This window comes from Haliotis asinina, chromosome 13 (assembly GCF_037392515.1).
Source record: "Haliotis asinina isolate JCU_RB_2024 chromosome 13, JCU_Hal_asi_v2, whole genome shotgun sequence".
Taxonomy (NCBI): Eukaryota; Metazoa; Mollusca; class Gastropoda; order Lepetellida; family Haliotidae; genus Haliotis; species Haliotis asinina.
Genome location: NC_090292.1, coordinates 17,034,137 through 17,106,225, shown reverse-complemented (window position 1 = coordinate 17,106,225; position 72,089 = coordinate 17,034,137). Strand labels below are relative to the sequence as shown.

Below are 72,089 nucleotides of genomic sequence, written 5' to 3'. Positions count from 1 at the left end.
GGTGTTGCCGCTAATTATACCTGTTATAAATTCATTAACTGACCATCAAGAGAATGATGACAAATAACACGTGTAGGTTTACACCATCAAACGCGAGTTACAGCAAGGAAAATGTAATCTCTGTGTCGCATGCAGCCTGAAAACACTTATGGGCTGAAACTGTTTTGAGGATACCAACGGAACTTCGTTACATAAGAAATACATACAGGCATTTGCTGTGTACTTAGGTAAATAAATCAATTGTGTGTTTTTGTTATCATAAATAATAAACCAGGGTAGCTACCATAGCTACCAAAATTTACGTATGATATTTGCTATCACAGCTGAACCAACACTCAAAACTACCTAAATATAAAGCTTTGCAATCTTTCGGACTGAAACCAATGGCTTGCTACGTGCCTGTAGACATCATATTTTCAGGTAACATGATTAAATATCGAGGTTAAAAACACAGAAATAGGATCAAACTGGATCAGTCGCTATACCATCCAAGCATCCGAAAACAAACTACACTGCTGGGATATTTTGTTACGATCAGACAAGGAATACCATGGATATTTTTAAATTATATAATGGCATATGATGGGCATCCTGACCGTTGGGCATCCTGACAAATTATTCGCTCCGCATCAGTACCCCTTTAAGCCAAATAAGTTGTTTCAAAGGCATTTTAGAAGTTGGAGGAATCAAACTAAAAGTGCTTTATGGTTCAACTTCTTTATTATACAAGGTCACAACGTTTCGAGACAGATTCTAGTCTCTTCTTCAGGTGAGGTGAAGCCAAATAAATCCGCACATGTCCCCAACTCATCCACTTAGAGTATACTGTAATAGCTTCTGTCAGCGTCCTGTAAGCCAGACAGTATCAATTACTTTTTTAAAAATGCGCACTATGTTTTGTTTTCCTAAGGAACACAAGTAAGTTCATTTATGAAAATTCAAATGAACAGTTAATTATGTTAAATTTTGATAGAACGTCATGCCACAAGTGCATGCCACTGTTGAAAAAGTCAAACAAATCTGTTACAGTGAATGCACCCAGAGGTTGTGAAAACACTGAGTCTGAGCTGTTGTCGATTGCATGAAAAATATTGTGACCAAAGAAGATAATTTGAGAATGCTCATGATATCACTCACCCGTCTGTGTGGCTCCGACTAGAATATACTGACAGAATGTCGACTTCCAGCTTTAGATTCCTGACAACAAAACAAAAAGTAAATTTGTTTTGAGTCGGGCAGCAAGGATTTGATTAGTCTCACTCAGTCCCTGAACCACAATACTTCCCCCACTTCCAAGCCCTCTCTGCAATGCTAAAGCCCTAAATGAAGCAAGTCTAGAATTCCTCTGGTCTCCTAAGGGCTCCTTTACAATTTATACGGGTTTTCTTGTATCAACGTTATCTATATTCAGAGATTAGGCATTAGTCTAGGATTTGATTACTGGTGTTGATTATCAGCATCTCCAATGGATCGGTTGGTTCCTGGATAACCATGGATACGTTATTCAGAATTGTATAGGCGGAATACTGACTCCACAATGGAAAGAGGATTTGGTAATGCAAAGAAAATATGATCAGTTAAGAGAATGCAGTTATGTTGGCCTGCACTGATTTCCACGAAAGGAAAGGTGTACAGCTTGCTATGGAAACCATTTTCATAGGTAATCCATACACAGCGATAGAGACGTGTATTGGCAGCTCTTCAAATAATGTCAAAATACACTTAGCCTCTAGGTCTCCGGTCCTGCTCTACACCGCAACACATGGCAAGTGACTTAACGCTTTCTTAACTCTCACCAGCAATGAATGGGTACCCGGTTGGGTAATGCTATTATGTGACACTTAAAAGCATGGCCTCTTACCTTCATTACGTATCCACAGGGAACTATAACCAAAATTCGATTGACCTGGGTATTCTTCCTCTATCGCGCTAAGTATTCACAAGGTGAAAGGACTTTGCTCTAAATGAAATTATTAAATATTGTTTGGTTCTTCCGGTGGAAGCATGTGGTGTGGGTCGAGCCTGGTCATTATCGTCGCCATGAAGCCGTTGCTAGGATACGTCCTTCATCCTGTTGGTGTAGAGATGTGTCGGGAGTTCTGTTGCGGGGTTACAGGGAATTCTTCTTGCATCTATTCGCCAGCAGCATTGTTGTGTCAACTGACTCGCAGAAATCGACTTCAGGCTGCTGACGACTGTATAATTCTCGAAGTATCAACAAGAGTAAGAATCGAATTAGGAATTATTACTTTTGGTATGGTATTATATGGTATTTATTTATTATATAGGATATGTGGGATCTGCTCTGTTATATATTCTTATTGGCTTGACCGGAACATCTATCTGAACTGAAAAATATTTTCTCTAGGGCCGTAATCAGCGACAAGAGTGAGTGAGTGAGTTTAGTTTTACGTAGCACTCTGCAATATTCTAGCAATGTGTCCGTAAATATGCGAGTCTGGACTAAACAATCCAGTGATTAACAGCATGAACATCGATCTCCACAGCTGGTAACAGTTAGCGGTACATAAATTTGACATAAAACGTGATATGTAGGTATACAAGATTGGCCACTGAGAGCATTGACAACATACATTTAAGTATATAATATCCATCTGTTTATGTTAGATAGGAACATGATGGTTTTACACTTTAATAAGATTTCCTAGTTTTCGACTATTAAAAAGTACATTCTTTTAAAAGAGGTTTGGTTTTGCGTTGAAATATTTGTCAGTCACCTGATTTCTCTGACTGTCCTAGTTTTCGACTATTAAAAAGTACATTCTTTTAAAAGAGGTTTGGTTTTGCGTTGAAATATTTGTCAGTCACCTGATTTCTCTGACTGTCCAAAGACCGGGGAGATTAATGTGTAATGAAATTCATCACCTAAACCGCGTGATTTACGACCCGTGAAGGTTCGGGGTGGAATAGGCCTTCAGCAACCCATGCTTGCCATAAAAGGCGATTTGGAGGTCAGGCTCGCTGACTTGGATGACCCATGTCATCGGCTCCCAGTTGCGCAGATCGCTCATGTTGTTGATCACTGAATTGTGTGGTCCAGACTCGATTATTTTCAGACTGGGGCCATAGAGCTGGAATATTGCTGAGTGCGGAGTAAAACTGAACTCACTCACTCACTCACTGGAATATTATCGAGTGCCGCGGAAAACTAAATTCACTCATTCATATGGATAAAACCATTACTTAATGAATTTTCTAATATTTAGGGGAAATCATGTTGATAATTCATGTCTGAAAGTTATGTTCACCGTAATAATTTGGTCGATGTCGATGGGAATTTGGATGGTATTCACTTGAAATTTCTTCATAGGCCTTTTACACGTGTTCATGGGAATTGATTTAAAGGCACATTGCCCTAAAAGGCGGCTATGCTTCTCGTAAGAGGCGACTAATGGGATCGGGTGGTCAGGTTCGATGACTTGGTTAACACGTGTCATCGGTTCCCAATTGCGCAGATCGATGCTCATGTTGTTGAACACTGGATTGTCTGGTCGAGACTCGATTATTTACAGACCGCCGCCATATAGATGGAATATTGCTGAGTGCGGCGTAAAACTAAACTCACTCACTCAAACTTGAGTTCTATGTATAAATATCCAATATTTATATTTACATGCATACATACAGTAAACGATGACGCGAATGACGAATTCGTCATACATCAAAATGGCGAGACTTACGACGTACATAATAACTGCCGGTCATTTCAGCAACAATTGTGTTTTAACTGAAAACAGTATGTTAGATGGAGAAGCAGAGAGGTGGGTGGATGTATTTGTCCTTCTGGCATCCACGAATAAATAAAACTGGGATGTTTCGGGTGAAGATTGTTTTCAGTTCACATTTGTATATTATGAGTGTAGTCAAATAACCGAACTGATTAAATCCTACAGTAATCAGCTACAGACTACCATTCTCCCTTTGTTAAGCAGAAGCGACGACATGGTATTTGAGTAACACTGCTTCTGTTGTGAGGCAGCGTGCCGCTATTACTGGCTGAGAAGACGACCCAGCACCTCTGTATGTCCTTGACGTCACCAGCAGTGTGACGTCACTGTCACTGTACAAATGGCGCCACGTCAGCTGGGGAACCTCGGCTCAGTCTGAGGTCACAGAGAGTAGCGACAAAGAGTTTGTTGTTGTCTGTTTCATGATTCGCTATATTCTCAGAATAGAATTATTAAAATTTATACAGAATTACGTTAAGACGGGCGACATTCATGTACAATCACTCACCGTTTATGTTTATACTCAGTTTACAATTTTCCTACCTGGTCATGCGAGGTTCCAAACACAAAACATGAAAAAATGTCTGACAATTCATTCAACAACTTCTATTTATAGTCAAAAAGAAAAAAAAGAAAACACTTGAATCGTGACCCACGACTACGTGAACGGCACACACCACGCCAGTGTCAGTAACGACATGTGCTCCGTCTCTGTCCACTCCAACACTGACTCAGTGTGCACCACGTGACACCAGGAGATCCACCACTCGCTGATATTCCTCCCGTCTCGATATATCGGCCGCTGTGTCCCCGTCGTTGTTCCTGGCGTTGATGTTCACCACGTTCATGGACAGTATCAACTTCACTGTCTCCGGGTCTCCACCACCACAGGCCCAGTGAAGGACGTTGCTACCGTAGCTGTCCACCGGTGACACATCAGCCCCTCCATCCACCAGGAACTTCACCACATCCCTGTGTCCATACCATGCTGCCCCCATCACCGGTGTCATGCTGCACCCTCCTCTGTAGCTGATGTCCACGTCTCCCTCGGAGAACACTATACATAGCACATAAGCATAATCACACGTAAGTGAGTACCTTTTAACTGAAACTGAAAATGAATTTGGAAGAAAACAACACGCCCGTGCTGGTACAACGAAATACCTGATACAGCCGTTCTGTGTTTTAAATGGATATGTGATGCTGCGCACTCATAAATATTCCATTTAAATGGCACCAGTCAGTGCAACTGAGGGAAGATAGCATTTACTTTTGGAAACATTCAAATGGCAATTATCATTGTACTTCTAACTGTTCAGAAACACTCTGTAAAGTTAGAGGTGTTTCTTATCCCCACTATATACTTTAAATTTGATCAACTTGCATGATATAAACAGCCCCATGGCATTTGTTCTTTGAGTATGCTGTGTGAGGACAAGAGGCAAGATAATGATGGAAAATACTACCCTTGAATTTGGCTTCCTTTACAATTTTAACAGCAGTACTGTCTAAAATGAATGACAGAAAATACATTTATGAGTGACTATTCTCTCAAACCGCTTGATTATATTTAATTAAACCTACACCATCAGTTAGTATATGAGATGGTCTATTTTTATTTGTAATTTCAAGGGCGTAGGTAAATTCAGTGTTACCCGGGCACATATCTCGCACAACGATGGATTTTCAGAGCGTTCAGAGATTATTATACCAAAGGAAATAAAAGTAAAGGGATCGCATCGATTCCCTGACCAAAATATATACAATGAGCTCATCGGATACATATTCGCAACTGCTTAAACTGAAAACAACAAATCAAGTCTGTTATGTTTGACGTTATGAAAATCTGAAATTTTCCGATATTTTATTCTCTCAGTATATGTGTGTCAGCGACACTGAGGCGAGGAGGCGGGCAGGCAGCACTGCTAGTGACAGTGTATTGCTGCAACTGTTTACGGAAAGGGGCGACTGATTCAGAATGCAAAAGCAATATAAAGAGTGCTATCATACCATGAGATGTATATGGTCAATGTCAAACGTTCCGATTGCTTTCTTGGAACTTGTGAGTGAACGTGATCACGTGACTGCCTTTGCCGCGACAGCTGTAGGTGTGTGTGATGTGTAACGAAAGCTGGTGAAGAACAGAAAAGCAAATATATAACAAATCTAGAAGCATGGTGTATGTAGTTTGGCCGATATATATAAACAATACAGTAGAGGAAAACATTCTGCTACGATCAATCATCATTATTTTTTTTATTACATATGTATGTTGGAATGTACATGGCGTTGGTTCATGACAATTACAAAAATATTTGTGCAAACACAACCAGTCTCTCGCTGAAGGAAGTGAATTCGAAGTGGCGTGTTTAGCAAAGTTGTTGTTATTGAGTTCTGGAGAAGAAGTGACAGCCCCCGTAAAGCTTAAAATATTATCCACTGAAGGGGATGAAAAGAATCACACAAACAGACCCACTGCAGTTACAAATGCTCAGGTCAGTGTAGAGAATGACAGCAGATCAGGTAGGTACTGGAACTGATACATCCAACATCTAATTCTGATGGCATGTTACCTGTTCTGTTTAGCAGAACGATAGTCGATGTGAAAGACAGTATCCCCCATAAATTTCATTCTGGTCAAATAGTATACTAAGTGATAAGATGATAACATATACTCTTCATAAAAAGAAACATGGCATGATATGTTGCAGTTTCAGAGTGCTCATATTTGGTTCAAACATAACATTATTGCTCCATTATAGTCAAATCATCACTTTAGAAATTTCAAAAACAAGATTATCCAGAAAGGACCCAGTGACCACATGAACGTCTAGTAGACGTCTATATGACATCTGCACAGGGCATTGCAAAGAGGTCTAAATATTGTCTAAAATGAACGTCTAGAAGATTCTGAAGGCTAGATGTTTAAACAACTGAAGATAGACCTCATCCAAATGTTTAACGGAGATTTAGCAGAGGTTTATGATATTTATGAGGGTATGATGATGTTGTGTGCCCCTTATTAGCATAATGTGTCACGATCTCGCTCCATCTTCACTCCATCTGGATTCTAGGTTAAAACTCTAAAACTAGATACAGTGCTGTATTAAAGGCATAACTGCATTTTTTAGATAAAATAGGATATATTGGGACATAAATACTAACTTTAGATTCCCACTGATGCAATAATATTGTTGGTTATAATGTATCAAAGAATTGCAGTTACAGTGGAAACCTGATAAGTAAACTTTCAAGGGACTCGTCAAAATTGTTTACTTATCAGGTTTTTTACTTATCCAAACTTATCAATATCTGCAAATGACAGAGTAACGGAAACCTTTGTAAGTAATATAGCATGTTTTATTGCACCGGTCTACTCACTGATACTCCCGAGCTACATATAACAATGAACAACTCATCAGGGCTGGCCTCCAGTTGTCAGTGTATTGTAAACTGCTTTATACACCAGAGCAAGTGGGATGTTTATTTACCTAGTGACTGATACATGTCTCTCATGTCAAATTATATGGTGATCGCTAATTTAGTTGTCAGGTCCCGTTTGGTCAGTAATTTACTTCCAGGGACCATGTGAAAACGTTTACTTAAGCAGTATTGTTTACTTATCCAATTTTAGTTAACAGGACTCAAATAATGATGATTAATGAAGAAGTTTGCCGGGACCAAAGAATAGTGTTTACTTATCCAATATGTTTAGTTAGGAGGCTTTTACTTAGGCGGTTTCCACTGTGTTTTTTAAGGCAGGGGTTGCAATTATGCCTTTAAAAATAGATAGCTATTGACAACAACACAGTTGTTTCCAAATGAATATAAAACACATTTATTCAGTGTACAAATCGACATCATAATTTGCACCAGTGCTACAAAATAGCATATAAATAGAAAGATGGTCTGAATGACAAAACTGCATTTCAGCATTTGCTTTTCAATATACATTATTCAAACATAATTCAAAATTTTGAAACCATAACTAGTGAGTTTAATTTTACACCACAGTCAGAAATATTCCAGCCTTGTAGCAGTGGTCTGTAAACCAAGTCAGTGAGCCTGAGAACCTGATCCCATTAGTTGCCTCAACAAACATGGGTTACTAAACATCAATTTACACCCGTATCTTCATAAGGCGAATCCATTTATATGGAGACATTGGCATCTTGTGCTCTTGTTCATGTTTTTAACACTCAAAGCCAATTAGAGAGTGGCCAAATGTATTTGGGATTACACATTCTATGTTAAAAACAGATTCTAGTTGTGCTTTGGGGCGAGGTCACATCAGGGATTCAAACCCACACCCTCAAGAGTCAAGAATCTAATTGCCAGCACACAAAGTCAGCTGCTCAGCCAGAGCGGCTAGTGGAAGCAATCTGGCTGTACGTAATGTGTTCTGCCACCCCCACCACACCTCCCAGGAGCATTTGTCAGAAACTTGGCCATCTTCTTATACATATATGCAGAAAGTTTTATTTTTAATTCAGCTATCAAGAAAATAAACTTAGGACACAACGAAACCTTACCCTTGCCGTTCAGCCACGAGGAAATGTTCGCCACCAGAAGAGGACACATGATGTTAAAGTCGATGATGCTCCCTTGTCCCTTGTGTGATCGTATTTAAAAAAAGAGCATTCCCTTATTAAATATGTATGTCAGTATATCATGTGAGATATTAAAGAGTAAGGTAAGAGCTTCAAGCAATCAAGGTGGCAGTCATTTCTGGTTGTTGAATATTTATGTCATCTCTTGAATACTGAGTGCCAGAATCTTAAAACAACTACACCTGAAACATCAGACAGCTGTAGGTATCAGAAATACAAAATTAGTCTGTTACTTTAGCTTCTCTGAGTTAACTACGGTTTTACATTTTTTCTTTACTTTGGATTTAATTATTCATTTTACTGTATTCCAGGACCAATGCATATAGATAGTAAGCTTACTTTGGGTAAGTTAATTTGTCCTGGCTAATGGTAACATTGATACAATTGAAAAACCCTGGGTGTTGAGATACTCTTTTCCATGTGTATATACAATGTGCAGAAACAAATGAGCAACAGTTGTTCCATTCAGGTTGTCATGTATTAGCAGTCTGACATTTGCATAAATGTGCATAAATAACATTTTACTGTCAAAACTTAGAGAACTTGTTTCTTCTTACACCACTGTAGCAAAATTGTTGTATCTTGACTGCTTGTTGCTCCATCAGTTTTTTTAGGGTGTCTGGGAACACCTGGTGTCCTAGTGCACCAGAGTTATCTAAGAAGTATGTTGTATCAAACATGCCCTGCAGCCAGGTCTGTTTCAGCAGATGGATTTACTCCAGTAATACAATAAGGTGGTGCTGTCATATCTCAGGAATACTGCTCACTGTCAGACAGACAGACAGACAGACAGACAGATGGTTTAAGGTTCATTCTCTCCTTAAAACGACCAACGTTGCTGCCTGTTGTGTCTCATCAGCAGACAAAGGGGAGACAATTTCAAAACTTAGGTTGAAGAGTTGCTCCTTCGATGAGCTGCCAGCATGCAATTCTCAGAGTGCTGGTCTAAACTATTAATGGGCCAGCTCATTGTTCTAACAAGAAAACATGATCATTGTTGACAGGCATATTGGTATTGACAATTGATGGGATTTTAGACATGGAGGGGCCTTCTTCATTTATAATGTTTTTAACAGCTTCATATACTGTTGGATGTTCCTGGGTCAGCCATAAAAAAAGTAATAGACTTTGCTTCTTTTTTCACAGGAAGCAATTGTTTGTTTCATACTGTTTCTGTTTAATTTCAGGACGGAACCTCGAAGAGAGGCTGAATAGAAGACATGGGATGCTGATGCTGCAATGTGTCATATATTTGACTAACACATGTAAACACCTCGAGTTTTAATGGTCATATCATCTCTCAGTGTGACTCCATAAGTTTATAAAATGAGCCATGCATTTTCACTGAAGGGGTCTTTTGTCCACACTCGTCACTTTTCTTGGTCGAACAGAGCAAAGATAGAGTTAGATCACAAGGTGTACTCTTTCATATCAAACACTTGATTGTCTGGTCTACACCTGATTATGTAAGTTCTAAGTTAGAATATACCAGAGTTAGGGGGCTTGTGCTAGGGTTAGGTACAGTGTCGGGCACATCACAGCAAGGGTAGAGTTAGATCATAAGTTTCAGTTTTTCACTCACCATATCTATCACTTGATTGTCTAGTCGAGACATAATTACGTAAGTTCGAAACTAGAATATACCAAGGGTAGAGTTGGGGTTTGTTTTGGGGTTAGGTATAGTGTCAGGTACATCACAGCAAGGGTAAAGATAGATCACAGGATGCAATCTTTCACTGTCCATATCAATCACTTTATTGTCTAGAGCCCACCTGAATATGTAGTTTCTAATTAATTGTATGTACAGGAATAGATTTGGGGTTTGTATTAGGTTTAGGGACACTGTCAGGTAGACCACAGCAAGTTTAGAGTTAGATCACAGGGAGATGTCTTTCACTCACCATATCTATCACTTGTTTGTTTAGTCCACACCATACTGTTTGGTGGATGGTCTACATGAGGTGGATGGTCTACACGAGGTGGATTGTATCTGTAGGGTGAATGGGATATAGTCACAACAGGGAGCATGGTCTGAGAAGGGTGGATGGTCTACATAGGGTATATGGTGACAACAGTGTGAATGGTCTACAAGGGATGGATGGTCTACACGAGGCACCCCTTCAGTATGTTTGAGTTCAGGAAGCAGAGTGAGTGGGTGGCACCTGTATAGAATCTGAGGGTTGATGATATATGGTAAGGGTGTTACACTTGGATACTATCTGAGGGTTAAGGCACGAAGGTTAGACAAGCAGGGTATGTGGGTACCCCTTTTGTAGCAAAGGGGCATAGAACCTGAGTAAATGTGTTGCAGCTTTTGCATCTGTGCAGATAAACGTAATAAAGAATGACAATTACTGCTTACTAATATTGATATTTTTATGGGTTCAGATATGTCTGGGTGATAACCTTGAGTCTTGGTGTCGTCCATGTTAGTTAAAGGTATGAGCCACCCAGGTGTGTCCCCATTAAATTCACACTGTCAGACAACATATAAACCATCTTCATTATTCCAATCTTTAGTGTAAACTGTGTCCAACTCAAAATTGCAAGCATGGTTTCGGAAGTCCCAAATATCGCTATTTGTTATCAACCGTACACTTTTATTTACACAAGTAATACAATTTGTAATTGCATAGTAAATAAATCACCAAATAACAATATTTTCAAAACATTTTCCAAAGGTTTCATAGGTTTGTTTTTTGTTTTTTTTAATGCTGTTGTAGTGTTCTGAAGACATAATTATATTTGTCATGTTAACCAAAAACATTTTGGACACGTACCAAACCACACAAATAAGGTGTGAATATCTCACAACTGCTGAAATACTTGAAATCCTGTATATCCTCCTATATGTTGTGTTGGAAACTTTCGGAATTTTACTCTCACTCTTGCATCAGTTATTTTATGAAGGAAATCCTTTTGTGAAAGGGAGAGCGAGCTATGTTGTGATCCAGAAAACAGCATTCGAGCCGACGTTGAACAATGAGACTACTCCACGGTGCACCCCACAAATGTTTATGCGCAATAAGACTAGCTGTGAATGCCGCCTGTCTTGTATTCCTGATTCAGAGCACCACTCCCCAACCCTCAGCCACAAGCAGCCCTCCGTTTCTGAAAAGACTCTATACTATACTAATAATCATAATACAATGGGAACGGGGAAGGAATTATCTTGCACCTGCGTGTTTTTCAGATGCAAGTGTATATCTTAGATATTGTTTTTCGTTAGTAGTGTCTGCACTGACGAATAATTAAAAAAATGCATAACGTTGTCACAAGATCACTATCACAAACACCTAGAAGGGTTTTTAACGATAATAGTCGACTGTTCTTTGTATAATGAGCACACTACGAAATAACAACATTTTTGCATGAGTTACCACCTGCACATAATCGACCTGTAATAACGCTACTCTGTACTGATCGTAACTAAATCTACTAGTTGTTTGTAGCATATTGAAATGTGTAATACAGTAAGGACAGTACAGGTGACCCAAACTGAGTTTTGAAAATTAAATACAACTTCTTGCTTCTGAAGATAATTTATTCCACAATCGTATCATTATGTCCAAGTATCTTCCATTTGTCCTGGTATATAATTGCGAAAAGCTCGAGTATATGGCACTGGCTCGTGAAATAAAATTCGGATTCATAAAACTAAATATGTTTTTAATAATTTCTTGCGAGAAAAACACCCCAACCTAGTCTCAACATTGACATAAAAAAAAGATGGCGTTAAAGATGAATGCACATCCAACATGATGCACATTATTACCCTGGATAACCTAAACCACCGGGTACCCATATTCTGCTGACATTCAGATAGGGGTATCACAACCGGATCGCAATCTGATAGCCTGTCTCGTACACCTGACCTCTCAGCCATCCCAATACCACCGACATTTCATAACATTCCCGTCACAACTTCACCATTGCACAGTGTACATACTGTAAAGTACACAAGAATAAAGTGTTTAAATTTATGTCTAGACGTGCCATGTTATTGCAGACTTGGGGTTGGATTTCATCGTCTGATGTTTGTGGAGCACACACCGTGGCAAATGACGCTAGCGAAACTGATGTATTCTCTCAACATCAGTATTTAAAAGAACACGAATGTACAGCTAATTGGTCTTTTGTTCGTGCTCGCTCACAGTATTAAACGTAACTAACATGGCATTTCGCAATGATTTTGACTAATAATAAGAATAAATGAGTTTAGTTTTACACCACTCTCGGCAATATTCCAGTCATATGGCGGCGGTAAGTATTCGAGTCTGGACCAGACAGTAGAGTAATCTTTATTAACAAGAGGATCGCCACAGCTGGCGCAATGGGTAGCGAGCCCGTCTCCTGACAGCATGGCTTTGACTTCTGTCCCATTACCTGAAACCAAACGTGTTCTTTACTCATATTCACATTTTTGTGTGACGCTTCAGTCAGTTTGAACTGTCAAAATAAGCCTGGCCAGCAGATTTTACTGCCCTCAGCACAGACTGAAGGCAATGTGAAACATGATCCAGCAGACTCGAGTCTGTCCAGTATCTTCATGTCCAAGCGTGTAAAGCTGGGGACCAAGATGGCCACTATCCCAAACCCAAACACCTCATCCTTCCCAGTTATTTGTTTAGGGTATACAGCTGAATTTGTAACAGGTTAAAGTGTTCGCTCCTTCCACTGAAGGCCTGGGATCCATTGCAGACATTGGTATGTGGTCACCTGCTGGGCTATACCTAAAAGCTGGATGCCGAGTTTTGTTTCAGGCGCGCATTTTCGTAAGGTTTGAAAAGTGAACGTTGTGCGAGAAATGCGCTTGTGTGGTCCTGGGTGTGCATACGGCTATAAAATTACACACAAATGTAGAATATTTAATTTCCTATCCGTTGGTATAAATATGCGACTACCTCAGGGGTTTGAGAAATAGGCACTGCAAAATGTTGTCCAAAACTTTTGTGTGCGTTAAAAAACAGTACATTTCTCCGTTTTTATCGTGCACCGATAAATGCAGTCTGCTGCGATCTTTTTTAATTTGGCATCTTTACATAAAGTATGAGCGAAGAAAATATAGCTTGATATCTGAACGACATAAGTGTATATGAAATGGATTTATGTGCTAATGCATAACGTCATACGCACAAAATATAAAATGACCTGCAATAAATGTAAAACATCGATTTTCTTCTATGACCTCAAAAGTCGACAGAGAGGTCATGCACGTATATAGATAAGGGGGCATAATTCCGCTATGCTTTACATTAGGTCGATGTAACTCCGATCACATGGAGAGAACTTGCTGTGGATACGGACAGTATATTTTCGTTATGTTTTGTTCACACCGAACCAAACTACACAGTTCCCCAGTGTGAGCGGATACCATCCGGGAGTTTTTCAATTTTTAAGAAAAGATGCAAGTGTACTACATCAGAAAGCAGGTAATAGCAATCCGGACTCCCCAATCCGATACATAATTTAGTTCTTAGATACCCATACTCTCCTGTTTGTCTGGATATATTTTGATTAATTTTGCATCATTATTAACGGAGCAAGAGACACATCTTCAATGTAATGAAATAACTGAAAATAATGCGACATTTTTGTTGACGTCATGGCATGTTTTGTGTATTTTGTGACGTCGGAAAAAGACGACACTGGTTTGCTGATTAGTATATATCTAACCTAAATTCCACTCAATGTGTAAAAGATCTCGGCTTCTGTGTCAGAATTCAACACTTTCTAGACAAAACATAAAATGAATGGCTTTACCACTGAAATAGGGTCCTGAATATATCAACAATTAGACGGTTTTACTATGTTTCTTATTGTGAGCAACACGCGCACCTGTCTGGCATCAATTCACCATAAATTAAAATTTCATAACACCTGTACATTCATTGAATATTCATTTAGGAAATAGACTTTTCTTCTTATGATTATGAAATTATTTCGCTTCATAAGTATGCAATGAAAGGTACAAAGAGATCGCTTTTTCAGTATGGAACTATTAGAATATGGACGTAAGGTTTGTCCAAATTACGACATGACCTGGTTTATATATTTTTAACAATTTTCGTATAAATATTGTTTGAGTTAGATATTCTGCCATTAAAGTAAGTTTGAATTAACTTTATTATCTAAAACAATGATAATGAATCATAAAACGATTTTGACAACTCGCACCTGGTCAGTCACACAATTTTCATGACTGTTTTGTCTAATAAAACGACACAAACCAATACATGGAAGAAGACAAGTCTTTTGAATATGTGTGCCTATACATTTCATACAATGAACAAATCATTTTCATTAATATTAACAGTTTTACTTATAAGGTTGAATTAAATCGCTGTTTATTAACCTGTTCATATGAAAATGCAATATTTATCCCAACGTCCTGAATACAGTACATCACAGGAACTAAAGCACATGTTGCAGTAATGGCAACGTGTGATCTTCTAACACTTGTGTAAAGGCTTAAAATGTGGTATAGTACACTTACTGAGTCTGTTTCCCATGTAAATATTATTCAAACAATCAAAAGCTTTCAAAGAATATAAACGCATGCCCTATATCCACATATGCTGTGATGCTGAACACGGATATATGCAAATACTGAAATCAGTTTCATGAAAAAATGTCTGAACGATAAGCAAAATATACATCACAATACTGAAAGTGCAATATGGCCATTGTGTTTTCTCTTGTTCAGCCGACCTTCACCTAAAAGAAATTGCGTAATATGTGCAACAATGTTGACGTATGACATCACTACCTATGACCGATTTCTTTCAAAATGGCGGCTTCGCTGACAAGGGACAAAAAGATCCTTAATCAAGGAAAACGTCCTCGCAAAATCCTGTGTACCCTTGTTTCCCAAATTCTCAACTCAAACACAATTACTAACACATGAGTTCAGATTAGTATCTGTAGTGGATCTGGTCAGTACAGGGAGATGGTGTTGAAGTGTGCCTCATCAATCAGCTTAATAACTCACTCACTCAAACTTGAGTTCTATGTATAAATATCCAATATTTATATTTACATGCATACATACAGTAAACGATGACGCGAATGACGAATTCGTCATACATCAAAATGGCGAGACTTACGACGTACATAATAACTGCCCGTGCTGGTACAACGAAATACCTGATACAGCCGTTCTGTGTTTTAAATGGATATGTGACGCTGCGCACTCATAAATATTCCATTTAAATGGCACCAGTCAGTGCAACTGAGGGAAGATAGCATTTACTTTTGGAAACATTCAAATGGCAATTATCATTGTACTTCTAACTGTTCAGAAACACTCTGTAAAGTTAGAGGTGTTTCTTATCCCCACTATATACTTTAAATTTGATCAACTTGCATGATATAAACAGCCCCATGGCATTTGTTCTTTGAGTATGCTGTGTGAGGACAAGAGGCAAGATAATGATGGAAAATACTCCCCTTGAATTTGGCTTCCTTTACAATTTTAACAGCAGTACTGTCTAAAATGAATGACAGAAAATACATTTATGAGTGACTATTCTCTCAAACCGCTTGATTATATTTAATTAAACCTACACCATCAGTTAGTATATGAGATGGTCTATTTTTATTTGTAATTTCAAGGGCGTAGGTAAATTCAGTGTTACCCGGGCACATATCTCGCACAACGATGGATTTTCAGAGCGTTCAGAGATTATTATACCAAAGGAAATAAAAGTAAAGGGATCGCATCGATTCCCTGACCAAAATATATACAATGAGCTCATCGGATACATATTCGCAACTGCTTAAACTGAAAACAACAAATCAAGTCTGTTATGTTTGACGTTATGAAAATCTGAAATTTTCCGATATTTTATTCTCTCAGTATATGTGTGTCAGCGACACTGAGGCGAGGAGGCGGGCAGGCAGCACTGCTAGTGACAGTGTATTGCTGCAACTGTTTACGGAAAGGGGCGACTGATTCAGAATGCAAAAGCAATATAAAGAGTGCTATCATACCATGAGATGTATATGGTCAATGTCAAACGTTCCGATTGCTTTCTTGGAACTTGTGAGTGAACGTGATCACGTGACTGCCTTTGCCGCGACAGCTGTAGGTGTGTGTGATGTGTAACGAAAGCTGGTGAAGAACAGAAAAGCAAATATATAACAAATCTAGAAGCATGGTGTATGTAGTTTGGCCGATATATATAAACAATACAGTAGAGGAAAACATTCTGCTACGATCAATCATCATTATTTTTTTAATTACATATGTATGTTGGAATGTACATGGCGTTGGTTCATGACAATTACAAAAATATTTGTGCAAACACAACCAGTCTCTCGCTGAAGGAAGTGAATTCGAAGTGGCGTGTTTAGCAAAGTTGTTGTTATTGAGTTCTGGAGAAGAAGTGACAGCCCCCGTAAAGCTTAAAATATTATCCACTGAAGGGGATGAAAAGCTGTATGGGGCTAAGATTTCCTTCCTTGTTGAGGCCCCAGGCTGCGAAGATCTCCTCCTGATTACGGGTGGCCGTCCTTCTTGAGAATTTTCTTAGCTTGCCGTCATGGAGGAGTCTTGTATGGATGGTGACCTGGCGTGCCTCTTTATGTCGGGCTTCCACAAGTTTGTACAACCCGAGCGTTCTTTCCCCATTGCGGGAGTTGATTCGCCGGTTCCATCCTACAACACAAATACCCACATTTTAAATGCTGTGCTCCCATTTTTCATTCTATTATTTCTATATGTTAATTTAATAAATATATATACATGTACTTATTATTTATTTATACTTACCTTTGATTAAACATCTCCAAGTGTCAGATAAGAAAACATTGCTAGAGTACCTCTTGGACATAGGTATCACAGTATCAATTAGGAAAGTACCTCAAAAACAAACACAAAGTTTGTTGTGTGATATAACTTCTTTTGTTTCATATCAAATAATACAAATGTCATGAGCATTAAAAACTAATAAAGCAATGTATGGCCATTTTGACTTTTCTGTGTGGCCATTTTGACTTTTTTGTGTGGCCATTTTGACTAGAGTCAGTGTGGCCATTTTGTCGTGTGGCCATTTTGACCTGTTCCCAACAAGGACTTTCCATACAAACTCATGTTCGACTGCTATTTCAGTGCTGCGACATTTGGCCCAAAGAGCCTGTAACTGTTGGTATGTGGGAATAATACGTATTATTTCCTGTGTAATCCGAGGGTCTTCAGGTATAAGTAAATAAAAACTCGTTCTTCAAATAAACTAGAGCACACCTGTCATGGTAGTAAGAGTGCAAGCTTATTGTCCCACCTCAAGGGATTCACCTGAACGGCCCATAAACGCCAGCAAACAAATGTTTGAATGCTTTTACTGTTGAACTAAATTCCGCCAATTAGGCATAAGGTGGGAAAACACTCACTCACTCACTCACTCACTCACTCACTCACCCACCCACCCACCCACTCACTCACTCACTCACTCACTCACTCACTCACTCACTCACTCACTCACTCACTCACTCACTCACTCACTCACTCACACTCACTCACTCACTCACTGTTGAAGACTGGATTGAAGCTTCCGTTACAGGGTATGTCGACAGCTGGGCCTGTCTCTTAATTGCGTGTGCACTGTCTGGGTGACTGTGTATGCTCCCATAGATATAATATCTTTCACCCCAAAACTTTGCATATTGTCTTCGATGCTAAAACTCGTATTAATAATATTATGACATATACGCCACTTTTACTTGGGGGTCTACTTATAAGAAGTTCAACTTATCGATTGCAGTCGCTTCTTATACACTTCACTGCAATGTACCAAGTTTTGTTCATGTTTTAAAATAGATATTCATGATTGTGTAGCCCCGCTGATTCAGATACATGTTAATCAATGGATGTTTTCAGCTGAGTATCAGTTTCTGTTCTGATACACATACAGTAACGTTGCTTGAAGGAAGTATATTTAGGAAAAAATACTAATACAGACTCGTGCGATGTCTTTTCAGCTATCCTAATTATCAAATGTCCTTGTTATCTTAATCAAAGTCCATTGTACAAAATATCAGGGTCAAAGCAGCAAGAGTTTTCCAGATAGGCAAGGCCAGCGAACGGTTACTTCACTTGGATGAAACAACATCATTGAACATTGTTATGTCAGAATAGATTTATCCTGTGCTCTAGATATCCCTCTCTTTGCACCCCTTCCACGTAGAAATAGTGAACTGTGTCAATATTTTAATGATAGTTCGTGAAACAACATTTGAACTTTTAGGGCATGAATTCTTCATAAAGACTCACAGAGTTGGTCTGATGTTTTGGTTACTGTCAGCATTTCTTGGAGTTTCATATGTTTATTAGTTTTCCAGTCGGATTGCAATTCATCACCTGGTTTTGAGTCAGTCGTATTGTAGAGCATTTACAAATGCCTTCATATAATATATAAGTTTGGCGTTAAACAATAAGCTAACAACCTCGTATTATATTCTTGCAAGTTCAGTGTCTTCTGACCATATACTATATACTTATTTATAACATTAATTATCAACGCTATTCATGAAGCCACAGATATATCAGGGTGCTCTGATTGGCTGTACATTAAAACAGGTGCGGGTCCTTGATCAGTCCACACAAAAACATTTATGAGGTTTTGCTGCTAGTCTTAATTACAATACTGATGGGGATAGTGTCTTGGATAGATGGGCAAAATGCCCATCAACCTGTCCCTCATCAATAAAATAGAAACTTGACTGACGTGTATATACGAATTGCTTTTAAAACAGGTGCAGTTCCTTGATCAGTCGACACCAAAACATTTATGAGGTTTTGCTGCTGGTCTAAATTACAATATTGATGTGGTTAGTGTCTTGGATAAATGGGCAAAATGAAACTTGACTGACCTGTATATATGCATATGAACTGAATTGTTTTTCAGAAGTTTGGAAGAAGGCTATACATCCGTGCTTCCGGTACAACGAAGTTGTGCCTTGACTCAAACTGGCACAAGAAACTCTGACGTATTTTTTTTTGACATATGAGTCTGTAGTCTGTAAACAATCGTGACATTTTGAAAATTGGTATTTATGATGTACGTGGACATTTATTGTGTGTATTTGAAACTAAGATTAAAATCTGAAATTATATGCGATCCCTTATTTTTCTCTCTCAGTATATGTATGCCAGAAACACCCAGGCGCGGAGGCTGGCAGGCAGCGTTGTTAGTGACCTGTGAGTTCATTCGTAACTACTCGGGTCATTCCGGAAAGCCGGATGGCGTCTCGTACCCATCTCGTGGCCACGTTTAAGACTGGGTCTTGTCTAAGCGCAAACGGGCGCGGAGATGAAACTAGTCTAGATTGACGGACTATTTCCATGGAAAGATAACTCTGTTTTCAAGCATGGCTACTTCAAGAAAGCGAAGTTTCAAAGTTTGGCGGTGTCACTATTTCCATGCTTCGATATGCAGTAAAATGTTCACACGCAAAATATTTTATGATATAACACAGTAGTCACTGTAAGTAAGTTTCTTAGTCCGTTAACAAATATCAGTAGCCAAAAAATTATATGATCACAGAAATAAACATTAAAATCGAAAATCACTAAGAAACTATATCAGACTTTTTCACATATTACTACGCGCGATGTGATTGGTTTGCCACGATTCTAGGCAGTAATGGCGTACGATAGGGGTACGAGCCTTCTTGCAGGGTACGGAAAGAGGCGAGTAGTTACGAATGCTGTGAGTTGCGCAGCAGTTTACGGAAAGGGGCGATTGATTCAGAATGCGAAAACATTAAATAGCCCTATCATACCATGAGGTATCTATGAACAATGTCAAACGTTCCGATTGCGTTTTTTTTTAATTTGTGAGTAAACGTGATCACGTGACTTCCTTTGGCATGGAAAATGTTGGTGTGTGCGATGTGTTCGAAAAGCTGGTTAAGAACAGAAAGTAAAAGTATTGTAATCCTAGAAGTATGACGTACATATTTGACCGATATTTATAAGCAATGCTATAGGGGGAAACAATTTGTAACGAATTTATTTCAGTTTTCTTTGATTAAATATGTCACTAAATATGTCGAATGTACACAGTGTTTGGTTCCATGACTATTACAAAACATTTGTGCAAACGCAACCAGTATCTCGCTCAAGGAAGTGAATTTGAAATGGCGATCTCGAATGTTTGAGTCTTGGAGAAGTGACAGCCCCGGTACACTTAAAATCGTCCAGCCACTTTGAAAAGCTTATATCAACTGCATTTACTTCAATGGAAATGGCCGAACTACCACAGTGAGTATAAATGTTGGAAAGACAGACTTCCTCCCGTATCCCCCCTTAAATTAGCAAGTCCACACCATTTTTAAATCAACGGTTCAGATTTTTAAAACTATTTTTCCAAGGTTTGTTGATACATCAGATTTGCAACAAACTTTATCTGATTAAATTCTGCCCATCCGCTCTTGATCAACAAGGTGATCAAGTGAACTACTGTCAACTCTGCGAAATGTCCACATTTCCATTTTTGTAAAAAAAAGGTGACACCTTTTTATTTCAAATACCATTCTATTTTAAGTAAATGTTGATTTCAAAGATTTTTTCCCCAACCGGACGGAAGTCTTACCATGTAGATATGCCTAAGCGTGAATGTCATAAGCTCTAGATCTGTTCTGATTGTTTAGATCTGTAGACGTTAACTGAAATCAATACTTCTGGTGGGTTTCCTGTCTGTCTGTGTCAGAACATGGTCCTCTGCGTCTTTCAGTGATACTCATTAAGTGTGCCATACTGTGACATCTAATGCTGAATGTGCGTATTATCATATCTGTTTTCACCAGCATTACTTAAAGGGGCACTGATGCGGAGCAATTTCCGTGGACTGGTGTAAACTTTTGTTATTGTTTTTCTACCGTGAGTACCCAGATGATATCCCAGAATTCGTGACTGGTTCGTGACCTCTGCTGCGCATTCCGCAAGCGCAATTGATAGTTTAGTTATAGACAGATCAACTTAGGTGAAGTCATTTTTACTTCATTACAAATATATTATGAAAACAAATGAAACACTTTGAAGGTTAATCATCTGCCAGTGCTAGAAATGGTAAAAAACTATTAGGACAGAAAAATAACGAAGCCAATGTACGTCTCTATATTTTGTCTCATAACCCTAATTAGTTTATTGTCATATTTGTATGATTCTGAAAATTAATAAAAGAACACATGATCTGCTTATACTCATAGTAAATTTCTAACACAACAGCAACATTTATACATTGTATAGATTGCCAATGTGGATCCTATTTCACACACATACGCCATCTAGTGTGTGTTTTCTGTCATACAGATTCTGCTGAATGCTACAACAAATAAATTAAAACAAAATGCAAATAATGAATGTAAAACAAACTAATTTTATAGCAACAATGTCAGGCTACTACCTTGTTCAGGAATGTATCCATCAATATCCACGTAAAAGAAATCGTATTCCATTCATCTGCAGCTGGTAAATAATCCTGCTCTGTGTCGCGTGTCTTGCAACTGTCCAGTTTCCGAAAAAGTAACACATCGTTTCACGTCTTTCGTTGGTGAAAACCAGATAACCATCTCATTGGTCTCCCAAGATAGCACACCTGGCAACTAATTGTATGATGTCCACTATTCTAAGTAATTTAGTTAACCAATAATGAGCAATCAATCAATCAACCCAAGGGTGGTTAATTCTTTGAACGGAGGATGCTGTTTTTACACTCACTCTTTACGACAGGGTGTAGTCATGTACACACACTGCCTTTTGACAAATCCGCTAGAAGATAAAAGTAATTAATCAATCAGTGTGTTATCGGTTAATTCTTTGATCGATGTTTGTTTTTGTAACTCAGCTGATAAACCCTCTTGCATCACTTACATGCACATATTACATAACATACAATACATTTGCCACTACAGACCTTAATTTGTAATGTTGAGTATTTACTCCAGACAGGAGAAATGCCAAATGGGAACCTTTGTTGAGTAACCGAAGTGGTGTTACTACTAATTATACCTGTTATAAATTCACTAATTGACCATCCAGAGAATGATGACAAATAACACGTGTAGGTTTACACCATCAAACGCGAGTTCTAGGAAGGAAGATGTAATCTCTGTGTCGCATGCAGCCTGAAAACACTTATGGGCCGAAACTGTTTTGAGGATACCAACGGAATTTCGTTACATAAGGAATACACACAGGCATTTGCTGTGTACTTGGGTAAATAGGTGAAATAAGGGTTTTTTTACGTAAGAAAATTTTCAGATTTCTCTACCAAAGGCAAAGTCATCGTTTATTGTTTACGAATTCAAATAAATCAACTGTGTGTTTTTATTATCATAAATAATAAACCATTGTAGCTACCATAGCTACCCAAATTTACGTGTGATATTTCCTATCACAGCTGAACCAACACTCAAAACTACCTATATATAAAGCTTTGCAATCTTCCGTACTGAAACAAATGGCTTGCTACGTGCCTGTAGACATCATATTTTCATGTAACATGATTAAATATCGAGGTTAAAAACACAGAAATAGGATCAAATTGGATCAGTAACTAGATACCATCCAAGCATCCGAAAAGAACTGCACTGCTGGGATATTTTGTTACGATCAGACAAGGAATACCACGGATATTTTTAAACAAATGGCATATGATGGGCATCCGGCCTCCTGACTGTTTAGGTGAAGAGATTCTGCTAATATGGACAGGAGCCCAGTTCCTTTGTCCGTCACGGTCGAAGGAGCGGGCGCTGACCAATTTGCGGTTTGGTTTCGTAATTAGACCCTTGGCGAGAAACATTATTCGCTCCGCATCAGTGCCCCTTTAAGTCAAGTACATCTGCCATCTGTAAAACTACATCATAAGTAAAACCATAACAGTACCATAACATAAGCCATGTGTCCAGTAAGTCACAAATGCACCTTTATGAAACACCTTTCTTGTAAACCACACGACATTGATGTTTCTTGTTCAAATTCTAATAAAACTGGAATTTATTTGCATAGTGTAGCTACACAGACAATAAAATTCAAGAAGTTCTCATGTGAAAATCTATGACAAGCATAGTACCGGCCTTGCAAGTTGATCCATTCTGTCTTGAAATGCTACTATTTTGGTCTTCGACAGGCAGAAGTCTCTGTCAGGGTATTTACTGGCTTTTACTCAAATTCTAATAAAATTGGAATCTATTTGCATAATGTAGCATTAAAGATAATAACCCATCTAAACTGAATCAACTTTGGTGTGAAAATCTATGACAAGCACGGTACCCAGCCTTGCAAGTTGACCCATTCGGTCTTGAAGTGCTATAATTTTGGTCTTCGACAGGTAAAAAGTCACTGTCAGGGTATTTGCTGGCTTTTACTCAAATTCTAATAAAATTGGAATTATATTTGCATAATGTAGCAATATAGGCTGTAGCCCATCTAAACTCTGTCAATTTTGGTGTTTGCATACTGTAGCTGTACAGCCCCCTTAATCCAATCTGTTCCGGTGTTAAAATTCCAGACAAGCACAGTAACCGACCTGGCAAGTTGACCCAGTCTGTCTTCACATGCTACACTTCGCTCCTCAAAAGACAAAGTTGCTGTCAGGGTAGTTGCTAGTGAAGATACAAGGCTACTCACTGACCACAACATTTTATATAAAATGAAAGTGTTACTGAAAACAGAACCCTGTCAATTTAAGAACACATTCACTTATATTACAGTGCGAGAACCAGCCAAGTGCCAAATCTAAGGTTGCACCCCAGTTATGCGAATCTCTGGAAATCACAGCAGTTTGGGGTCCTTTTTGTGGGAAATAAACCTTCACATTTGATTGAAATGGAAAGTTCCTGCAAATACATTTTACATGCAGAGTGCAAGACCCAGCTGAGTGTCACAACTGTTTGGATTTCCACCCAGATATGTCGTATTCACAAGTCGCCAGTGCTCTGTACTTTTAGTTTGGAAAATAGTTTTGTTTTTGGAAATTTTTGAAAATGAAAATACTCACTTCTGCTTCACCTGTGAATATCAGGGTTTGAATTGATCTCCACGTAATGCACGCTTGTCCTAAGAGGTGACTAATGGGATCGGGTGGTCAGGTTCACTGATTTGACTGACACATGCATTCATATAACCCAATTGCATAAATTGATGCTAATGCTGTTGACCGCTGGATTGTCTGGTCCATGCTCGATTATTGTCAGTCTGCCACCATACAGTTGGGGTATTGATGAGTTTGAAACTAAACTCACTCACTCACTCACTAACTCACTACTGCTTCGTCAATCATTTGATTGATGAATTTGTGTTTGGCACGCCGTAATTTGATGTATGGTATCGTGAAATAAATAGGTAGACTATGAACAGCAGCAGGCGTTGAGTTGTAGGTAGAACATACTTTCCCTTTTAAGAATAACCACCTAAGCAGCTCTTGGTTAGACGTGATCTCAGTAACTTGTGCTTGTGGCAAAAGATGACTAATGGGATCTGATGTTGAGGTTCTCAGAGTTGACTAACTCATGTCATCATACTTTTGATCACTGGATTGTCCGGTCCATATTGGATTATTGTCAGACCGCCACCATAGAGCTGGAGTATTGTTTAGTTTAAAACTAAACTCATTCACTCACTCACTCACTCACTCCTGCTTCATCAATCATTTGATCGATGAATTTGTCAGGATGCCGTAGTTTGAGGTGCATCATGATGTAAATATATACATACACAATGAACAGCGGGCGTTGAGTCACAGTTAGGACATTCTTTCCCCCTTAAGAACAGCCACACGACAAAACCTAGGTTAGACCTGATTTCACTAACCTAAAAGACAACTAACTGCTTGTAGTAAAAGACGACTAATGGGATCTGATGGTCAGGTTTGTTGACTCAGAAAAAGACATTGATTTAGATAGTTTCGGGGATAATTGGGCAAAATGCCCTGTCACACTGCCCGTCATTAGTACAGAGACAAAATACATGTAGATAGGATTAATGTCTGGTTAAGCCTAGAACTAAAAAATAAAATAAGTCCCTGTTGGTATAACAAGGTTTGTCAGTGCTCTAACCCAATGTGGCACAAGAAACAAAGGTACGGGTTATTTGCTGACACTTATGTGATAGTCTGTGAACAATCATGATATTTTGAAAACATTATGATGTTCGTGGACATTTATTGTGTGTATTTTTAACACAACACATACTTGAATTGCCAGCTGCCTGATGGTCTATGACGAATAGCTTATACATCTGTCCTATGTTTTGGATATTCAACGCTTCTACACACATGATATTCCATCTAAATGACAACACTCTATGCAGTTGGGTTAAGAGAGCATTTACCTTTGGGAAAATTCAAAGGACAATTATTATTATACTTCTAACTGTTTAGAAACACTCAATTTGTAAGATGTAAACAGTCCCGTGGATTTGCTCATTGAGCATGTTATACGAGGACGACAAACAAAGTGATGATGGAAAATATTACACTTGAATTTGGCTTCGTTTAAGATTTATCAGCAGTACCATCAAACATGAATGTCAGAAAATGTGCTTATGAGTGACTATTCTTTCAAACCGCTTAATTATATATGCAGTGGAGAGACTGAATGGTAGCTGTGCGAGCACATGGGGGACATACTCGAAACTGATTTTGTTTACTTAAATTGGAAACAGCAAATCAAGTCTGTAATGTTTGAAGTGATTAAAATCTGAAATTTTATGTGATCTCTTATTTTTGTCTCACAGTATATGTGTGACAGAAACACTGAGAGAAGAGATGAGCGGGCGGGCAGCACTGTTAGTGACAGTGTGTTGCTGCAACGGTTTACAGTTTACGGAAAGCGCCGATTGGTTCAGAATGCAAAAAAACAAGAAACAGCTAGTGCTATCTTGTGATGAGATGTCTATGGTCAGCGTGAAACCTTCTGATTGTTTTCTTGGAATTTGAGTGAACCTGATCACATGACTGCATTTGCCAGGACAGCTATGGGTGTGCACGATGTGTTACAAAAGCTGGTTAAGAACAGAAAGTAAATATATAGTAAATCTAGAAGTATGAAGTATGTAGTCTGGCATATATTTATAAGCAGTACTGTAGGGGAAAACATTCTGTTATGAATCAATACTCAATTGTCTTTCATTCAATGTGTATTTTTGAATATCCACGGTGTTGGTTCATGACAATTACGAAAACATTTGTGCAAACACAACCTGTCTCTGGAAGAGTCGAGTTTGCTTGTATAACGAAGGTGTCAGTTATACGCTCTTCTCACGCGACCCGCTAAAAAAAGTCAGTTATTGAGTTCTGGAGAAGTAGCCACAGCAAAACTTTAAATCTTATCAAAGGGGGTGAAAAGAATTACAGTCAAAGGCAGCAGATGAGGTAGGTACTAAAACCGATAGAACCCAACATCTTCAAATGCTATTTAACTCCTCTGGCATGTTACCTGTTCTCCCTAGCCTTCATGGTGGCATGACACGCGATGATGGGAAAAAATTCTGCCCATGTTCCCACAAAACTTTCATTATGATCAAATCATAGTATACAGTTAAATTAATAAGATAATTAATAGGATTATAATATATACTCTTCAAGAAAAGAAACTTGACATGCTGTTTTGCAGTTTGCTTACTCAGAGCAGATAGTTGATTCAAACATAACATTATTGTTCCAGTACAGTAAAATCATCACTTTACAATTTTGCTAAAAAAGATTATACAGAAATGGCCTAGCGGGCACATAAATGGCTAATAGACATCAATAATAATTGACAAGTTGTCTTAACATAGTATAACCAGGACATTTAGAGTTGAAAATTTTAACATACATTTGACAAATAATACCATGACCCTTCCTAGCTTGAGTTCAAATTTTCCTTTCTAAAATAGAAGTCTAGAAGACACCTATATGTTGCATAAAACATCTAAAGAAGGAGACCTCATCTGAATGTTTACAAGATGTTCAACAGAGGCTTAACAGAGGTTAATATATGTATGAGGGCATGATGATGTTGTGTGCCCCTTATTAGCATAATATGTTGCAATCTTGATTCATCTTCAATCCATCAGTATTCTAGGTTAAAACTCCAAATATAGACACTATGGTATTTCAAAGGCATAATTGCACTTTTTGAGGTAAGATTGAACATAATGGGACATAAATACCTACTTTACATTCCCGCTGATGAATAATATTGTTGGTTTTAATGTAACACGGAATTGCAGCTTATTGTTTAAGGAGTGGTATGTGCAATTATGCCTTTATAATATATAGTTATTGACAACAACACAATTGTTTGTAAATGAATATAAAAGAAATTTATCAGTGGGTAAGTGTACAAACTGATGGCATCTTAATTTGGACCAGTTCTGTAAATAGAAAGATGTGTTGACAACCTACACGTCAGCACTTGCTTTTCAGTGTACATTATTCAGACACAAAATGTTTACTCCACCCTCCGAAATATTCCAGCCATATAGCAGTGGTCTGTAAAACCAAGTCATCGAGCCTGACCACCTGATCCCATTGATCGCCTCAACAAGCGTGTGTTACTAAACATCAATATAAACCTGTACCTTCATATATAAGGACCATATATAAGGAGACCTTGGTACATAGCGCTCTAGTACATGTATAAGATTTTAACACTGAAAGCCACTTACACAGTGACCAAATGTGATGTATGATGTATTTGTGAATACACTTTCACTGTTAAAAACACATTCTAGTTGTGTTTGGGGGTTGTTTAGGAGTCCCATCAGGGATTCGAACCCACACACTCAAGAGTCAGGAATCTAATTGCCTGCACAAAGTCAGCCACAACGGCTAGTGGAAGCAATCTGGCTGTACAGATTATGTTCTGCCACCACAAGCACACCTCTCAGGAGCACTTGTCAAAAACTTGACCATCTCCTTATATACAGGTCCTGGGTCACCTTAGAGGACTGTGTGATTGTATCTGCAAAAAAGAGTAGTCCTTTGTTAAATATTTATGGCAGTGTCTCACATTAGACATTAAACCAAGGTTTACATTATCAGTTATATGTTTGGTAAGACCTTTATAAGAGAAGAAAAGACATTGGATTTGTCCAAATCAAAATGCAAGGAAACAGGGCCGGAAGCATTTTTCTGCTAATGAAAAGCTGGTACTGGAAATGACAAAAATGAAACCCAATTTATTGAAGTAGTGTGATACATGCATGAATTGATGTTCTGGTGATTTTGACGATTACACATAGATTTGAATTTAAGTTTTCAATCGTCCGGAGACAGATGAGTACTTGTTTGTGTATGGCAGTGGTTGCTGTTGCTGGGCTTATTAAATTTTATGCATATAATTCTCATATCCAAAAAATATTGCAAAACCATGGAAATTTTTAGGGTTGTCTCTACCAATCTTGATAGCCCATCATCGCTGTAACACTTGAGGACTGCTTCTGGCAATCAAGGTGGTAGTCATTGCTGGTTGTTGATTTTAATGTCATCTCTTGAATATTGAGTGCCAGAACATTAAAACAATCACACCTGAAACATCATACAGTCACAGTTATCAGAAATACAAAATTAATCCATTACTTGACCATGTTTGCCTCTATGAATAAACTACAGTTTTTCGTTTTTCTTCACTTGGATTTACTTATTCTTTTTTCTGTGTTCTAGGGTCAGTCCATTCAGGTTGTAGGCTAACTTAAGTTTTGAATAAGTTAATGGTAGCATTGACTGTTCAAAGAACATGGGGTCATGAGATACCCTTTTCCATGTGTATATACAATGTGTGGAAACAAATGAGCACCAGCTGTTCCATTGAGGCTTTTATATATTATCAGTCAGACATTTGCATAAGTGTGTATAAATAACCTTTTTACAACATGGTAATAAAATTGTTACATCTTGACTGCTTGTTCCTCCATCGGTTTTGTAGGGTGTCCAGGAACACCTGGTGCCCTAGTGCACTACAGTTATCTAAGAAGTATGTTGCATCAATTGGCTGGTCTGTTTCAGCAGACGGGTTCAGTCTAAGTAAACTTAGTCTCCGTGCATTTCGTTACACTCTACCACTGAGTCTAACAAAACCTGGAAGAAGGTCGCGTCAGGTAACCTTTGAGCAAGCAATGACAATCCAGTCAAATGCGAGACGGTTAAATAGATTTAACCAATCAGACAACGGCTACTATTTAGGGATCGGAGGGACTTTCAAAATATTCAGGTCCCCGACACAGATCTCTCCACAAACAAAAATCAGCATATAACACAGTTATTTGACCTTCAGTATATACGTTTTGGGGTTTCTGTTGACATGGTTACCATTAGCTAATATTTCCGCAAGATAACATCCTTGAATATTGTCAAGAACACTATTTTCAGCGACTGTTTACTCACCGTTGTCATGGCAGTATGTACGCCGTGTGCATCACCCGGAAGCGAGCGTACGCTAAATTGCATTCGGAATAGTTCAGGTACGAACCTTTTCGAGATAAAAAGTTCATAAGGGATGCGCGAATCTTCACTTTCGCGATTTGGTAAGCTGTATTCTGATTGGTCAATCTCAAAGGTTACCTGACGCGACCTCCCATAAGGTTTTGTTAGACTCAGTGGTGGAGTGTAACGAAAAGTACTGAGGATAAGTTTACTTAGACTGCAGGTGGGTTTAATCCTGAAATACAATAATGTGGTGCTCTCATATACCGACAGACAGACTGACATTGACATGAATGACAGGTTCACTCTTTATTCTTTAAAATAGCTTATATTGCTGTCTCTTGTGGCTCACCAGTAGACAAACTATTTAAAGGCCAGCCCACTGCTCTGCCAGGAAGGCAAGATCATTGCTGATAGGTATATAGTATTAACAATCGATGGGATAAGGATGGGCCTTTTTCATGTATATTTTTTTTTACAACTTCATATACTGACGTTTGTTTCATACTGTTTTTGTTTAATTTCAGAGCAGAACCTTGAAGAGACATGGTAATGGCAGTGATGTCGTACAGTATGTTCAGACTGAATACAAGATGTGGGATGTTGCCACAGTATGTCACATATGGATGACACATTGGTGGTAGGCTTAGGTACACTAGTGCATACATCATAGCAAAGGCAGTGTTAGATCACAGGGTGCAGTCTTTCACTCACCATACCAATCACTTGACTGTCCAGTCCACACTTGATTATGTTAGTTCTACACTAGAATATACCCAGGGCTAGAGTTGGGGTTTGTGCTAGGGTTAGGTACACTAGTGCATACATCATAGCAAAGGTAGAGTTAGATCACAGGGTGCAGTCTTTCACTCACCATACCAATCACTTGACTGTCCAGTCCACACTTGATTATGTTAGTTCTACACTAGAATATACCCAGGGCTAGAGTTGGGGTTTGTGTTAGGGTTAGGTACAGTAGTGCATACATCATAGCAAGGGTCAAATTAGATTACAAGTTAGGCCTCTAGTCCACACCTGATTATTTATGACTGCAAATACCCAAACGTTTATGATTTCACAAAATAATCTTGAGCGAAGCTTGATGTCAATTTTATCTGCAGGTTTGACTTAACTATGTATAGAAAAGATGGTGCATTCAAGACTGAAATTTCAACCACTATTCAGTTACCTTAAAACTTCTCTTAATTTAATACAGACTGGAATCACAAAAAAATGTTTGTTTCTCTGTATGGTTGGTTGTTTTCTGCATTCAGTAATGTGTCCAGCTATATCATGAGAGTAAGTATGTGAGTCTGGACCAGACAGTTCAGTGATTGAGAGCATGAGCTAATCTACACAAGCTGGACATAATGACTTGCGTAACACAGAAACAAACCTGTTCCAGTTTGTTCTTATAACCAGCAAGTGATGCTGAATAACTTCAAGACAATCACAACACTGGCAATCATTTTCTGTAAATGGTCTGGTGGTCAAATAGTCTTCAGAGGGATCATGCACACCATAGACCATCCATATGGTGAATTGGTAATACAGAGTTTCTTAAGGGTTCCCATGTCTTCAAGGTGGTGTGTATAGCTTCAAGGAGAGTTGTGTGTGGTTTTGTATATGGTAGATGGTCTACGTGGGGTGAATGGTCTCTGTAGGGTGGATGGGGTGGATGGCCTACTTAAGGCACCCTTTCAGTATGTTTGAGTTCAGGAACCAGAATGAGAGTGTGGCAACTGTATAGAATTTGAGGGTTGATGATATAAGGTAATGTATTGCACTTGCATAATATCTGAGAGTTAAGGAACCAAGGTTTAGGTAAACAAGGGTATGTGGTACCCCTTTACTAGCCAAGGGGTATATACCCTGAGTAAATGTGTTGTAACCTGAACTTAGTGCAGGTAAACTGAATCTATAATGAAAATTACTTTTTACTAAAATTATGATATTTTTATAGGTTCGCATATGGGCTAATAAGTGTTGTTTGTGGTATGCATGTTAGCTACACATGTGAGTTACATTTCGCCTCCATTAAATTCACTCAGTAAGAGTAAATATAGTATCATTATTCCAATCTTTACTGTAAACATTGTCATGACAGACAGGGACACACCAGCCAGACTGACATGTTGTGTGGTTGACATTCATATGTTCTCTTGGGAGGGAAGTGTATGGAAGCTGTGGTATGGGTAGAGTTTTCAACAAAGGAAAAGATGTTGTATGTACACTATGTATTGGTGGATTGGAGTGGATTGGAGTGGAGTGAAATAAAAGCATTGAAATACTTGTTTGGTTTGTTGGCTGTTAACATTAATACCTTGAGTTGGGACATAAAGTGAGTGAGTGAGTGAGTTTAGTTTTACACTCAACAGTATTCCATTTATATGGCGGTGGTCTGTAAATAATCAAGTCTGGACCAGACATTCCAGTGATCAACAACATGAGCATCGATCTGCGCAATTGGGAACCGATGACATGTGTCAACCAGGTCACGAGCCTGATCACCCGATCCCGTTAGTCCCCTGTTATGGCAAGCATGGGTTGCTGAAGGCCTATTCTACCCCGGGACTTTCACGGGTCTGGGGCATAAAGCTCGCACACTTCCTACAATTACTGTAACAGGTGCCAAACACTGGGAATACTCTACTCACAAATCATGCCCCAGTTTACTTGAAGAATATGGCTTTAAACACTTATTCCCCTGTGCATCTACTCCTCGAGTCTCCCGTTTTCACAGGAAATTAAACCTGTTTGTTCCACTTACCAGCACTGACACCTAGGCTATATTTTATTTATTTGTAAACTAAGACGTGGTGAAAATACGGCAACACTGAAATTATGGTGGAACACGAGTGTGTATATATTGTCCTTGTTAAACATTGCTTATTGTAACAAAAACAAATATTATATATATAGTACCAATGTTCGAAATGTGAAATAATATGCCCCACTTGGTATCATCTAATTGTGGCCGCCTCGCCGGTTCTCAAGTATGGCGCTGATCACGTGATTTGGTAGATCGGACGTTCAGCGTAATTTAAGTCTTTTTCAGTATATAACTCACTCAATCATCCATGTCTATATAAACGCGTGAAAATTAGGAGAAAAATGTGGCAGTTGTTCAACTCCAAATGTGATAAGATACATATACCCGCTGGGCAGAAAAAGTTTTCTAAAATTTACAAGTTTTCTGGCAGAAGTCTGAAATGAGCCATTTTCCAGTTTTGCCGTTTAGAGTTATCTGCCCTCTGTGACACGTGACCGCGGGCATGACGACACGTAAACAACAGCTGTCAGGTTGACGTTCTGTTTGTTTTGTCGACAGACGATATTGTTTACCTTTGGCCTGCTATCATTATTTGAAGAAAATATCAAGTATGTTCTCGTCAAAGACTGTACCACAGTTGAAAATGTATTTGAAAGATCGTGGTGTGACATTTACAGGCTACATTCGTCGCGAATTGATCACTTTGTGCGAGTGTGTTGCCAACTTGAATTTGCCCGTCTTGCATGATGTTTCCGATGTAAACTGCGCATCCCAAACATTATCACACCTGAACATTAATTCTGATCCCTTCCTTATACCCGGCTACTCTAACAATTTGTCACAATCCCCGGAAATTGGAATATATGACGTATTTCATTACTTGGTGTCGTTCAGGCCCGATTACGACAGAAGGAAGCTCCGTGCTTACAAATCTTTTCAAGACTATCGCTTGTATGCTGATGGGCATGTCAACAGTGTAGAGTATGTTGATGCTACTGACACCGTCGGAATTTTTAAAGCATCTGTGAAGCCAACACAACGGGACAAGACCTACTTAAAGTCCGAGTTCTACAACCTATGGATTGCTGTGGACAAAATGAATGTTGACATTAAGACCGCTTACTGTCAGTGCCCAGGAGGGTAAGTGATCTAACACTGGGAAGGTCTAAATCTCATAATGATCCTTAAAATTAAATGGATTGGCTGTTTTTGACTACATAGCATAAAACTTAAACAAGCTTAAATACCATTAAAGCCAAATTTCCCAACTGTCTTCAATTTGCAAAGAAACAACCAGTCCCAAACTCTTGGAAACAATGAGCATTTATATCCTTGTTTCAGTGGATCATAGCCAATATTTGTAAGTTCCTAATATTTCTGTATACGTAGTCAGAATACTGTGAAAGTAGTTATTGGTGTTGCTCAAGAAGATTACATATTCAATATTTGTTGAAGTAACCCTTATCCTGAAAAATAAAACCCTTTATGAATATTCTTTTCACATATTTCAGTTCTGATGGAGCCTGCAGACATATAGCAGCAACACTTTTTGATATTGAAGCTTTTGAGAAAAAGAGCATCACTGATGGCCCTTCCCTTTGGACCAAAAGACCAAGACCTCATGATGAGCCTGTGCCACTGGCTCACCTAAAAGTCAAGAAAATCAGGTACAAAAAGAAAAACGAGGATATATGGGGATTTTCAATACATTAGTCTGTAAGTGGTCAATAATATATAACATAATCTGGTTTTAAATAAATGACAAACAACAGGAAATAAATGGAAATATATTTAATGTTGCTATATGTATAACCAATCTGTACTGTGTTGCAGTTATGGACAAACGCTTGCTGACACAAGTAGTGACTATGGCCAGGATACTTTTGATCCTAGACCAATAAGTGACAGATCAAATCCTTCACTTGAACAGGTGGCCAATTTTGCAGCCTCACTGCATCAGGTTAGAATGACTGAAATATTTCTATTTCAGTTTGCAACATGTGATATGTAGCTTAAACATGAAAATGTCAAGTATTCATATAAAAGTTTTTGGAAAAGGTGAAATCAGTGAATATCTATCTGTGAAACAATGCACTTAATGCTTATAACACTTCCAATGTGGAATCATGACAGAAAAGGACAGTTTTCAGTGTTCAGCACGAGATGTATCCCAGGTGAATTATAATATATATATGTATTATGTAACTTATCCAAAACTTTCACATTTGCAGATCAATCCTAATGCTTGTGCCTTGGAGAGCCTCCTTGATCCCACTGACACACAGATTCAAGCAATGAAAATTAATGAGGAATGTGTTGCTATGTCCCTACTCAAGAAACTAGAGGCCCTTGAGTTGCCTCCTTGTTCTGACATTTCTGAGGACATTATTGATAGACTAAAATATTGTCCTGATGACATTAGCTACATTGAACATGAAACAACAGGGCAGAGTGAGAATCCTACATGGTCAGTTATGAGAAAAGGCATGGTGACTAGTTCAAATTTTAAACGTGTTTGCACCAGGGCAGATGCTTTTGAAAAGAACAAAAACATTGACTGCTCAAAGTTAGTGAAATGTTTGCTCCATGACAGTCTTAGCACTGACATTAGCAATGTACCATCTGCTATTGTGTGGGGTAAGAAAAAGGAAAGCAAGGCCAAAGAAATGTACACACAGATTGAAAGAAGGAGACATACAAAATTATCTGTGAAAATAAAAGGTTTATTGATTGATAAGGAAAATCCTTTCCTTGGTACTTCAGTGGATGGTACAGTTGAATGTCAATGCAAAGAAAATCATCAAGACAAACTGTTAGAAATTAAATGTCCATGGGCTTTGCGAGACTGTGATCCTAAAAGTGCTGCACAAAATAGGGGGTGTTACCTAAAAGATGGTAATTGGCACCTTAAAGTTGACAGTGATTATTATTATCAAATTCAAGGCCAATTAGGCATATATGGATTTCAGTCCTGTGATCTGGTCATTTACACAAGGAAAGGTATACATGTTATTAATGTACCTTTTCATGAACAATTCTTTGAGTCTATGATCAGAAAAATCAAATCTATTTATGTAAAACAATTGCTTCCTTCATTGCTGCAGACTTTAAACAAGTAAAATAGAAGAAGACTTTTGTCAGCTCTGACTGAAACTTCCTGTTTACTGTATGAGGTACATGTATTTCTTTTGAATGAACCCAAAGTCTACTTAGCAAGAACATTGTCCAAGTTACACAGTGAAGCTGACACATTCACGCACTGACAAAGAGAACCTTTCATTTTCAAAGGAATGTAATAGTAATAGTAATAGTTTATATTTTTTCAGCCTACCAATAGCTCTCTCAAAATGTATTCTAGCACTTGCTATTCTCCTAGTTTTGGTAACTGCTACTGAACTGAGTTGTCTCCCATGAGAAAATGGTGGTATGTTGAGAGTTGCCTTCTTAAAGGCTAACAGATCTCTTATTAAAAAGCCTCTATCAGCCATGATGTCATCATGTTCAGAGAGTAAATCTAAGAAACCAGACTGCTGAACTATCTTCCTATCTGAAATGCTGCCTGACCATAATTTTGAAACAAAAGTAAATGAACCTTTAGGAGAGCAAGCAACCAAACACTTTAAGGTATTTCTATGTTTATAAGATGACCATGTTACTCTCTGGCTGGAAGGAATGCTTGGTTTTTGAAGTAGAAATTCTGTACAATCAATAACTGCTTTGGTATTTGGAAAATATTTAAAACATTTAGGAAGATTGTGTTTCACCTGTCTTGTGGAAGGCCACTTGATAAGAAAACATAATTCTTTGCACATCAGATTGATCCATGTGTTGAAAATTCTACTTATGTGGGAATTTGAAACACCAAATAAATCTGACAACTGCTCCACATCATTAGCTCGCCGTAGACGCATCAGAGTGATGATGAATTCCTCATACAGAGAGAGCAGTCTTGAGGGGCCTTTGCTGGATTTTTGCTGCAATACAAAGTAGGAAATTGTTAACATTTACTCTGCTGTACCATTTACATTGTGAACTGATGTTGTCAGAAACTATTTTGGAAATAATGCACTGGTTGCCAGCTAAAATTCAGAGATGTATTAATTAGGAACATTCTTTATTATCAGTAATATGTCTTTATGTTCTGACCATAATAAACTATTTCTGAAAATGTAACCAGTATGGAATGGTGTATATAGTATGTAAGATCCTTTGATATGTTCTGACATGACCACTAATGACAAACACACCCCACCCTGCTTTGTCTCACTTTGTCCTCTCCAGTAGGTCATCCTGGCAGCCTTGTCTTTCAGCCAGTTGAACACCAACATGAGCATGGCAATACTGAGCCCTGTTGTAAATGTGTAAAACTGATCATCTATCTTCATTGACTATGTGAAGTTGAATAATAAATTAAACATGAATGTTATATTTTGCTTACAGTGCAAGGCACCCGTGGCGAGCCACCTCCTCGTGGTGGGTGCTGGGTAACGCCAAGAGCTCGCCGACATCCCCGTAGTGGACCCGGGAGGATATTTGGTCCACCAACCCGTTTGCCGTGGGTTGCAGCCCTGTGTCGGCGGAGGAGGGGATCCTGGTGGTTGAGAGCAATAGGAGCTTGCAACCGTGTTCCTGTTGCTCAATACACCACTTCGGCCCTGACTTCGCCTAGACGGGTGGTCGAATAGGCCCGGTTCGACCAATCGGCTGGTCATGCCAAGCCCTGTGCATGGGGCATTATTATATTTATCAATGCACATATATCATTTGGAATCGTTGTAAATTTGGACTTGACTATATAATCTAAAACATTTTGAATTTGGAGTATGTTGTTCTGTAATTTGCCTAGAGTCCTATGCCAGAAGGCGGTGGCTCATGGGCCAATCTGGTAGAATTATTAATCTCTTAATTCTTCTGCTGGAGTATATCATCCGGGTATCCTTGGTGCTGCAAGCTGGAGGCCCGCTTGCTTTAGCATTGTCCTTGTGATACTCCATGGTGGGTGGGGAGCTCGGATGATGAATCATATGACACCAATCATGGCTTATGAAATACCCCCCAAAAAAACCAAACGTCCACTTGAAATTGATCCCGTTGATACTTCTCATAGACCGTCTCTATCGATTGAGTATTGGCCACGTTTCCTCGTTATTGAGACTCCGGACAAGACACCATTGAAGTTGAACCCTTTCGCAGTATCTAAGGGCATTCAAGGTATTGCTGGGGATGTCAAGAACATTAGACGCTTGCGTTCGGGTGCATTACTAATAGAGTGTGGCAAGAAACAGCAGACAACCAATCTGATGAACATTGAATCTTTTGTGGGCATTCCGGTCACGGTCTCTGCTCACAAGACCTTGAACACAAGTAAAGGTATCGTCAGAGATCGTGATCGGTTGTTTGCTGACATGTCCGAGCTTGATATAGCATGCGAAATGAAGGATCAAGGTGTGCTGTATGTAAAGCGCTTTTCCACCCGGAAAAACAATGAAACAATCCAAACAAATACCTATCTGTTTTCTTTTTCATTGCCAAATGCTCCCAAATCAGTAAAGGCGGGTTACTGCAATATCCAAGTTGAAACCTACATCCCCAACCCGCTCAGGTGTTTTAAATGTCAGAAATATGGACACGGTGTATCTACCTGCACATTGTCTGTTGTGTGTGCTCACTGTGGTGAGAAGACACACACAACAGAAGATTGTGACAGTGACTTTAAAAAATGCACTAACTGCTCTGGCGACCATTCATCTTCGTCAAAACAGTGTCCAATATGGAAAGAGCAAATGGCGATTAACAAAATAAAGTTCACCCAAAATATCTCTTTTTCTGAGGCAAAGAAACTGGTGAAGAGATCTGACCTTCTAGAAAGTTATGCTACAGTAGCAAAATCATCATCTGAATCCAACTCTAAAATAACAAAATCATCCACAGGATGTCAAACTACCTTGACTTGGGTCAGTTCCGACTCCCCACAGGTTTTATACCCTGCTATATCATCCCAGACTGAGGAATCACTTCCTACTACATCAAAGTCCTCTGATCATAAGTCATCTTCACAGTCACGCTCTGAGTCTCATTCAACAGCTGATAGACAACAAATTGTTAAAACTAAACCCAAACCTAAGTCTGATGCTTCAAAGCAACAAAGTGGCAGAGCTCCTAAGGGGTCACAAAATAAAATTCAATTGTTTAATAAATATGGGTCTCTTGAAGATATGGACGTTTCTGAAAACGTCCATTCTAGGGCACATAGCTTGTCGCCCTCCAAAAGAGTGCGGGGTAGATCCCCCAAAAATCCCCCCAAAAGATAGTTTATTCCAACAATATTGTACAATGGAACTGCAGAGGTTTGAGGACTAATTTACATGAATTACAGCTATTAGTCCAAGATTTCACACCTTCAGCGTTATGTCTCCAAGAGACATATTTAAAACAGACAGATGCATTTGACCTTCGCCATTTTAATGCATATCATTCTTTTTCACCTCCGGGTGATAGAGCCACTGGTGGGTCATCCGCTCTAGTCAGACAAAACGTTATTCAAAGCCCTGTATCACTTAATACTAATATGCAGGCTGTTGCTGTGAGAATTACTTTACATGTAGCGTTTACGCTATGCTCGCTGTATATTTCGCCGTCTTCGACGTTTGCCAAAACTGATCTGCAAGCTCTCTATGACCAACTCCCGAAGCCCTGTATTATAATGGGAGATTTAAATGGGTACAACCCTCTCTGGGGTAGTGTAAATATAAACGCTAAAGGTAAGTTGTTGGAGGACTTCTGTTCTGACAACGATTTATGTATTTATAATGATGGCTCCAATACGTATTTACACCCTGGGACAGGGACCTATTCTGCTCTTGACCTGTCACTCACAAATTCAGAACTACTTAATGAATTCGAATGGTCAGTCCATGATGACCTCTGTGGAAGTGACCATTTTCCTACTATATTAAAAGCTGTAACCCCATCCGATGTTCCTCCATCATCAAGACGGAATTTTAAAGAGGCTAACTGGACTTTATATGAAACACTGTGTGCTGAAAAGCTTAAACCTGAACGTTTTACTGACGTTCCTGATGCTATTAAATGTTTTTCTGATGAATTGAACTCCATAGCTGATGAGTGTATACCAAAGTCCTCTGCAGTTCCACACATAAGAAAACCATGGTTCAACGATGAATGCAAACAAGCTAGGAAGGCAAGGAAAAAAGCAGAACATTATTTCCGTCGCCATCCTATGGTGCATAATTTGAATAAATTTAAAATTTTAAATGCTAAAGCACGGCGTACTTTTAAACAGAACAAACGCCAATCTTGGCAAAATTATGTATCTAAAATAAATTCTCGGACACCCATGTCCAAGGTATGGAATATGGTCCAGAAAATTAAAGGTAAAGGTACTAAATCTACTGTCAATCATCTTAAACATGGAGATCAAGTACTTACCGATAAATCAGATATCGCAAATAAACTGGGTGAAACCCTTGCTAAACACTCTTCCTCTTCTAATTATTTACCTAAATTCCAGCAGTATCAAAAACAACAAGAAAAGAAAACTATTAATTTCAACTCAGATAATGGGGAAGATTATAATGAAACTTTTTCTATTCATGAGCTCCATACTGCTCTTGATCAAGCTCATGATACTGCTACAGGAGCTGATAACATACATTATCAACTCCTGAAGCACTTACCAGAATCCTGCCTAGAAACTCTCCTAAATATTTTTGATGATATTTGGACATCGGGTAACTTTCCTTCATCATGGCGTGACGCCATAGTAGTACCCATACCTAAACCTGGACGTGATCATACCGATCCATCCAATTATCGTCCGATTTCGTTAACTAGCTGTGTTTGCAAGACCATGGAACGCATGATAAATAATCGACTTGTTTGGTACTTGGAAACAAATAACCTTATAACTGATATACAGTGTGGTTTCCGTAAAAACAGAAGTACTGTCGATCACTTAGTGCGACTGGAATCATTTGTTAAAAATGCACTGATTAATAATCAACATGCTGTGTCTATCTTTTTTGATCTTGAGAAGGCATATGACACAACCTGGAAATATGGTATTTTAAGAGATTTACATGACTTCGGCTTGCGAGGTCGTTTGCCTCAATTTATTGCCAACTTTTTAAATAACAGACAGTTTCAAGTTCGAGTGGGTTCTACCCTGTCTGATCATTACAATCAGGATCAGGGTGTTCCACAAGGCAGTATTCTGTCTGTCACACTTTTTAGCATCAAGATAAATAGTTTATCAAAAGTTTTAAACGATTCAATTGATGGATCGTTATTTGTGGATGATTTTAATATTTCTTGTCGTGGGAAAAATATGCATACCATTGAACGGCAAATGCAGCTTTGTTTAAACAAAATAAATAAATGGTGTCTTGAAAACGGCTTCAAATTTTCTAAATCGAAAACTAACTGCATACATTTTTGTCGTAGATATAAACCCCATAAAGATCCTGAACTGTCTCTAGATGGGACGCCCATTAAAGTTGTGAAGGAAGCCAAGTTCTTGGGTCTAATCTTTGATTCACATTTAACTTTTTTACCACATATTAAATCACTTAAAACTAAATGCCTGAAAGCACTTGACTTGTTGAAAGTTGTTTCAAATTCAAAATGGGGAGGGGATCAAGCTACCCTTCTCCATCTCTATCGATCACTAGTTCGTTCTAAACTTGATTATGGCTCAATCGTTTACGGGGGAGCCTGCAAAAGCAATCTTAAACTTCTTGATCCTGTCCATCATCAAGGTCTGAGACTTTGTCTTGGATCTTTTAGAACTTCACCTATTGACAGTCTCTATGTTGAAGCTGATGAACCTTCTCTTGAGCAGCGCCGTATAAAGTTAGCTTTACAATACATTACTAAATTATACTCTAATCATTCTAACCCTGCATATAACTGTGTTTTCAATCCCCTTTATGAGGATTTATACAACAAAAAGTCTTCTCTTGTCCCGCCTCTGGGACATAGAATTACACCTTTTCTCTCTGCTGCTGGGATTCAGCTGGAAAACATAGCTCCCTCCCGTCTTCTTTCTTCTACTCCCTGGCAGTTGGTCAGGCCTCAAGTAGACCTAACATTGACCACATTTAAAAAATCAGAGACTAATGAATTACAATATAAGCAAAAATATAATCAATTAAAACATAAATATAGCAATTATAAATCCTTATTTACAGATGGGTCCAAGGATGGTGGCGCTGTGGCTTGTGCCACTGTCATTGGATCCAGAACAATATCTTCTAGATTACCAGTTAGTAGTTCTATTTTTACAGCTGAAGCTAACGCCATATTAACAGCTCTCAAATATATTCAAAGACACCCTAAACGTAAACAATATATAATCTATTCAGACTCTCTTTCTTGTCTCCAGGCGATTAAAAATTTATCATGTAAACATCCACTTTTAATTGACATTATTGAATTGTATAATAATCTTGCTACTGGCCAATACGACATCGTCTTCTGTTGGTTACCCAGCCATGTAGGCATTTCAGGGAACACAATGGCCGATCTTGCTGCCAAGGCAGCACTCAACAAATCTGTGACACCGCTTCTTATTCCCTACAGTGATTACAAAGCCACCATTAGATCTTACATCCGTGATCTGATGCAAAAGAAGTGGGACACCCAAGTGGGTATAAATAAATTACATGAGATAAAACCTTACATTGGTTATACCCACTTGGGTTGTCAATCCAGATTTGAAGAGGTCATACTACGACGATGTCGTGTTGGCCACACTAGATATACTCATGCAGACCTGTTGAAAGGTGAGGATCCTCGATTTTGCATCCCTTGTGATGAGAGAGTCACGGTCAAGCATATTCTGCTTGACTGTGTTGAATTCTCCATCACAAGGGATAAATATTTTACAGTTAAAACAATGAAGGATCTTTTTACCAACGTTAATTCTCATTTTATTATAGGTTTTTTAAAAGAAATTGATTTTTTGGGTGAATTTTGAATAGTATGTTTCTGTAAATAGATGTATTTTAATGATTGGTAGTTTGAATTAGTAACTTGAATTGTTGGTGGCTGTACCCTCAAAGGGGGTTGAAGTATTGTAAAATTATTGTCCTCCTGAGAGGATACGTAAGTCCACAAACATTCACAGTAAATTTAAGTCTGCCAGGTTTTTAATCGTAGTATTCATGTTGTTTTAATTTTGGCTAACCTTTCGTACAATCGCCAGCAGCTGAGGGGATGATGTAAATCCAACTAGGGTCCATGCAGGTAGCAAAGGTACTATAAGTCCCCATGGTCCCTAGTGTGGTGATCTACCTTCAGTTGTTGGCGATCTATAGTCTGTTTTTATTATGTATTGTCTAAATAGTGCTATTAGTTTTAACTTTCCATACTAGTTTTACTTAAAACTGTGATATGCTAGTTGTTTTACTGTCCTCCGTTGACAGATTTTTCCATATGCATATATTTAATTTAAATGTTCTCGTCACGATATGGCTGAGATATTGCCGATGTGACGTTAAACATTAACTCACTCACTCACTCACTTACAGTGCAAAACCCCAAAGGATTTATCAGTGTAATAATTAAGTTATTTCATGTATATATGCAGGTATTTTGTATGTATTTATGTTAATACACAACAACATGTAATATATTTACCAGTGTAAAACTTGCTGCTTTTGTTGTTTTTAGTGATGTCATCCATTGTTAATTTTTTTGTCAACATCTTGGGGTTCTGCAGCATATCATCTGTGTATGTGCTGATGTCATCAAAACACAGGTTTGTTTGTGTAGAGGCATCAGCAGTAGATTTGACAGTGCAGTAGGCATGATCACCAAGAGCTGTCATTGGACCAACAATGTCCATGCCCGTTTGAATTTCACCTGCTAAATAATTGAACATAATTAGACCGAACGAATATTAACATAGAGCATATACAAGTATGTACAATTATCACATAAAAAGGATTCAATCCAAAACAAGACAATGCATTAATTGTAAAGCAACATGCTAAAGTGAATGTTTTTAAACATGCATACATTTGGTAGGTAAGACATCATCCTCCACACTTCTCTTTTCGCATGGAGTGTCTGAAGTCACTCGATCAGCCTGTCTATGACGAGGTGGTGGTCTGGGCTTCGAGGGCGTGGAGGTTACAGGGACTCTGTCGGGGAAATCCACAGTTGGTCCACGGCCACCTGACAGAATATTTATAAACCAGTTGTAGTTAACACGAGCACTGAAACAACAGTTTAAAAATTTGCATAGGTGCATTATTTTACAACATGTAACCACTTATATATCTGTGACTCAGGTTGTAGTTTTTTTCATTGTTCGAGAGATTAATGATTTGCATTGACGATACATGCTCAATTTTCACTTTCACCTGACGCAAACAAACACAGCAGAGTAGCATATTCACAAAAAAAACTCACCTACGAAGTGTTTGGAACAAATGTACGTGTGCCTCGTGATGCTTTTCACATCAAATCCCTGTCGACCACAGGCCCTCGTCCACCTCAAACATTTCTCCGGTTGACTCTTCGGTTTCGGAAAAGGAATAAAAAATACGTGTGCCATGTCATGGCGATCCTTGTACCTGTTATCAGACTTGCACAAGCCATAGCAACAGTGGTGGAAAGGCATCTTCAACTTCTCTCGGTGTACACGTCAGATAGTGGTCGGTGCACCGTCAAACACGTTACAAAATTTGACAGCCGTTTGTTTTGACCGTTTGCCCGCGGTCACGTGGTTTTGCAAAGGGACATCACTCTAAACGAACTTTTGTCGCGAAACTGGAAAATGGCTTATTTGGTCACACTGAGTGAGACTCTTACCGGCCACTGCACCAAGCTTCAGGTACAGTGGTCATGACGTCACCATCGCCTGTTCTGACGTCACGGGCTTCCAGTCGTCTGAAGGCTTGTTTTGATTATTCTGGCGCAGTGATGCGGCCGTGCCTCAAGTCGATGCTGTAAGCTTGGTTTCGGAGCATCCCAAATATTTCTATTTTCCACTCAACTCAACACTATTATTTACAATTAGTCATTATATTGTAAGTAAATCGCCATTTAGCATAATATTTTCGAAACATTATCATGACATTTCCTTTCTTTCTTTCTTTTTTTTTTTTAAAAAAAAAAATCTATGATTTTCTGTAGCAATTTTAAATATGTTTAACACCTCTGAAAAGATTGTACTGAAATGTTATGAAGAAGGTGTTATAGAGTAACAATGTGGAATATGTTTTGTACAGTTTTTACATTCTATATTGTTTGAAATAAAGACCATTCATACATTTCATTTACTGTATACTAAATGTTACTTTAGAAAATTCATCTGGCAAAGGTAAACACACCTCAGATAAGCTCCTTTCAAAACCATAAATTAAACCCTATCGCTTCCCTCTCGGCTTGTCAAAACAACTACCGCTGTATGACCATCAGTATAGCCTCCGGCCAGGACTTCCTGGTCAGTATCCCATTATCTTCTGGCTAAGCTCGTGAGCACTGCTCACTCCATTGTTTAAAGTCTTCTGAATTACCTTTGCCAGTCTCTGTGACATTACACAAGCCTACGGCGTAAATATGCCACACTACTGCATTGTTCATTTAGCTTTAACCAAAAGAGTTATTGTGAAACATTGCCGCGGGTCTTACCAACAGGCTTGACTGCATGTTCCTTGCACATAAATACAGGGTATCGTCCCCTCATCTTCACTCTTGAACTGCATTCAGACTTGTTGGTCATATTTTGATATTGTTCAGGTAAGACCTTGCATTCTGTATTTTTTTAATGTATTACTTGACTTACCTTTCATTTATGAAAAGTTACTAAGTTGATGTTGGACTTACTATTTGTACTTGAACTATTTTGAACTTATATCTGATTAAATTTATAACTCTTATTGTATTACTTGAATACGTATGATTAAAACATTCACTGGTAACATTTATGTAACGTGTACGGTTAATAAAGTTATATCCTATTCTATTGTAAGTCATGATATGAAATATTAAACCCTATATTGTATATGTAACTTACTATCATGTTACCCCTGATGTTATTCAGGTACTTCTATCTATATAATAGTAAAACATACAGACATAAAAGTAATCTACAACGATGTTATCATTTCTTATATCTGTTACAGTCGATATTAATAATCCGTTGATTATTAATATATACACCTGGAAATTAATCAAGCAACACCCCAATTTTTTCTATTGGAGCAACTTTGAAGTGTTCTGACAATTAAAATATGCCGGGTTGATATAGTTTGACACTTTTTTATTCAACAGACGATCTCTGACAAACAACTTAAAGGGAAAAAGTATCAAGACTTTGCTTTATTGCAACGAAATCCAAATTCTTAAAACTGTCTTAAATTCATGAAAAAATGGACACAATTTACTATTCATCCACAGACGTTGTTGTCAGGTGTATTAACACAAATGTCACATGGAAAGAAAGAACAGTCATCTGAGAGTCTGCACACCGACTTTCATCAATATCTAGTGTGTCCTCCCTGCGCACGCACCACCGATTCCAGACGCCTCCTCATTCCTTGGATGAGTCTCCGGATCTGATTCTGGGGGATCCTGTTCCACTCCTCATGCAGGGCAGCCGTCAATTCGTTGAGATTATGGACTGGTGGGTCTCTCTGCCTCACACGACGGCCAATAAAGTCCCACAAATGTTCAATGGGGTTGAGGTCAGGGCTCATGGCAGGCCATGGAATTCTGTCAATTGCATTTTGCCGCAAAAAATCATTTACAGCATGCGCCCTGTGAGGTCTAGCATTGTCGTCCATAAATATGGGTCTCGTTGCCAGAGGATGGTTCTCAAAATGAGGTACCACAGCCCTGTCAAGAACCTCCTGTTGGTAACGAACACCGTTAAGGTTGCCACGGATGGTAATGATATCCAACTTGCAGTTCATGGAAATGCACCCCCATACCATAACGGAACCTCCCCCAAAGGCCACAGTCTCCTGGATGTTCCGTGGAGCCATTGCTGTGTTCCTCTGCCTCCAGACCCGAGTACGACCGTCCACCATGTGCAGCAAGAACCGGCTCTCATCTGAGAAATGGACCTTCCTCCAAGAGGCAATGTTCCAGTGCAAACGGTCATTACACCAGGCCAGTCGGGCTGCCTTATGGGCTGGAGACAGTCTGGGTCGCTTGATTGGCCTCCTTGCCCGGTATCCTGCAGCTTTCAGACGATTCCGAACAGTCCTGTTCGAGATGGGTCTCCCTGGAAGCCACTCCTGTCTCAACCGAGAGCTCGAGTCGAAGGACCTGCGCCGTACAAGTCTCAGTAAAGCTCTGTCCTCCCGGACTGTGGTCTTCCTGGGTCTTCCTGGTCTAGGCAGGTCTTTAACTTCATTAGTGGCCCGGTATTTTTTCAAAAGTTTTGAAATTATGGAATGATGTCGTCCGATTTGAGTCCCGATTTGTCTTAGAGACATACCAGCATTCCTCATGCCGATTATTTGCCAACGAGTGGCCTCTGATAATTTCCTACGTGCCATGACATTGAAATGAATGAAAAACCGAATGCAATCGACAACCTGCGCTTGTAAACACCCCAGGGAAAAAGTGCATTTTTCGAAAGTTGAGGTTAAAGCAATGCACGTGCGCTGTGCAAGCTTCACGCGCGTCATATCAACCCATGAAAAGCTCATGCTGTATGTCAATACATCAAAATTGAATAATCAATCATCAAAATTACTTCGTTAAACTTTGTTAAGTTTTTATGTGTCTTTGAATTTGGTGTTGCTTAATTAATTTCCATATGTATATATTGACGTTATCAATTCTTGCCGTTTTCAATAAAGACTCTTGAACTGCAGTCAGACTTGTTGGTCATATTTTGATATTGTTCAGTTTTTGATAACTTGTGAGATACAGGCAAACAGCCCGATCTCAAAGGTATGGATGTCTAAAATCTTCTCATATGTGTTAATTCTGTTTTAGATTGTCGACATTTTAATCTCACTCTTGCATCAGTATTTTCATGAAAGAAAATCTTTCTTGCAAAGAGCGCCACTTATGTTTTCATCCTGAAAACAATTTTTGCTAAAGAGATTCGAAACAGAATCTTTGGCATGACGAGCAAAAGGTCTATCCATTAGGCTAGACGAGCTGAAACGGAGCTGTGAATGCCGCCCTTGTTGTAATTCAGTCCCTATAGATTTTCCAAGCTCTCCTAGCGCTAACATAGTCGTAACTGCCATTCAGACAATAACTTACGACTATCTTAGCACTAAGAGAGCCTCGAAAATCTAGGCCCTGATTACCCAACCCACAGACCCCACCAGCAACCCTCAGTTTATAAGAAGGGACTATACAATAACAATATTGATAATACAAAATGAACCGAGATAGAAATGGCTTGCACCTTCATGGTCTTTCAGATGCTAGGTCTGCAGTAAAGTTTAATTTAAGGAATATATAAGGTAATCACAAATTACTCCCACAAACGTCTTGATGGGTTTTAAACATGATAATTCAACTGCTGATTGTATGATGAACACTACGAAACAACGAGCAGTTGTGCTGGAGTTATCTCCCTCACCTGATCGATCAGTAATAACGCAACTCTGTACTGATCGTAACTTAACCCACTAGTAGTATGTAACATACCGAGATGTGTAACTACAGTAATGACAGTACAGGTGACTTCATTTGAATTTTGATAATGAAATACAACTTCTTGCTTCTGAAGATAACACTGACTCGTGAATTAAAATTCGGAGGCATAAATCTAATTGTGATTTTAATAATTTGTCATTTCTTGCAAGAAAAACTCCCCGACCCAGTTTCATTCAGAAATATTCCAGCTATATGGCGGCGGTATGTACATATTTGAGTTTGGACTGGACAATTCAGTGATAAACAACATGAGCATCGATCTGTGCAATTGGGAACCGATGACCTGTGTCGGCTAGCCTGACCACCCGATCCGTTAGACGCCTCTTATGGCAAGCATAGTGAAGGTCCGGGTCCACGAGCCTATCAATAATTTGTTCGTGCTCACAGCCACAATATTAAACGTAACTAACGTGGCATTTTCCTCGCGACCCTTCAGAGGATTTTAAGTATACAAATATGAGTGAGTATAGTTTTACGCCACACTCCAGTATTATTCCAGATATATGGCGGCGGTTTGTAAGTATCGAGTCTGGACCAGACAACGCAGTAATCATTATAACTAAAAGAATCATCACACGTGATTGGCGCAGTGGGTAGAGAGATTATGTCGTTATCAATTACATGAAAACATGCAAACATCTGTTTTAACTCTTGTTCGGATGTTTGTGTGGTGCTTCAGTCAGTTTGAACTGCCAACCCAGCCAACAATTTTTTCACAGCCCTCAACACAAAATGGAATAATGTCAAACACGATCCAGCTCGAGTTTGTCCAGTATCTACAGGTCCAAGTGTGTTCTGCTGGGGACACAGAGTGCCCCACCACAAGCCCCCACATTCGTATCTCCCATATTTGATTCCGGAATATAGCTTATTTGTCAGACATGTCTGTCGTCGCTGTTAGTCCGTCTGTATGCAATGCAGGTGATAAATAATACACACATCACTCTGTCCGTCCATCCATCCGTCCGCTGTAATGTTTGTGCCCTTTCACACCTTTGAATCTAACATGTTTGTATTCAATGTGCACATTGTCACCTGATGCCTTTTATTACTTACGGATCAAACAAATACAAAGCGCAGCATCATATCATTGTCAGCGGTTAACCGTGCCTCAGGGGTACCAGGCAGTAAGAATCCACGTAAATGTCGCAGCATACAGGACGTCCGAACGCTCCCGCGCATAAAAGACAGGGGTGATGATCACACGTATCCCAGCATTCATGGCAGATATTACACTTCACCTTTCTACCCCAACATTCACCCACAATTCCCCATCAAAACTGAATGGTCCAAACAAACCAGTGATTGATATTCTGATGATCTTTCAGTAGCGACCCTTCTGTTGCTCAGTAGCAACCCTTCCTTCAGCAGCAACAGCGGGCATTCTTAGCATTCTCCAAAGCATCTGTAAAAACACATTTTGCCCATATACCATCATCTTCCCATATATCGTCAATTCTTCACGTGGACACCTAACAGGAACCGTTTGTGTCTTAACCTCTGCTGTAATACATGAATGCAAGTGATATTTGTTCCCTATCTGGCCATGTTTCTGTAGTTTGTATGCTCTATGGTACAGCAAGGTGACTTCAACAGGTGATCCTAAAGTGGCTTCCAAACATTGGAACAATGTTCTTCCGGAGCAATGCTTAATTACTTTACTTTAGAGTTTGGCTTCCTCTACAATTATTAACATCACCAGCAGTGCCGTCTACTATGAATGGCAGAAACTATACGTATGAGTGACTATTTTTTCAAACCGCTTGAATATTTTGTAGTTAAACTTACACCATCAGCGTTTCCGTGTAATTTCATGGACGTAGGAAAATCCAGTGCCGCACGAGTGCACATCTGGCACAACGATCACTTTTCAGAGGGTTCGGAAAGAAATAAAGTGTCCCACCTATTCCCAGACCAACATAAATACAATGCCACTGACTGGAAGTTACGAGAGCACACCGAGGATATACTCGATACTGCTTTTCTTTACTTACACTGAAAACAATAAATCAAGTCTGTAGGTTTGACGAGATTAAAATCTGAAATAATATGTGATCCTTTTTTCTTTCTCTCAGTATATGTATGTCAGAAACACGCACTGAGGCGAGGAGGCGGGCAGGCAGCACTGTTAGTGACCTCTGTTGCCGCAACAGTTTACGGAAAATGGCGATTGGTTCAGAAGGAGAAACGATAAATAGCGCTATCACATCATGAGGTATCTGTGTTCAACGTCAAACGTTCCGATTGCTTTCTTGGAATTTGTGAGTGAACGTGATCACGTGACTGCCATTGGCAGGACTGCTGTGGGTGTGTGCCATGTGTTACAAAAGCTGGTTGAGAACGGAAAATAAATGTATTGTCAACATAGAAGCATGACGTATATAGTTTAACCGATATTTATAAGCAATGCTATAGGGGTAAACTCTCTGTAACGAATTAAGCCTCAATTATCTCTCATTAAATATGTATTTTCGAATGTACATGGTGTGGATTCCATGACAATTACAACCCCCCCCCCCCCCAAAAAAAAAAAAAAAAAAAAAAAACAACAACAAAAAAACAACAACAAAACAAACAAAAAAAACCCAAAAAAACAAACAAAAAAAACAAAAAAACAAAAAAACATTTGTGCAAACACAACCAGTCTCTCGCTCAAGAAGTGAATTCGCAGTAGCGAGTTGGCCTGTTGTTATTGAGTTCTCGAGAAGTGACAGCCCCGGTAAAACTTAAAATCTTATAAGGATAAGGATGAAAACAGTCTCTGGAACCTACCTTAAATTTCACTCCAGTCAAATCATATCAATGGAATATATACTCTTCATAAAAGAAACTTGACATGTTGTTTTGGAGTTGACTTACTGAGTGCATTTGATTGATATTCAGAGAGTGTGCATTTGTCGGGGCATTTTTATTTAATTCAAGTTTATGCACTGTCTGCAAAAATCCATTGTGAGTAAAACCATGAAAGCACCACAACAGTGTTCATGTATGGTTTTCCAAACTAACAGGACACTGGGTACTTTAAGTTTCAGATATCTGTCTGACCCACTGAAAATTGATACTACCCATAGAATAAAAATTATATACACATTTCAAATTTTGCATTATTTAACATCATATAATTGCCATTAATTGGCACTGAAATTATGAATAAAGGTAAAATTTGTAAACAAGTTTGACATGTTACATTTGACAACTTCAGTCAAAGTAATTGTGAAATATCCAGTTGAACACTGGGGGCTGTAGAATCCACCAGACCGTCGACAAATCTGCCAGATTTGCCAGAGAGTCAGACGCTTTTCGTGAAAACTGCCGTAACAGGTGATTTGAACATTGGCCATGTGTTCAGTAAGTCAAAATGCACCTTTGTGAAGCACATGTCCTCTGAGCCACACAGCAATGATGCATACAGAATAGCACTGATGCAGACTGTACCTGTGAAGGTCCAGGTTAGAATACTGATATTCAATAACCTGTGGTTCTTGTAAGAGACTACTAACAGGACCGAGTGGTCAGGCTTGCTGACTTGGTTGAAATATGTCACCAGTTCCCAATTGTGGAAATTGAAACTCATGCTGATCACTTGTCTGGTTGAGACTCGATTTGTACAGACCACCACCATATAGCTGGAATATTGCTGACTCTGGCGTAAAACTAAACTAAAACTTGTTTCTGGTCTTGCTGGACACATTAGGACTCGCACATCTGCCATCTAGCATGCACTTGGTAACCAATGATAATTCCTTCGACTCTCTGCAAGTGAGAAAATGGTTCCAGGGAATGCGTCCATTGCTGAAGTTCAACATAATTCTCTTGTGGTGGTCTGTCATTGTGGTTACCTGAAACAGAAGTAAACAGCTCTGAGAACAAGAGTACTGGCACATCCCATCAATTTGTTGCCACTGAGAAGCAGGCAAATGTATTAGAAAGACCTGTCCTGTACCAGCAATACCAACTGTAGTTCAACACTACACTTGTGTGTTAAGAGGGGAAGGGTACCCCACTCACTAGTGATGGCTACATGGAATGGAGATGGGTACCCCACTCACTACTGACATGTACAGACAGGGGAGATAGGTACCCCACTCACTACTGATAACTACATTGAATGGAGATGGGTGCCCCAATAACTACTGATGCCTACATGGAATGGAGATGGGTACCCCACCCGCTACTCATACCTTCATTGATTGTATATGAGTGCCCCACACCCTACATATGCTTCCATCGAATTGAGATGGGTACCCCACTCAACACTGATACCTATATCGAATGGAGATGGGTACCCCACTCACTACTCATACCTTCATTGAATGTATATGGGTACCCTACTCACTACTGACATGTACATAAATATGAGATGGGCATTCGACTCACTAATGATACCTACATCGAATGTAGATGAGTATCCCACCCACTACTGACATGTGTATAAAGATGAGACAGGTACCCACTCACTACCGATACCTTCATCGAACTGAGATGGGTACCCCACAAACTACTAATACCTACATCGAATAGGGATGGGTGGGTACTACTGACATGTACATAAAGATGGGTACCCCACTTACTGCTGACATCTACATCCAGGGGAGTTGGGTACCCCACCCACCACTGACATGTACATGCGGGGCAGATGGGTGTGCGACCCACCACTGACGTGTGCATAAAGTGGAGATGGGTACCCCACCCACCACTGACATGTACATACGGGGCAGATGGGTGTGCGAGCCACCACTGACGTCTGCATAAAGTGGAGATGGGTACCCCACCCACCACTGACAGGTGAGATCGGTACCCTAGTCACCACTGACATTATGTTGACTTCACAGTGATGGTACCTTGCCGATCAATGTTGCCGTCATCCCACCAGGGTCTGTTACAGTGTTGTCATGGAGACTTCATAGTGATGGTACCTTTCTGTTCAATGCATCCGTCATGCCACCAGGGGCTGTTACAGTACATCAGTGTTGTCATGGTGACTTCATAGTGATGGTACCATTCCGATCAATGCATCCGTCATGCCACCAGGGACGGTTACAGTACATCAGTGTTGGCATGTTGACTTCAGAGTGATGGTACCTTGCCAATCAATGCAGCCTTCCTGCCACCAGGGACGGTTACAGTACGTCAGAGTTGTCATGTTGATTTCAGTGTGCAAGTGGTCCACACGGCATAATAACCAACCATGTCAAGACACGTCTTCTGACACAGTTCAAGCACTGTTCTGTGAACAACTTCACAGATAATCACAACTGTTTGAAACAAATCTGTTATTGCAGACTGCCTCTTTCTGATCTTCTCTGGATAACTAGGTCAGCCACAGAGCGTCAATGTATTAATGTCTTAAAGGTAGCTCATAGGGAAGTAGCATCTTGGCTGTAGCCTCATACTGTTGTTCTCAGCAATAACTATCATTTAAGTGGTACAACTTCACAACTGTGCTTTCAAAGGTTGCTTTCAGACAAACACTTGTTTCAAAGTAAAAAGATTCAATGAGCTATGACTGATCATACTGTATCACTGTGAACTTGTCTTGAAGCAGACATGTTTACCTAAATATGTCATGTAGCCAGAAAAATGCTTCAATAAACATTCTTCCAACAAGGACAAAATAAAAATGTACAAGGATTTCTTTATAATGAGTAGACATGCCAGAATGTGTATTTCAGTTGACCATATACCTGGGTCACACCTGATGTCAGCCAAACCTTTGTAGAACATACTGGGGGTGCTTAACCTCCCCCCCCCCCCCTATATATATATATCTATTTTAATAAAGGTGTGTATTATAATTGTTGGGTCAAATGATGCAAGCATATGTCATTGCTCATCTTTTGAAATTGCAACCTACTTTCATTATTTCACATACTTTATGCACATAAAAGCTCTTATGATATTTAAGTTTATGTACCTGATCTACAAAAACAACACTGAAACATGTACTGGAACTGTGCCTTGTTTTGAAGTTTGCAATTCAAAAGCACAAATATGGTAAGGATTTTGGCCATCTGTGTACACTTGAACTGTTTGAATTATGATTGACTGCAGTGTGTCAGTTTGTCATCTTTTATATCCCCCACTATTCTTTCACTATTGAATGATTGAGTTATTGTGACCGTCATTGTCACTGATTGCATACCCCCAACCCTCACCCACCCCTTCATTTCAAAACAGAGTGAGTCGGGTATGGTGATTGTACACACCCACCCACCCCTTCATTTCACTCCAGAGTAAGTCAGTTATTGTGATGGTATACTCCTCACACACACACCCCTTCATTTCACTCCAGTGTGAGTCAGTTATTGTGATGGTATACTCCTCACACATACCCACCCCGTCATTTCAATCGAGTGTGAGTCAGTTGTAGTGATGGTATACTCCCCATACCCACCCACCCCGTCATTTCACTCCACAGTTATATGGCGTTGGTCTTTAAATAGTTGAGTCTGGAACAGGATCAACACTGCGCAACTGCGTCAACCAAGTCAGCAAACCTGACCACCCGATCCCGTTAGTCACCCTCTTACGACAAGAGTCGCTTCTAGCCGCCTTTATGGCAAGCATGGGTTGCTGTAGGCCTATTCTACCCCAGACCTTCACGAGTCCATTTCCCCCCAGAGTAAGTCAGGTATAAGATTGTATACCCCCACACCCATCTACCCACCCCTTCATTTGCCCCCAGAGTGAGTGAGGTATAGTGATAATATACCCCACCCCCCGCACCCATCTACCCTCCCACCCATTTACCCACCCTTTCATTTCACTCCTGAGTATGATTGTATACTATCACACTCAACCTACCCTTCATTTCCCCCCAGAGTGAGTCAGGTATATGATGGTATATCCCCACAGCCAACTACCCTTCCTTTCACACCAGTGAATTTTAGTGATTGTGCACCACCACACCCACCCCTTCATTCCACTCAAGAGTAAGCCATTGTGTTTGTATATCTCGACACCCACCTACCCCTTCATTTCACTTCAGTATGTGATTCTGCACAGCCACCCACCTCTTCATTTCACTCCAGAGTGAGTTATAATTAGCTATAGTGATTGTATACATATACCCACCCCTTCATTTCACATGTTGCAAATACATTCCGATTTTAGTAGAATTCACACAAAATCCAGGAAGTCCTTAAAAGCGACTTTTGCTATTTAAAGATTAAATAGAAGACAGAATGGGTCAACTTCTGAGGCCAGTTACTGTGCTTAGCAGGGATTTTCACACCAGAATTGATTAAATTAGAATTGGCTACTCTCTGATCAGCTACATTTTGCATATACATTCCAATTTTATTACAATTAAAAATTAAAACAGAATCCATTACGTTCCGAAAAGGCAACTAATGCCTCTTGAAGACCAAAATAGTAGTATTTTGAGACAGGTCAACTTACGAGGCCGGGTACTGTGCTTGTCATAGCTTTATACACCAGAATTGATTAAATTAAGACTGGCTACTATCTATGTAGCTACATAATGCATACACATTCCACATTAATTTAAATTGAAAAGAAATCCAGCAAGTTCCCTGAAACTGACTTTTGCTTGTGAAAGAGTATGATTTGTAGCATTTGGAGACAGAATTGATCTGTGAGGCTGGGTACTGTGCTTGTCTTGGATTTAAACACCAGAATTGATTAAATTAAGATTGACTACAGTTTGTGTAGGTACAGTTTGCAGATATATTCCATTTTCATCATAACTGAAAAGAAATCCTGCAAGTTCCCTGAAAGCAAGGTTTGCCTGTCGATGACCAGAATTGTAGTATTTGAAGATAGAATTGGTGAACTTGTGCGGCCGGGTACTGTGCTTGTCACTAATTCAAACACCGGAATACTTTATTCAGACTTTCTGCCGTCAGTATAACTACATTATATATACAGAATACAAATTCATAAAAATTTCAAACAACTCCAGCACTTTTCCCGAGTCGACTTTTGTTTGTCAAAGAATATATATTGTAGCATTTGGAGACAGAATGGTGTGGAAAAGTAGTGCTCACCAGGCAGGGAACACGCGGCCACTCACCAGGCGGACGCTTTAACCACTACACCACGGAGGCTGTTTACACGAGAGAAGAAAGATAGCGACTGATACCTGGTTTGATCCATAAACCCTTACAGTACACACAATGTTAGTGATTAGGTGAAACCACTTACTCATGATATCAACCACTGGATTCTTTGAACAAGGTTCTGTTTCAGAGGATCGCCTATAACATTGCTGACTCTGGCAGAAACAAACACTTGACCACTGGATTTTTCGCATGCGGTATAACGAGGGAAAACACTCACTCACTCACTCACTCACTCATTCTAGTGAAGACTACACTGAAAGTTCTGTTGCAAAGCACATGGCTGACCAGGTTGACAATAACAGTCACTCAGTCGGAATTGGATTATTTTTGCACGTTTCTGTTACAGATAGGGGCAACACTCACTCACTCACTCACTCACTCACTCACTCACTCACTCACTCACTCACTCACTCACTTGCAGCATGGCTGGTTGTTTAAACACCACGCTGTTCATACTCTCTTGCCTGAGATCCCATGGAAGAATGACAAAACCGTGGGCTTTTGTTTCTAACAGTATGCATCGCCCAACTACAGGCATGTATGTGATCTTTGGACTCCCAAAAAGGTATGTCGACAGTTCGTGACTTGGTTAATCGTCCGTTGTCTAGGTGACTGTGTATGTTCATGTAGATATAATATATTTCACATGAAACCGAAACACACCTTTCTGACATGTCTTTTATATGGTTATCGTTCTCTTTCACGAACGGGTCCTTTTGAATTTTAAATGGTTTCTTCGATACTGAAACTCGCATTAATTATTTTATGATGTACATTTCACATGTACGTTGCGGTCATATTATAAGAAGGTCAGACACCCACTCACACACTGTACTGTATTGTACTGTAAGTTTTGTACAAGGTTTAAAATACATATCCATAATCGTGTACTCATCTGCTTGTATATGTGTGCTAATGTGAGCGTCAATTTCTGTTCTGACACACATATGAGGCATACACACATAAACAGCGTTGCTTTAAGGAGGTATACTTAGTAAGAACCACGCTAAAACAGAGTCATGAGATGTCAACACGCTTGACAACCATACTGATAATCAAATGCCCTGATTAACGATCTTTGTCATTTGGGCCGGTAGTGGTAGTCTGGTGGTTAAAGTGTTCGCTTTTCAAGCCGAAGACCCAGGTTCGAGTCCCCACATGGGTACAATGTGTCCATTTCTAGCGTGCCCCGCCATGATACTGCTAAAAGCGGCGTAAAACCACACTCACTCACCCTGATCGCATAAGACATAAATCATACTGAATACAGGGCTTTAGTAAACGAACAAATCACTCACTCACACTATCAAACACTGGGTTGGTATTCGAAATGGAATGCATGTTATCCAGGCCACAGAAAGCGAGTTTTCACTAAGTTCCCAAAAGAAGACAGCGAGGTGTATGCGGAGGCTCCAAGAAAGGGGCATAACTCGGCTTGATGTAACGCTGAGCCATTTATGTAGTGCGGTAACACGTTTTGTTATTCTGACAAATGAAAGCAATCAGGAATATGGAGATGACCTGAGAGAAGTTGACCTGTGAAATTGTAACTACCTACTGTGAACAACGGATTGACTGCTTTTGAATTTGCTGTTCTGCATTTCTGTTCTTAGGCAATAATGTGGCGAGTATATGTGTTTTCAAAATAAAACTCATTTGTCCTTTGTACTAAAAACTGAGTGTAAAATCAGATTTGATCTCGTCGCTATATGGCTGGAACAAAGCCAGTGTGACTTAATATCCAATTCACCTCAACCGCATTGGGAAATTTAGAGAGTTCTAGTCTCATACACTAGTGTTATGCATGAGTAGACAGCTGATATTACGAGTTTAAAATAAATCGAAATCTTTTTATGAAACTTTAATGTGAAGATTGAAGGGGTGTTATTGTTTGCTGTAATACATGAATGCATGTGATATTTGTGCCACATCAGGTTGGATGGCACCACCACATGCTCAACAGCATTGAATCCACAGTCTCAAAATCATCTGTAAAGAGATATTTTCGGCCATTTTGATGAAATTTCCACCATTGTGTGGTCGAATCCCAAACAGGCACCCTGGTGTGTGTGTTTTAGCACTTGCTGTAAAGCATAAATACATCTGGTATCTCACATCTTTCATTTCGTATATATATTGAGTTAGATATCCTAGCTGCCATCAAAATATTTTTCAGAACGTTTTTGACAAACTCGCATCTGGTCAAAATACGCAAAACATACATCACAACTTACATCATTAATATGCTATTTTTGAAATTCATTACTCCCAGTAATTTTCCGATTTTCACATTTCAAAACATACCGCAAATAACGCTGTGAATCTCGATTTTATACAGTTTGAAAAATGACGACATTTACGATGAAGCCTATTTTGAAAGGCTATTTTAAGCACTTTAACTTGGTCTGAGATAATAGTGGATGGTATCAAGGAGCAGGGAATTTCCCGCAGAATTCAAAACTGTGAAGTATTTATATATGCGTGGTATATTTAGAATTCTATTGGACTTCAAAGTGAGAGATGTAGAGGAAGGATATATATGTCCCAGTGGCATCCAGGGCGTTAAGCAGAAGCGACGACATTGTATTTGAGTAACACTGCTTGTGTTGTGAGGCAGTGCGACGCTATTGCTGGCTGAGAAGACGGCCGAGCACCTCTGTATGTCTGTGACGTCACCAGCAGTGTGACGTCACTGTCACTGTACAAATGGCGCCACGACAGCCGGGTGAAGCTCGGCTCAGTCTGAGGTCACAGAGTGCAGCGACATGTAAACAAACAGTGTGTTGTTGTCTGTTTCATGATTCGCGATATTCTCAGAATAGAATTATTAAAATTAACACAGAATTACGTTAAGACGGGCGACATTAACGTACAATCACTTACCGTTTATGTTTATACACAGTTTACAATTTTCCTACCTGATCATGCGAGGTTCCAAAGACAAAACATGACAAAATGTCTGACATTCAACAACGTTTATTTATCTTAAAAAAGAAAAAAAGGAAATCACTTGAATCGTGACCTACGACTACGTGAACGGCACACACCACACCGCGTCAGTAACGACATGTGCTCCGTCTCTGTCCACACCGACACTGACTCAGTGTGCACCACGTCACACCAGGAGATCCACCATTCCCCTATAGACTCTCGCTATGTCGGCCGCTGTGTTCCCGTCGTTGTTCCTGACGTTGATGTCAACCACGTTCATGGACACCATCAGCTTCACCGTCTCCAGGTCTCCACTAATACAGGCCAAGTGAAGGACGTTGTCACCCCACTTGTCCACCAGTGACACATCAGCCCCTCTACCCACCAGGAACTCCACCACGTCCCTGTATCCACGCCATGCTGCCTCCATCACCGGTGTCCAGCTGTACCCTCCTCTACTGTTGATGTCCACCACGTTCATGGACAGTATCAGCTTCACCGTCTCCAGGTCTCCACCTCTACAGGCGAAGTGAAGGACGTTGTCACCGCCCCTGTCCACCAGTGACACATCAGCCCCTCTATCCACCAGGAACTCCACCACGTCCCTGCGTCCACTCCATGCTGCCCGCATCACCGGTGTCATGCTGTACCTTCCTCTACTGTTGATGTCCACCACGTTCATGGACAGTATCAGCTTCACCGTCTCCAGGTCTCCACCTCTACAGGCGAAGTGAAGGACGTTGTCACCGTACCCGTCCACCAGTGACACATCAGCCCCTCTATCCACCAGGAACTCCACCACGTCCCTGCGTCCACTCCATGCTGCCCACATCACCGGTGTCCAGCTGTCTCTTCTATAGTTGATGTCCACGTCACCCTGGGCCAGGATCCGCTTCACTCTCTCCAGGTCACCGCGACTGCTGGCGTCGTAGAGGTCGCGGCCAGCTGCTGCTGATGGAGTCGCTGTAACACAAAGTAAACTGTGTACACCAGACATCTTTGTCACACGTCTACAATGTTTACATCACGTTGATACGTGACTTGTACATTGCTATATCATGGCTGACAACAATCCAACATGACGGGAATGTCAACATGTGGTTTCTGGAATTAATGACGGCGTGTTTAATATATAACTTTCTGTTAGAGTCAGATGTTCTGCATTACGACTTGAAAGTGTTGATGTTTGTTGAACTTTACAAGGTGATAGTGCCAGTACAACTGTTGCTGCTGGGTTTTCCAACCTACCGTGTGTGTCAGAGTCTTGTGTCGTCCCTGGCGCCGGTGGAACCGTCTTGCTGGGTGTCAGATTCTCACTCGCGTCAGTCGTGGAGACTGAAACAGGGAACATGATGTTCAGAACACTATACATCGCACATAAGCATTTCTACTGCTGGTCTGTTTTCGCCTTTCCTGATATGGTTTGCCTTTCACTATTATGTATGATTAAATTCTAAATACATATCTTATGGGAAAAAGTATTAATCACATATCGTTCTAACTGACTGAGATAATTCTTACTAGCAAGAAAAATTTATACTTCCTAATATTATTTTTGACAGTTCTGTGATTGACAACGTCGATCGGTACCGGGGTGAGATCCATCCCTCAAGTCAATATCACCACGGGCATATACATCAGTGTGGTAAATACAGGGAGAAATAACAACTGCACTTCCTGCATGCTGGGTTTTCCCACCTACCCTGTAGGTCTTGTGTCGTTACTGGCGCTGGTGTAAACGTGCTGTTTGGGCTCGGGTCAGCCGCAGCTGAAACAGGGAATATTTTCATCAGAAACCTGTACATGTACAAAAAATAGTTATATGATAACTGGCCTCAGGTTCTGCTTTCCATAAATGTTTTGCCTTTCAGTATTATGTATGGATAAAGTCCAAATATATCTGTTATAACAGATGGTTTAGTTTGAAGGATATTTCATTTCCTCAATATGTTTTCGCAGCTTGATTTAGTAAATTTAATAAGCTGTCCATTGTGCATTGACTGTTTGATAACAGTTGAGATCCTCTTTGTTGAAACGTTTGAATTGTCTTTTTTTAAAAAAAATATAAACATGAACGGTGTAAACAAAACAGTCAGTTCACCCTCATGGCTATGGTAGGTTAGGGATGCACATTCTACAGGGACTTCATATATAAGCATATGTTATTTTCACATTGTTGTTGATAGATAAACACACAATTGCAACAGTACTTTTAATTCCTCTTTATGGAATGACTACCGTTTTAGTTTGAATTCAGTAACCATGGCTGGAATATTTAAAAAAAACGCCTTTCCTTGATGTCCTAACCCTACCCTCTCTGTTCAGTTACCTGGTATTTTAGGCAACTCCGTAAATTCTAAAGTGAAGCACATTAACACTAGTGTTTATCAAACAGTGTGAAGGACAATAGGGCAACTTGACTCGGTGTTTGTGAAACACAGTTGTAATTTGTGGCAGGCAAACTCCGTGAAACTCTCACAAAATATCAGAATATCGAGTTACAGTGGCAGACAGAGCAATTCTCAAACAACTGCTAACCCAGCTGACACAACTGCAGCTGACACAACCATACTTGTCGATGGAAGCAATGTTGACAAGGGTGCAAACACATGGCAGTGTGTGGTGGTAAAGATCGAAATGTCGGTTGTCCGACATTCTTCGTTTGTTTCAATATTAGAAATAGCGAAAATACAGCATGATTCCCCTTCTATAATCTACCTTCCATTGAAGTTTTGATAAAATGTTGCAGACATGCACAAGGATATGTTTGGCCGTGTGCTACAGCGGGGATGTATTTCAATGCAATGCAGCAGTCCCGAGTAAAAAACGCAATGCATTTGAAATGAAATATTGGACTGGACAGCTTTAGGATACTCTCATGAAGTCTCCTGTGTGGATGTAAATGCCATTAGGTCAAGGATAACGGTAAAAGAGAGTACATAATTTGATTAAATATAACAATTAGGTGAAACGCTGCGTTGTTATGCTTCCCCAGACCTTCCATCGTCCCCAATCGGTGACAGGCTAAACATAGGTCTGGGTGTAAACATTGTGTGAAGCAAACACTTGGTTCCTACAACATTCATGCTGATTACAGCAGTCATACTATATACATTTCATCTAATTCCATAAATCAATTTAAAATCATAAACTGAGAACTTACCCACCAATAACACGAGAGATACATCTCACTGCTACTGGAGAAATGCTTTGACTGGCGACGCCACGAAGCACAGCTGCCAGCTATGACGTCATTGTGACGTGTTAGGTTAGGAGCACGACAACGTTTGGCGCTCGCCTGCTTGGTCTGATCACCATCTCTATAGGGAAATATTTCCAATCGCCCCATGTTTGCTCTCTAGTTTTGTTTTCGTTTTATGATACAGTTTGCGTTACCTGTGGCATGGCGTGGACAATTGTATATTAGCATATCGGCTACTTCCCTAAATAGTTGTAATTCACCGACTGTTTGTATTGCTTCATTCTTAATTTAATTGTTTAAAAAATATAAAGGTTCACTTTCAAAATAGGTCATATGTGGATATTAGTAGACCTGAAAGACTTCGGTGTAAATAGCTGTGATCACTCTGTCAAACGAGGACATTCAGGTACTTGAATTGAGCTTATACTCCTAAGTATAACCTTGAAAGACTAACTGTGGTTTTCTGAGCCTGTTGCGTTCAGTATAGACGCTTTTCCACAACCCAGTCTAGATGTGAAACAGAGATACCTAGACATAGTGCATGCTGGTTATAATGTATGTTGTGCAACGTGTAGACGGACATTCCCCAGCTCAGTCTAGCCCCCTGGATGTCACATTCCCCAGCTCAGTCTAGCCCCCTGGATGCCACAGGGACATATATGTCCTTCCACTTCAACTCTCACTTTGAATTTCAATACAATTCTAAATATATCAAGCGCACAAATATAACTAACAGTTGTGAATTCTATGGGTAATTTCCTGTTTTGTGATACCATTCAATATTTTCTCAGACAAAGCTAAAGTGATTAAGATTACCTTTCAAAACAGGCTTCATCGTAAATATCGCCCTTTTACACAGTACAAAATCGCGATTCGCAGCGTTATTTGTTGTGTTGTGAAATATCAAAACACGTTAACTACCGTTAATAGCATAATAATGATCACTGATATCAGGTTTTCGGGTGAATGTAATTATCGAACTGTCAAGAAACGAATATGGGTTAGGCTTCTTATCTGCATGAAATTCGAAAGTCACATAATTACTTTCTGACAACAACTCTCCTTTTGAAATGAAATAAGCGACGGTCCAATTTCTCGCTTCTGGTCTGGTTACCGACTCAATGTGCGCTGCGACAACCTGCTACATGTACAGACAGAACCACGTTTACGAGTTGTCCTGGCCACCTTCATTCGACGAAAAGCCATTAACTGACACATGTTTTGCTTTGACTTTTACTGGAGAAAAGCATCGTTTGCTTAATTTCCAAGTGCAGTGCGAATCGACAGGATATAAATAAAGACTGACAACGCCATGAAATTTCGGTTATATTGTCTCGGCATTTCCTACGACAGAACCCGGGGGAGTGCTAGTTCAACTTACTGCAAGTCCTAGCATCTATGAAAATTCTTTGTATATGTTATCAATCCTTCAGTTATTTCCAACTGTAATTCTTTAAATATTGCCGCATTAAAATCTTAAAAATAGTTCCCATCCTACTACCGATCTCAATGTAAGCAAAAATCGGAGATACAACTCCAACCAACTAGAACTGAATCGAACCCTGGAAGGTCTTTCTCGTCAATTTGTGATTATTACACATCCCTGACAACTGGCGAAATTTCGTACAGAATGTAAGAGTTAGTTATAAATCTATAAATCACTTTTTGAGCAGCAGTTCCCCATTTGCTTTTAAATTCTGACACTACTGTATATCTTTATATATAAATTACTTAAGCAAATGCCATACACCTTTTGTCCAAGCAATGAGTTGGTTGCATCCGAAACACCACTCATCATAGTTTAACACCACTTAAAGCTATTGATATAAAAAGTCATTTACAGAGAATTGTCTTTATGAACAACATGTAGTTCTGACCACCCAAGCAGATCTGTATGATAGAATTACATTGCACGTGTGTTTCTTGTTTTGGTGACATTAGGTTGACAAATATTTCCCATGACAGACCACATATTATCTAAATTTGTATACTTTGTGTTCTGATTTTTATTCAACAGTTCTTAAAGAATCTTTAGGTTGTGGGTTTAATATCAGAAAAGGGGTTTAATGTCAAATATACGTTTTAGATGACATAGATTCGAATTTAACCCCACAATTATTCTATGAAGATATGTTTATGCATTTAATTATTTTATCAGACAGTTAAAAGATAATATGTACAATGATTGAATAAAGTCATGCATGTTTAATGTAATTTACAAATACAATAACATACAATAACTCAAAATTACAACATTTTGCAGTGCAGATATCATGTAAAGTGCGAAAGGATATTGACTTTATTAATATATTTGTGTTAGAATATCAAAACCTCAATGTATTGCAACAAGACATGAAGAGCTAGATTTAAAAAGAGTAAAATGAGCTTTGCCATGACTATTATAATAATCTGTTCATTGAGAAGACAAGATGTATGTAGACACTGCAGGAAAATGTAAACTATTTGATGCTGACCACACTTAACATTACCATTTATATTAAAAATTGCAATTCATTACCAGTATGAATATATGCATTGTTTAGTTGTGTAATGAAGAAAAAAACGAATTAGGAAAGTGCCCTCGAATGTGTACTTAACCTACCGGTGGTTTTACTTCTTCTGAGTCATAGTATGTTAAATAAACTAATATTTTAATATTATTTTCTTCTATTGATACTTAGTAAAGTCCAAATATGGTAATTTATAACCGTAATTCAAGAATAATAATTTTAATAATTAAAACGCGGTCATTTTAAAATTTTGCAGTGTTTTCATGCATTATTTATCCTTACAGTGATTTTTATATTTCATGCATCACAAACTGTTACAGACGTAAAAGATTGATTTTAGTTATGCTCATGTTTATCGCATTTGAAAATTGGCTACATGTAGGCGATGGTTGACATAATTCGTCCGTTACTGTTATTTTACAACTACTTGACCATGGTTTCTCACTTCTCTCTGTATCTGCTGAATATTTGTGTTGTCAAAAATCTCTATCCCATCTTGTACAACCCATGAAATTTACATAACAAGACTTTCAGTGTTTCACATTTAATTCTTTTATCAGACAGTTCACATCAGCTCCCCGCCTTAGTGAGCTACATGAATGCAGCCATATCGACCGTAATAGAAAAGCGATTTGAGTAAATATACAATGAAAATACGCTGCACTTTTAAATGTGATACTGAGACGTCTAGTGCCAGAGTTAAATTACCGATTGCAAAACGTCAACAAAACGACAAACATAACTTGAAAATGATCAGCTGATTCCACCGCCTCGCTTCGAACTACTATTTCGCCATTCTTTCTTGCAATGTAAGCAGTCATGACTAACCCAGGCGTATCATAGAATCATGGAATACACTTGATATATCATCGTGAGAGGGAAAAGATATACGCTCAATGCACAAGCGTGAACGTTAGCAGTGAAGGTGAAAGCTGCAATGGTCAACTTTCTCTAAATGTAATAACAGGGAGACTATATAGTTGTAGATTATCCCTGGTAATAGTAACACGTACGGCACACATCGCGCATACGACATGCGCTGTCAGGTTAAGGTTGGACCGTCCGGATCAGCGCACCTAGCAGATTAGTGAAGGGAAGAAAAATTCTAAAAGATCCCCCATTCCCCTTACGTTTTAGAATTAAACTACAGCAGGTCTTTGCCACCAATACCAACTCTCTCGATAAAATGAAACGAAAGCTAATTGATTTGAAACCGAACACTGTGCTCGAAAGACTGCGCTTGTTTCAAATGTTTCACAATGCCATTTAGAAAGTGGTCATATGTAACGTATGTCATATTTGGGATTACACTTTGTTAGTAAAGTACAAATTCTAGTACGACATCCACGTCGCGGTAGCTGAGACGGCTAGGCGGCTGACTTTGTGTGCTGGCGATTAGGTGCCCGACTCTAAGGGTTCGAATCCCGGAACCAAAAACAGTACTAGAATCTGATTTCTTTTAGGTGAAGATCTCGGCATCAAGGGTCTAGGTGTGAAGTACATACCAAGAAAGAGTGCACCACAGTTATCATGTATGTTGTATGTATGTGCGAGTGTACATGCGCTATGTATCTGCGACGTATAAATCGATCAAGGAAGTAATGACTTGTTTTCTTTACTTTAGGGTCTCTAAATGTCTTATGTGGTTATACTGACCCCAGGATTAAATTTCTCCTCTACAAACGGTGGCAATATAACCAATAAGTAGTGCATTGATGTTCAGATACAGTAGCCATAAGTCGTCCGCCTATTCCAAATACCATGGTGTTAGTCAGTGGCCTGTTAATTTCATGTCATGATTATTGTGGACCGAAAATAAATGAAAGTGAACCATGGGTTTCTGTCTGTACACAGCGTTTGTCATTGCATCACCCATGAGTAATAACCTGGTGATTTATTTCATCAGATTCCAGACAAATATACCTTTACGATCAGGCTCTTTATCAGTGAAGTAATTTAAAGACCTAATTTGCAGTCTTGCACTGCCTGACTCCCCAGGGTAACATCCCACTCTTGCAGAAGGTGTGGTGTCAATCATTAAAGGGTAATATTGAACCAAGTTCTGCCAGGGCAAGTGTTAGCATTCACGGACAAGAAAAGACATAATCTGGTGTAGGGTTTCATTCAGCATGAAGTTCAGATTTCTGCCATACTGAGATTGCTTTTAGTTGTCAGGTCATAATATCTCAAACATAAACGTGCTGTGTTTAACTGCTCGGGGCTGTGCTGGACAGGTTTGACCTGAAGGTTCTGACCTGAAAAGTGGGGCCTTCTTGTCAAGTGGGGATTGGGCGATTGTATTCGAGGCAAGTTGAAATATTCAGAATAGGGGTAAAACTTTGGTCGTCTAATTTGATGTCCAGTTCCTAACTGAATCAGTAATTTCACCCAAATATGTAGAGATACAGAGATAAATCAGTGCGACCACGGCAGAGTTGAAACTCAAATTTTACAGGCAGTACACTTCAGTGTTAAATACGAGGGAATTACTAATAGAAATAATGCCAGGCATAACACTAGTAAGACTGGAGCCACAGCTGTCGAGCTGGGTGGAGGTAAGATATACAGGGTGGTCAATGATCTCGACACACTGGTTGATCTTGATGTTAGGTGTTACTTTGCTTTCAAACAGACATCAGACATGGTGTGAAGTATTAGTGAAGAGAAATAAAATGTATCTTTTAGTATTGATTGCTCGTTATTTTGGGGTATCATATCACAAGGTACAGTTAGGGGTCGTTTCTGACGATAATGTAGCGTTGACAATTACTGTCCTCAGTAAGTTCTGTTCTTGTTCCTGCGGCCGAGAATCCCCTGTCTGTCGACTGTCTTCAGCTGTCTTCAGCTGTCTGTCGACTGACCGTGTGTTCAAAGACATCTGTCGTTGGTCACGTGACCACCAGTAGTTAGGCCTGAGATGAAGGTAAAAGTACCGTTCTCTGTAGGGCTTATATACACTGGGTCTTGACTGCTAACTCACATAAATATGCCTTGCAAGCTCTTGGTTGGCTTTACCTGCTAGTCCAACTAGCCTTGTAAGCCTTCATGTACACTGGGTCATGCCTGCTATCACAACCTTAATATGTCTTGTAAGCTCTCATGTACACTGGATCATGCCTGCTAACTCCACGTTAATATGTCCTGTAAACCCTTATGTACACTGGGTCATGCCTGCTAACTCCACGTTAATATGCCTCGTAAGCCCTAGGTTGTGTTTACCTGCCAAATAAACGCTTACATGCCTTGTAAGCCCTAGTCTGGCTAACGTTTACATGTCTTGGAAACCCTAGGTTACATGCTAATCCAACGTTCCATGCATTGTAAGCCCTAGGTTATCAAATGAAGCTCATTTATTCATGCCCAAACTCCACGTTGACGTGTAAATGAAACATTTTGCTGCCATGCCAACCTAATCCTACGTTGCCCTGTGAACCCTAGGCTGCCAAACAAATTAATGTTAGTCTCATATATTCCGGTTGCCATATCAAAATAAAATGTTAATTAAGCGACAAATCTCTGCTAAAAGTCTCACCTTCTGTCGTTCCACGATACGTCATGGTTGAAAGCTCCTTGATCTCTTTCCTCATCCCCAAAAAACTGGTATTCAGCGTCCTGAAGTCCTGTGTGAGGCCAGAGAGTGCCTGGTTCGTGTCAAACTGGTCACTAATGGTCTGATTCAGTTGAATGTTTAAACTCCGAATGTCTGTGGATACGTTGCTCCGCATTTCCTGCAAGCCCTCCCGGTATGATTTCATTTCTCTCTCCGTCACCACACAACTGGTGTTCAGCGTCCTGAAGTACTGTGTTAGGCCAGCGAGTGTCTGGTTTGTCTCAAGCACGTCATCAATGGTCTGATTGAGTTCTGACCTTAGCATCCTTGCATATGAGGTTGCACGAACTACTGTCTGATTCACCTGCATCTGTAGAGCCCGGATGTCTTTGGTCAACTCGCTACGTTCTTTTCTGACTCTTTTTCTGTAGGTGTCGCTTTCCCGTTCAACATGCCTTAAGTCTTGTGTTATTGCTCGAAGTCGTGTCTTTATGTATTGCGCGTTGTCCTTTAAGCTGTGTACTTCCTCGAGAACTTTTCCGTTGGTCTGATGCCCAATATCATCTTCAGTTAGGATGTTTGTAATCGCTTGTTTGACGAGAGGTTCTATCAGTGAAGGAAGGAATGTTGAAGTCAGTTCTTCTTTCAGCGACTCCTTCCAAACCTTAAACTTGTTCATCAGTTTAGTCTCAGTTTTCATACTTGAAAATTTCCACAGGCTAAGGTCTTGTTCAACCACCCTCACACGTGTAGTCAGAATTTCCAAACTCTCACCAGCATGTACGTCTCCCATACCGCACAGTACAAGACTCAGGAATACAACTGTTGATAGCTCCATTGTTCCAACAGAACAACACGCAGCTAGGAAGGCAACTGCCTCGCTCCTGTCTAAACGGCTTTTATATAGCTCGACTGAAGAGTCTGGAACAACGCCAGCTCGGGGGACCACACGCTACACCAGTAGTGTGTGTAGACCTTGCGCCCAACTAGATGGAAATGCTGAGCTCTAACGTTTATGATAAGTCACGGGACACTTGCTTCGTGATATTTTACATCTCATAATACTTGTGATTTTACAATATATATCGTGTATCTCTGGTTCCAGGACCCATGTTGCGTGTCATATTACAGTGTCTCGTCACAATATGGCGGAAATATTGCCGATGTGACGTTAAATACTCACTCACTCACTCACTATTACAATCTCTGTTGTGTATCATGTTATAGAACACATATTTAGTGAAGACGCCTCGCCTGAAATGTCGTCATTTGTCTTAAGGATTTATTGCATAGTTACAGCACTATCTATTTATGCATTATACATTAAATTTTATAACGGTGGTACAGATTGCTTACAAACAACGTTCTGGAATGCCATGAGCATGTTTCCTGGAATGGCGTACACCGAGTTTGATCATCGATATGCAACAACATCTCTGAAGACGTGAGCAAAGAAATACACGCAGCAGGGCGAGTGTCGACGTGTGAATACAAGAAGATAGCCACGCGGAGAGAAGTGTTCATCAGTGGTTGACGGAACACAACATCTGGAACAAAGGTTCAGTAGACGAGACTGTGTCGGTACACTATTCACAGTCTGTTCCATATTAACAGCTCAGGTCACTGTACCCAGACCAGTTCCTGGGCCTCTAGTACTTAAGATTCATTCTGGGAAGGTACACCATTCACAGACTACCTGAACGGCTCAGGCCACTGTCGAGGGGTCCTGAAACACAGACGAGTTCTTGGGCCATTGACACTTCAGATTCATATAAATCTCCTCAGAGAGCAGGTCCTGCCCCTCATTAGTTATTTATGAGGAATGTTTGCGTGCAGATAAATTGGGCAATTACATATCATAACTGGATATTAAGCTTATTGACAGCACCATGAATATCGATCCGCACAAAGAACAACACTGGGAAAACCACACATACTTTGTAGAATTTGATTCAAACCAAAACGGAAACATTTGGGGATACCAGGTGATGACTCACAGTGGGGACACCAGATGATGACTCACAGTGGGGACACCAGGTGATGACTCACAGTGCGGACACCAGGTGATGACTCACAGTGGGGACACCAGATAATGACTCACAGTGGGGACACCAGGTGATGACTCATAGTGAAGACACCAGGTGATGAATCACAGTGGGGACACCAGGTGATGACTCACAGTGGGGACACAAGGTGATGACTCACAGTGAATACAGCAGACCACGAATCACAGTTATGACACCAGGCCGTCAACCTCAGCTATGTAAGCAGGTGATGAATCACAATTATGACAGCAGGTGATGAATCACAGTGATAACAACAGGTGATGAATCACAATTATGACACCAGGTCTTACGTACTTTGTAACACTAACTTACTGTAAATAGATACTATCACTCATTTCTTTATCACTGCATTGCTTACGTACACTAACATACTGTCAACAGATACAATCACTCATTACCTTATTGATGCATTACTAATCTACTTTGTAAAAGTAACATACTGTAAACAGATACAATGACTCATTTCTTTATCACTGCATTATTAACTTACTTTGTAACACTAACATACTGTAAACATATACAATCACTCACTTCTTTATCACTGCATTACTAACGTACAGATTTACTTAAACACATGAAATTACTCACTTCTTTAACGCTGCATTACTGATTTACTTCAAACAGAATTACTTATTTACTTACAACAAAGTATTACTTACTCTTTTTTCGCTCTGTACAATTCAGTTGAGATACAACATAACTCACTCACCCAGTGTTCACTTACTAATGTCCATGCAATACTGAACAAACATAGTTAACCAAGTTAAAACAGTACCACCCTCTCACTTCCCCTGCGCTGCACTTCTCTCTTAATAAAAACTCTTTCACTTCCTCAGTGCTTCATTGCTCACTTACTTAAAACACAGTGTTATACCTGAACCGATATTTTACACTTAATGCTGCTTTACTCAGTTATGCTCATCTAAACATACATTACACTTTTAGACCACAATATCACCCCATCCCTTCACTGAGTAACATGACGTAACAGCAGTCCACATTCCTAAACACGCCATTACTCAATTCTTTAACGCTTGATTACAATGTTACTTAAATACTTGTCACTCACTTACGTAAATCACAATATTACTTCAACCCTTTGCCATTCACACATTTAAAGCACAATATTAATTTCTTGATACAACATCACCTACTCACAATGCTCAACAATCCTCACTGACTTCGGAATTTACGTTTTCTCCAGAGAATTCAGGTAGGAAAGCAAAACACCACAAAGCCTCAAAGCCTGTATTGTAGTCTTTAGATTAGCAGCAGAAACTACACCGTGCCAAGGTACATGTTGTAAGAACGTGTTATTGAGCATTCGCGCTGTTTTTACAGTCTGTTTTAACAATCGGATGCGCCACGATACACGTTCTAACATATTTGTGTTGGCAAATTGCGGTTTTCTCTCACCTTGAGCTTCGACCTTGACAGATCGAACTGTATCAGGCGCCTTTATGCATTGCAGAATTTTCTCACTTAGCCATGATTCTCATTTCGTGGGATCGAATTCGAAATTGACACTTATTTAGATGCACGGCTGT

General features: G+C 39.5%; 2 protein-coding genes across 2 annotated transcripts; both read right to left on the bottom strand.

The window, feature by feature from the left end:
- Nucleotides 1-35,772: 35,772 nt before the first annotated feature.
- LOC137260069 (putative nuclease HARBI1) lies at nt 35,773-43,247 on the bottom strand. The gene is made up of 3 exons (XM_067797762.1): nt 43,202-43,247; nt 36,788-36,890; nt 35,773-36,505 (listed from the first exon to the last, which is right to left on the bottom strand). The coding sequence occupies exons 1-3, from the start codon at nt 43,245-43,247 to the stop codon at nt 35,773-35,775; spliced, it is 882 nt and encodes a 293-aa protein (XP_067653863.1).
- A 16,151-nt stretch (nt 43,248-59,398) lies between these two features.
- On the bottom strand, nt 59,399-68,678 carry LOC137259993 (inversin-like). Its single transcript, XM_067797670.1, has 4 exons — nt 68,459-68,678; nt 60,917-60,982; nt 60,463-60,549; nt 59,399-60,177 (listed from the first exon to the last, which is right to left on the bottom strand). The coding sequence occupies exons 1-4, from the start codon at nt 68,649-68,651 to the stop codon at nt 59,399-59,401; spliced, it is 1,125 nt and encodes a 374-aa protein (XP_067653771.1). The 5' UTR covers nt 68,652-68,678.
- Nucleotides 68,679-72,089: the final 3,411 nt, after the last annotated feature.

Excerpts from the sequence above, each read along its gene's own strand:
- LOC137260069 (XM_067797762.1), bottom strand. The coding sequence starts at position 43,247 with ATGGATGACATCACTAAAAACAACAAAAGCAGCAAGTTTTACACTG. Across the intron at positions 36,891-43,201 it reads AAGCAGCAAGTTTTACACTG|GGCTCAGTATTGCCATGCTC; the intron begins GTAAATATATTA and ends CATTTACAACAG. Across the intron at positions 36,506-36,787 it reads GAGACAAAGCAGGGTGGGGT|CAAAGGCCCCTCAAGACTGC; the intron begins GTGTTTGTCATT and ends GCAAAAATCCAG.
- LOC137259993 (XM_067797670.1), bottom strand. The coding sequence starts at position 68,651 with ATGCGGAGCAACGTATCCACAGACATTCGGAGTTTAAACATTCAACTG. Across the intron at positions 60,550-60,916 it reads AACGACACAAGACCTACAGG|TCTCCACGACTGACGCGAGT; the intron begins GTAGGTGGGAAA and ends TCCCTGTTTCAG. Across the intron at positions 60,178-60,462 it reads ACAAGACTCTGACACACACG|CGACTCCATCAGCAGCAGCT; the intron begins GTAGGTTGGAAA and ends TTTGTGTTACAG.